The sequence below is a fragment of the Dipteris shenzhenensis genome, chromosome 20, assembly GCF_047967505.1.
Source record: "Dipteris shenzhenensis isolate YYH24624 ecotype China chromosome 20, Dip_SZ_1.0, whole genome shotgun sequence".
NCBI classification, from domain to species: Eukaryota; Viridiplantae; Streptophyta; class Polypodiopsida; order Gleicheniales; family Dipteridaceae; genus Dipteris; species Dipteris shenzhenensis.
The window spans coordinates 10,515,442-10,587,530 of record NC_141615.1 but is presented as its reverse complement, the minus strand read 5'-3'; the positions used below and the strand labels follow the sequence as shown (position 1 = coordinate 10,587,530).

Here is a 72,089-nt window from a genome sequence, read left to right as displayed (position 1 = left end):
GGACTCTTTTTGGTGTTGATAGCACAACCAGAGATGAAGCAGATAGCTTTATGGCTCGTTTGGTTTGCTGTTTTAGGTTTTCTAAAGGTGCGTCTTGATTGCATACCTTTCTGCTGGTGCTAGTTTTGTCAAGCCAGAACCTTTGTGATTCTCTTTTGTTGTTCCTTTTGTAGAACTTTGGGAGCTGGCTCTGCCTCTGCCTCTGCAGGCATGTTAGTTCTTTTCAGACCAACAAACTGTCAGGATTTTAAGGCGAATAATTTTGCCTGGATCTATTGCAGATGTTTCAGGGGCTGGCAAAGGATCGTCTTGAGCGGCTGAATGCATCTCCTGCTGCAACTGTATCCTCTCATGTGCGGGTTTTTGCAGTACTACTTCTGGTGTTGCTGTCTGACTTGTTCTGGTATCGTGCTTTTACCTTTCAAGCCTCTCCATGTCACACTCCATTTTGAGTTTTGTTGGTTGGGTATGGCTGATCCAGTTGTGCTGTAAGATAAGATTGGTGTTCCTTCTGTATTGGTGCACATGCTCAGATAATGAATGAATATAAGACACTAGGGTTGTCCCTGCCAGTATGCTGAAAATATGACTGATTTATCTTGCCAGTATTGTTGCATTCAAAGATAGATCTTTCTTGCACATGCACATGTAGAGGGGGTTTAAAGGGCTTGTGTGCTTGACCATGCAGGATTCATCTCTGCCTTCTTATTTTCAAGGACAACGGTATCAGTACTTTGTTGCTGTTGCTTTTTGAACCTCTCAGCATTGCTTTTGAGACACTCCAGGTGTGTAAATTTTTAAAACAGTCTAGAGAGTACAAAGAGGTGCTCTAGAGAGGTTCCAGATGACAACTATGGAACTTTGTTTGAGTTGTTGCAGGCTGTTTTGGTTCATGGAATGCAGCTCCTTGATACTTGGCATCGACATGTCAATGACATGACACCGCAGTGTGCAGATCTGCAGCCTTCAGAGAGATCTGCAGCAGGTAAGAGTTATAACTATACATTTATGTCGATTGCTGCTCTATAGGGAAATATGCCAATAAATTGTTTGACGTGTCAATCTTAATAATTTCACAACTTCTTACTGAAATTAATGATATATGGAAATTCGTGAGTTGGACATATAAAACAAAACAGCAAAATCTGAACCCACAAACTATAAATGAAACAGAGAAATAGAGCAGCAAAGGAACTTCCAAAATATATTCAGTTTAAGTTACCACAAGAGTATTGGGCAAAATACAATCAGGGAGACTTGCAAAACTGAGGCATAGATGTAGAGGGAAGGGATCCAGAAGGCTGTTAGGTCGGTTTGGGGCTGATTTGGGACCTGACCATTGTCTGGTTAACCCGACCAGAGCAGGTTGGTTCAGCCGACACAGACCTGGTTGGCTGAGTCAGGCAAGTGAACAGACCTGCTCGGCCAGATGAGCAGGCAGTTGGCCCCCTATATATAGGGTCATTTGGCTCTGGCTCAGTGCAGTTGTGTGAGAGTTGTTCAGGCAATGCTTTGTGCAGTTTCCAGCCAATTGTTTGGTAGTCTCATGGTTCAGTGTCTGGCCTACAGTGAGTTGTAAGGTGCAGGTCTACCTCATCATCCAGTGGCACAGTTTTTGCCTGGAGTTGTACCAGTTCCGTGGAGGTTTTCTCAGCAGTTATATGCAGAGGTTCTCCTGTATTCTCTTGTGCAGTCTATTCTTCTCTATTCGCAGTTTGCTGTCTCTCTCTATTCATAGATCTGCTCTTGATTTGGTCATATATTCCAATGCACTTTGACACTCGGTGCACCCAGCTTTTTGCTTGCTACAGAGAATAATATCATTGAAGAATGTATATTGTATTTTGGGAAGTTTGGTTCATCGTCCGATAAAAGCTGGTAGGAGTGTTCCTATGTCCAGAAGGAGCCACAAGATACTCAGATAAATTGTTCGGCTTTCGAAGTATGGTCTTGTGAAGCATTCTCCAGATCTTGTACAATTTAGACATTTTTTCTTCAAAAGCGATGATGAATGTTTTCCGGAGCTACTTAAGATATCAAGGCAAGTCTCCCCGGGTTTAACCAGTGCCAACCTTTGTAAATATTGATAATAAAGTATTGGTACATAAGCATAAAAGGACTCAAAACTGTACTTGAATGCTTCGCGCTGTTATAAGCAAATTCAATCATGGCATAAAACTTTTGTTACCTCTTTTTTCTTCTCTTTCGCTTTCTCTTTTATTTTCTGTGTAGATTTTTGGACTTTAGAACAACTAAAATCTAAATTTGTATGATTAGACATATTCTAGTCTTACAAAGGTATATATATGTGTGTGTGTGTGCGTGTTGGTATTGCCATGATTATGTCTTTTGCCATGATTATGTCTTTTGTGAGCTTTGACTCGGCTTGCATCCAGTGGAATGTGTGATGGGTTAGATACCAGATGTAGCAGGCAGAGGAGTGTGGGACCAGGGTGGATCTAGCTAGTATTAGCTCACCGTGCACGGTCCCTAGGTTGGTACCTAGAACTGGCTGGCATGACACACAAACAGGCATAATTTTGGGCCTCTGAACTCTGATTGGGATGAAACGAGAACATCTAGGAAGGCCTCAACAGACTCTGTAAGATGGGGATGGCCTTATCCTTGGGGCAACTGTAGGCTTGCCTAGAATCCTCCATGGAAGGCTAGGGACTCAGTAATCTGAATATTTTCATACATGAAGCCAGTTAGGCTCATCGGCACTTCCTCCTAAGAACTGGTTTCTTGAGCCTTCGCTAACGGTTCGTGGACACTTGGACCTTGATTCCAAGGAGTACGTTTTGTGAACTTTGAGGATCGAGGGAGGCAGACTCATAAAGCAGAGCCTTCCACAAGAGGGTGAAATGGAGAAGGCTGCCTATTTGAATGGAATTTAATTGCAGCCTGGAAATTTGGTTTTTGAGGCTAGTGAGGGATAACGGCATCTTGTAGTTAGCACAATGGCCTCAAAGTATTGATTACCGTCATTGCATTTGCAAGAGAATTTACATCCGGGTGCCTTGCCTCTGTGAAACGTGTCCCTTGTGGTCACTCTGGAGCGAGTCTGACAATTGCTCATGGTGCCAATTATCTATACCAACACAGGAACAATTAGGTCCCCATGCTTCCTTTAGAAAACCTCAGCTGGAACAAGTTTGAGTTTTCCCGCTAGCCAAGCCTTTGGTTAATGATGGTAGGTCCTCTGATAAGTGAAGACTACTTGATTGCAAATTCATATCTAATATGTCATAATCTGGTTTTGAATTAGTTGTTGGCTTGTGGGTATGCTTGTTTGCAGGTATCCCCATTTCTTATGTTTACAATTCGTCTATGTGATTTTGCCATGCTTTTAAATTAAGAAAAGCATGTACACTGGCTTACCTTTTCCAATTTATCAGGTGCTGCTTGGGAGTGGAGGGGAACAGTGGTGCATAACTGTAGCTTTGTAATGGATATTGTAAGCTTATTGCTGGCGCTTGGCCATTGCCTACATATATGGTGGTTGCGGGGACTTGCATTCCAAGTGGTGGATGGTGTCCTTTTCTTAAACTTGCGTGTAAGTTTTAGTTGTCCTTTGTAAGGAAAATCTTCATCTACCATATCGGACTTAATGGATGAAGATGGGTTGTAGCAGTCCACAGTGTAGCCTCAGTGATCCCTAGCTTTTAATCTGCGTTAAGATTTGGTAAACCTGAAACATCAAGAAATATTGTTTCTTGTCTTTGGATATTTTATGAAGAAAATCATAGTCTGCTTCCAACGTGAAGGTCAAGAATGTCTGTTCCTTTCCTGTACCTGCTGTTGTAATATTGTGAAGCAGACAATGAAGAATTGTCAGGGACTGTCTAATTTTTTATAATTTGAATTGCCAGGCACTATTGAGTGCAATTTTAAAGAGGATTAAAGGGTTTATGAGGGTTAGGACAGCAATGAATACTCTCCAAGGAGCACTTCCTGATGCCACGGAAGAAGAGCTGCTTGCATACGAAGATGATTGTGCCATCTGCAAGGCAGGTTGCCTTACCACATGAGTTATTTGGCCAAGAACTTGAAATCTGCATTTTTGCTACATTGGAGGTGAGATGTGACGATGTTAATGAATGTTGCAGGAGCCAATGGCAAGGGCTAAGCGGCTGCCCTGTGCACACTTGTTCCATCTTCCATGCTTGCGATCATGGTGAGCTTTTATGGTAATGACATTGTCTGTTTCTTGTACTTCAATAGATGCAGAGCTAAAAATAAAATTTTAGCCTGTACTTGGTGGAAACCTTCCGTGTAGTAGGCCTTGTTAAAAACAAGCATTCAGCCCCTACTTGAACAGCAGCTTGATGTAAAATATTCAAATCATACAGTGATTCCTCCCTATGTCATTGGTCATTGTCTGTTACTCTCTAGTTTCTCTGTCTTTTCAAAGCACGTCATGTATTAGAACTCTACTGATCTTAAAAGATTGGATAATGAAGGCTGGATCAGGGGCTTGCAGAGACCTATTCTTGTCCAACGTGCAGGAGACCTTTGTTTATGCGGAGTGCAAGGACAGCCTCGTCGAGCTTACAGAATGGGCAGCACTTTGCTGATGGTGATCAGATAGCAACAACTGCTCAGGGCATAGGACATCAGGGCCCCGATGAAACCCAGCGAGGCAATGCTGGTCCAATCATGGGTCCTTTCTTGAGTCAGGGATGGAATACTGCTCTCAACAATACTTGGAGGTAGGTCATAATGTCATCTTTTAGATGTGCACCATGGTAATGCCTTCACCGTTTCCATGATCAAAGTGTTCTACAGCAAAGAATGTGCTGTATAAGCATTCACAGCTTCTGTATGTACCAAGTAAATCAACTAATATATCTGGACAATGAAATGCTGTCTATGCTCTACTCATTTGTAAATTTAATATGACAAGATCAAGGAAGTTTAACATCTTGACGAAACTTTTCGGGGGGGTTTGTAGTGTAATGTACTCTCTATGGATGCCACGTGGCATCCGAAAATGGGCCGCATGTGCGGTCCCCTGATCCCGCCTCATAGCCATCGACAAAGCTCCAGGGTCTCCCAAAAAGCCCGGGGAGGGGATAACTCTGGACGGCTCAAGGTTCTCCTTAGGGTAGAAGTGCTTATGGGATTATGCAACCAGTGAAGGTCACCACCTCCAACACCCCTGTAGACGAAACCCGAAGCACCAAATCTAAAGCACAAGGTACGAGAAATCAAAGACCTCCCAAGGTAGATGCATCGTCCACATCACACCAAACCAGCCGACAGACAGCTGCCGGTGCATGCAGGTGCTGCTGAAATCAAGTCGCACTTAATGCCCACCATCGATCGATGCACCTCCACAGCACACACAGGGCTTGAAATAGACACCACTGCCACTTGTTACACATGCGGCTGCTCTGATAGCATGTAGGATGCCATGTGGCATGGACCATTCTGTATTTACGAGGGGTGAAGGCCACCACCTACAACACTCTCATACACTGACTATATATGTATATGTATGTGTGTGTGTGTGTGTGTGTGTGTGTGTGTGTGTGTATATATATATATATATATATATATATGTATGTATGTATGTATGTATGTATGTATGTATGTATGTATGTATGTATGTATGTATGTATGTATGTATGTATGTATGTATGTATGTATGTATCGTGAAAACGACCTGTAGACAGTCCGCAGAATGATTGCTCCATTTTGTGAAGCTAGGGTCTAAATTGTCTCAACTTCTGAAAGGTAGGATCATTCGGACGTCGGTGCAGCACGCACAGTGGTCTAGATTCAATGCACCATTGGCTTGCTCATTGCGATTCACGACCGCCTTGCACTCCAGGCTCCGGACTCCCAAGCAAGTTTGTAAGATCTCTCTGAGGAGACCTAGCACGAGCCAGGATCAAACTTGGTTTTTTGGTTAAAAATGCGGAAACGAGATATTTTCTGAGTTTCCGGATAGTTTTTGCCTTACGCTCTAGCTAGCACTACACCAACTTCGGTCTTCACGGAACACCGCACTGCCATGACACCACAGCAATTCCAGCTGCTTTCACCCATTATGTTTACAAAACAACGTCCAGCGACAGATGTAGTGCTGCTTTCTACACCCCAGAAAAGTCCAAAATAACCATTTTTAGCTCCTTCTCCACCTAAAAAATCAAATCTTTGTAAAGAAATCTATCTGAATGAGTTAGTGGTGGTATCGCAGATTCATCCAGATCAGATGGAGTAGATTTTTTCTCTCTCTCTCTCTCTCTCCCCCTCTCATGCGCGTGCACTCCATGCATATGCCCACCAATCACACAGGCACACAGTTGTATGTGTGCATTTGCACATTAAAGCCCTCTGTTGGTTGCTTATGATGTTAGTTGGGATGTCTTAGTGGCTAGTCTTTGCTGTGTGTGACGTATTTGGTGGATTTTACTCGTGGGTGAGTATCATGAGGTTAACGATGCACTGCTCATCTTTCTTTGAAGGGTGACTTTTACCATATTCTTGGGTTCATTTGAGAATATTGTTTTATCCAAATCGTATTTTTTCTGACTTTAAATGGTCATTGGGACTCTATTCAATATGCATTTTCGGATAGATCTTTTATTTATCTACTGAGAGCCTTTATCAACATGTCTGAAGCTGTGGTTGATAATACATGATTGGATGATGGGCTTGCACTTGTTCAGGTTTGTCTGCTGTCATTCTAGTACATCTGAAACCATTTGTAGACATGTGACGCAACGTGTCGTGTAGATAATCTGATTTAGATATCTACATCGAGAGCTATGTAAATTTGTGGAAGAGTGCTGCCTTTTAATGGTCTCAGGATTGATGAAGCATGCTGAGTCTGCCCTTCACCTCCGGAGTGCCGAAAGAAACTCAGTACGAAGACTTTGTATAAATGGATGCTCAAGTATGTGTGGGTGTGTGGATTTGTATGTGTGAGAGCATATTTTTATACTATGGTCTACACCCACTGTTGGGCGCTGATGACATCAGTGGGGATGTCATAGTAGCTAGTTCCTGCTATGCATGATGGAGTTTATGGTTTTCAACCTTGTGAGTGACTATCATGAGATTGAAACTGCACTATGTTGTGTTTTTAGAGGATGAGTTTGGGAATGTTACTGGATTCATCTAGGTATATGCTTCTGCCGTATTAGCGGACATGCAAATTTCACCTTGTGAAGTTTTCGTCCAAGTTGCGGCCTACTGGTATTGTGATAATTCTTTCTATCTTAAATGGTGCGTTGCCCTATCAGCTAGATTGAGATTTAGATGCTTGTTGGGGAGAGACTAAAATGAAAATGTTTAGACTTCACAAGCAATTGTAGCTTGAATGAAGAGATTTTGGACTACCTTTTGATTAGCCTTTTGATTAGCCTTCTCCTTTAGTGCTAGCCTTCATCATGGCTGAGTCTACCCTTCACCTCCGGAGTGCCGACAGAATCTCAGTACGAAGACTTTGTATAAATGGATGCTCAAGTATGTGTGGGATGTCATAGTAGCTAGTCCCTGCTATGCATGATGGAGTATATGGTTTTCAACCTTGTGAGTGACTATCATGAGATTGAAACTGCACTATGTTGTGTTTTTAGAGGATGAGTTTGGGAATGTTTCTGGATTCATCTAGGTATATGCTTTTGCCGTATTAGCAGACATGCAAATTTCACCTTGTGAAGTTTTCGTCCAAGTTGCGGCCTGCTGGTATTGTGATAATTCTTTCTATCTTAAATGGTGCGTTGCCCTATTAGCTAGATTTAGATTTAGATGCTCGTTGGGGAGAGGCTAAAATGAAAATGTTTAGACTTCACAAGAAGTTGTAGCTTGAATGAAGAGATTTTGGACTACCTTTTGATTAGCCTTCTCCTTTAGTGCTAGCCTTCATCATGGCTGAGTCTGTCCTTCACCTCCGGAGTGCCGACAGAAGCTCAGTATGAAGACTTTGTATAAATGGATGCTCAAGTATGTGTGGGTGTGTGGATTTATGGTCTACACCCACTGTTGGGCGCTGATGACGTCAGTGGGGATGTCATAGTAGCTAGTCCTTGCTATGCATGATGGAGTTTATGGTTTTCAACCTTGTGAGTGACTATCATGAGATTGAAATTGCACTATGTTGTGTTTTTAGAGGATGAGTTTGGGAACGTTCCTGGGTTCATCTAGGTATATGCTGTCACGATCTGTGACGTATTCCTTTCTCTATATCTAGACTTATGAATGGTTTGATGAATGGACACTTGTTGAAGGGTATGCCCTTTCGACGGGACACTTCCTATGAGGCACAACCCTTCACAAGAGACAGTCTATTGAAGAGACACTCCTATTGTAATGTACCCTCTCATCAAGGGTCACACCCTTCACAAGGGGTACACACCTCTTCATGCACATACACTTTAGAGTACACACCCTTTCATGTGTGACTCTTCACTCTCTATAAAATTGAGGCCCAATTGTATGGATGACACTATAGATACTACAGACACTCAAGCAATACAAATATTCCTTGTTCTTTGCTATTTCAGTCTCCTTTCTGTTCCTTAGCACATTTCTAAATATAGTAAATCTAGGATTTCTTACAGTGGTATCAGAGCAAATTTCGCTCCTGCCTGTAGGAAATGCCCCCCACCTTCTAGCGCCGATCTGATACATTTCTTTCCGCTAGAAGGATATCCGTGCACTTGTGCATGGAAGAGATGGAGAGAATGAGCGTAAAAATTTTTAGCGCCAACCCTGTTTAAAGTCATCAATGGCCTCTCCATCTCCCACACATCACGAGTTGATGTGAATGGACATGACAAAAATCGTGTCTTTCATGTGCTTGGGCTGTCCCAAAACCAAGGGACGCACCTTTTCCACCATCGGACACACCTTTTGATGAAGAGTTTTGACTCCTCACCCAAGGGACACACCCCATTGTGGGACACTCCTTTTGAAAACAGGGTCACACCCCTTCATGAAAAGGTACACCTATTCTAAGGGTCACACCCCTTAGAATAGGCACACCTTTTGGCACCAAGCACATGATAAAAGGTTACCTAGAGGGGCTAAAAAGGAAAACCCAGCCCCATACCTTAGGCCTAACCCTAGACTACCCAAGGGTTAATTAAACCCACACTTAATTTTTGGCAACCACCCAACCCAGGCAGCCACACAAAAAAATGACGATCCACGATTGACGCCCGTACGGATTTTCGTCACGCAGGATTCACCATCTTTCCACGCCATACGCAGCCCCCCCCATCAGCCGGTTTGCTGCCCTGGGTTGCTGCCAGTCTCTCAGCGCCAGATCACTGCCCTTGCTGCCGCGATTCAGCCTTGGAAGCCCGCAGCCTATTTCGCCACAAGCAAGCAGGCTGCCCCTTTTTCACCACCATACCTGCCTTTGCCCAGCAGCTGTTCTGCCCTCTATCGCGATTCAGACCCGCTGAATCCTGATGGCTTATCTCGCCACCTTGGCCTGTGAAAAGCACCCTGTTGCTGCCTTCCAATCCTGACCAGCCAGGCCCAGATCTGCTCCTCGCACCCCACCGGTACTTGCCTCTGAATTCAACGCAGGAAAAGAGTGCTTGGTTCCACGAAATCTGCCTTTTCTGCACCCAGCCTCTGCCAACACCCCTATCTGCCTCGAAAGTCTACCAGGCACCTATTTCTGGTTCACTCATCCACATGGATTTGCAAGGACAGCAACATGGACCTCCGGAGAGTGATTTGCAAGCCTTTTCTACGCAACTGATTGGCAGATTAAATCTATGCCAGGTGGATTCTTTCCATTCTATTTCTAAGGATTCTCTTTCATATTGTCATTTGACGCTTATTATCAAATTACAGCAAATGAAAGCCGCTCCCTTAAAGCATGGAAACCCCTGGTAATTCACCCGTCCCTTCAAGGACACATCCGGCATCATCTACCACACAATATCGTGTTGAGATTGCACAACCAGCCCATTTCGGAGCTTTTGCATCGTGGGTCTTTTGTGTCACGTGCCCTTCCAGTGATTTGGACCACATCCTATACCTTCTGCGTGAGGCACCTCAGTTACATTATTTCCTCAGCATAGTCCAAGTTGTGTTCCACGAGACACGTAGATACCCAGAACCCGATATTCCTCACGAGTTTGCTGCCCATCTTTGGAGAGATTTTTACCCCTCAGCTTCATTATCTCCAGGGTACTCTCCATCTCCTTCAACTCCCAAATATCCTCCTGTACAGGTTGTACCTTCCCCAAGACAGTATTTACACTCTGAAGGCACTCCTTCTCTTGGATATCCTCCACTTCCGACAGCAGCTCCTTATGCCTTCTCAGATCCGTGGACTCTGCAATCTATCCCTGTACTCTCACAAGCAGTAACACCCACTTCGGCATCACTAGTGTTACCTCAGAGAGGACCTCCTTTACTAGATTTCCACGGCTGGGTCCACCCTGCTTCTCCTGTCCCTCCCAACATGAGCAACCTTAGGGAGCAGCCCGAATCTTCTTCCAAGAATGGTACAAACTAGAGCGCAGGTTCGTGTTTTTCTCACGGGGATCTCAGATATGTCACAACGCTCACGTGCAGCCTCTCCGGAGATAAGTGACTGAAGTCCAAAAAAGACCCCTGAAGTCAACTAACAAGGCGAAGCACTACTTCAACTTCAAATTTCCGAGCTTCAGGACAGCATCTCCGACTTGGTCGAGAAAGTCCAACAACTCCAAGATTCTCGCAGTACCACACATACAGAGAATGACGTGACGCAACCAGACGACCATGTGGACTCATTCCCACCAGAGGTAGAAAACACTGAACTCCGTGCCCTCTACCGTTTACTCCAAGCTTCCAAAACTAAAAGACTTGACATTAAACTTCCGGAAGCCTACACTGGTCAACGAAATCGCCGAACAGTTGACCAATGGCTCGTAAAATTGCGCATGTACTTTGATAGTGTTGCCCTCACGGAAGGCAAAAAGATTGCCTTGGCAGCCTCCCTCCTTAAGGATACAGCTTTCCTATGGTGGCAAAGATGCTTAAAGGACGGCAAAAGTGTGTTAACATGGAAACGTTTTGAACACATGCTCCGTAAGCAGTTCATACCTGTCAATGTGGACTTCCAAGCACGTTCAAAACTTGGACAGTTGGAGCAAACATGCTCCTTGTCTTCCTACATCTCTCAGTTCACCACATTGGTGCTGGAGATAGATGGGTTAACTGATGATGATCGCCTTCATGCTTTCATCTCAAGCCTACATCCCTCGCTACGCATTGATGTCCTTAAAGCAAACATCACTACTACAGCTGGCGCTATTGCTTACGCAGAGCGCATAACAAATTTCCAAAACACAGGGAAGCAGAGTGCTAATCGAACACAGAACTCTACTATGGCCAAAGGTGCTCGTCCTCAAGATAACCCTAGGTTTAGAAAAAACTCGGGTAATCAAGGTCAGCGACAGTCTCAAGATTCCCAAAAGTCTCAGAAATCGTATGCTGGATTCTAACATAAGTACTCCTCCAAGGATCGCGCCTCTTCTTCTTCACAAAGTCATCACCGTCATCCCCAACATAAAGGTGCGGCCACTGACAAGAAGAACAACTCCAGCACAAAAGGAATTTGTACCATCTGTACAGGCGACCATAGATGGTTCGATTGTCGCAAGCGACCAAAGCAAAATTCCAATATGGAACCTAGCACTTCCCAAATAGAAGATGCTACCCCAGCACAAGACAAGAAAGACAAAGCTGTTCGAATGGCAAATACCATCCACATGAGCCTTACTAGCAACCCCGAAGCTTCCCTGATCACTCAAGTACTTTGTGTTCAAGGATCGATTCGTGGAACAACGGTCACTATCCTCATCGACAATGGCTGCTCTCATAACTTCCTAGCTAGTTCTATGGTCGACAAACTTCGGTTAACCACGAGTCCTAGTCTCATGGACTATCAGATTGAACTCGCAAATGGAACTACCTTCTTGTGCAACACCAGGATCAAAAACTTGTCTTTTCGCATCCAACATTATACGGACAAGTTGAACTTCGACATCATGCCTCTTTCTCGGTACGATGTCATACTCGGACAATAGTGGCTCTACGACTATGATCCATCAATCAGTTTTCGCAGCCATACTATCCAATTTGTCCACCAGGGAAAACTTATTGAGCTAACTGGTTCTAGGGACTCACCTTTAACCCCAGTTGCCTCTGTCCTACAAGTAAAGAAGTGGGTTCGTAGTAAAGCCTTCACTTCTGTTGGTTACGGCAGTAGAGGAGACACCAACAAATGATCCTCCTGAATACCTCAACCAACCTTTTTTCCAGCCCTACATGGATATTTTTCCACAGGAATTGCCAAAGTAGTTACCACCTCGACGACGAGTGGATCACCCAATCGAACTTATTTCCGGCAGTAATCCATCGTCGAAACCTCCTTATCGGGTTTCTTACACTCAAAATGAAGAAATCCAAAGACAGGTGACCGAACTACTCGACAAAGGTCACATTCGGCCCAGTCGTAGCCCTTTTGGATCTCCTGTACTACTTGTGGAAAAAAAGAATAAGTCAATGCGCCTCTACATTGACTACCGAGTCCTTAACAAGCTCACTATCAAAAACAAGTATCCATTGCCTCGCATCGATGACCTCTTCGATCAACTTCTACACGCAACACAATTCTCAAAGATTGATCTTCGTTCAGGTTATCATCAAATTCGCATACGAGTAGGCGATGAGTGCAAGACAGCTTTTCGAACAAAGTATGGACACTATGAATGTTTGGTCATGCCTTTTGGGTTAAACAATGCCCCGGTCACATTCATGACACTAATGAACGACATCTTCAGGCCTTTCCTGGATAAGTTCGTCATCGTTTACCTCGATGACATCCTTATTTTCAGCAGATCCCTACATGAGCACAAACAACATCTTCACCAAGTTTTTGAAGTTCTCTGCGTAAATTCTCTCTACATCAACATTGAGAAGAGTGAGTTCTTCAAGACCCAACTCGAATATTTGGGACATGTTATTTCAGCTCAAGGCATCTCTGTGGATCCCAAGAAGGTCGAGGTAATCCGAAACTGGCCTACTCCTAAGACTGTTCATGATGTCCGCTCTTTTCTCGGATTTGCAAACTTCTACCATACAAAGGTCTATCAGTTTTTCGAAATCGCAGCTCGTATGTCCGAATTATTGAAAAGCACATCAGTTTTTCAATGGCTTCTCAAAACAGAGTATAGTTTCCAACAACTCAAGCAAGCACTCACTACCACACCAGTTATGGCTTTTGCTGACCCGAACCTTCCATTTGAGGTCATGACCGATGCTTGCGACATCGCCACAGGAGCAGTCTTGATGCAAGAAGGCAGAGTTATTGCTTTTGACAGCCATAAACATTTCGATATCCAAACCCGATACCTAGTTTATGATAAGGAGTTTCTTGCCGTTGTACATGCTTATCGCTCTTGGAAACATTATCTCATGGGAGCCGACTCGATGGTCAAGACAGACCATCACTCTCTAAAGTATATCTTTACTCAGCCAGTCATGAACGCTCGACAAGCACGCTGGGTTGAGTTTCGGGCCAACTTTCACATGATCATTGAGTACATTCCAAGACTACGCAATGTAGTTGCAGATGCTCTTAACAGGTTAACTCTAGCATCAGCTATGGTAATCTCTACATTATCTATGGATGTTCCGAATTCATTCAAAGGGAAGTATTTCAATGATGAAGACTTTGGCACAGCAGTACAAGTTCTTTCAAAAGATCAACCTTCGACTTCCGAACAGAAGATTTTCTCATCCTATTCTTATACGAACGACCTTCTGTATTATCAAGATCGCGTCTGTGTACCACATGACAAGGATGTTCAACGTCTTTTGTTAAAAGAGCATCATGTAGTTTCTTATGCTGCCCATCCAAGCATTAACAAGACTTATAGGTTACTCAGTGCAACATACTACTGGCCTCAGATGAAAAGCGACGTCATCAAAATGGTTATATCTTGCCTATCTTGTCAATAAATGAAAGCAAGCCGACGACTTCTAGCAGGACTTCTTCAGCCTCTTCCAGTTCCAACTGAAAGGTGGGAAAGTATTTCCATGGATTTCATTACAACACTACCACGATCCTCCAGAGGTAACACTCAGAGTATGGTAATTGTTGATCGATTGTCCAAAATGGCACATTTTGTTGCTTGCAAAAGCAGTGCACAGGCTCCAGACATCGCCAAACTCTTTATACAACACATCTTCCAACACCATGGATTGCCCAAGAATATTATATCCGACAGAGATCCTAAGTTTACCAGTCACTTTTGGATTTCACTGTTCGAATCTTTGGGTACAACTCTACTGTTCAGTTCAGTCTATCACTCAGAATCAGATGGCCAGACTGAAAGAGTCAACCAAGTTCTGAAAGAAATGCTTCGACATTATATTCAGTCACGCCTAGCAGCTTGGGAAGAGTATCTACCACTCCTTGAGTTTGCTTATAATAACTCTTTCCATAGTGCCATCAGCATGACTCCATTTCAAGCAGCTTATGGACACACTCCGACTGTACCAACGAATTTTGTACTTCAACATCAAGTGGCCCTAGCTGATCAATTGGTTCAAGAAATGCAAGACATTCTACTCCAAGTCAGGGATCATATGCGAAAAGCGCAAGAGCGGTATCAACGGTGTGCCAACAAACATAGACGTCACCTGGAATTTGACATTGGTGACATGGTGCTATTATTTGTAGCCCCACATCGCTATAAGACGGTTAAGTCTGTGTTTATTAAGTTGCGACCAAGATACTATGGACCTTTCCGGATTGTCAAGAAAAATTCACCTTTAAGTTATAAATTGGAATTACCACCATCATGGGGTAAAATCCATCCGACATTTCATATTTCTTGACTAAAGACGTACATTCCAGGTGATGAAGCAGTTCCTCCTGCAGGTGATTATGTCTCAGAAATCGAAGACGATTATGTTCTCCTTATTCCTGAGCGTATTTTGGACCATCGACAGCGAGAGACTCGACATCGACTTATCACGGAATTTCTTGTTCTTTGGCGAGGTCTCGACAACTCCGATGCTACTTGGCAATCTGATGAAGACTTATAGCAGAATTTACCGTGATATTTTCTACATCAGTTCATTATCTCCACCAGGGTCTTATTTTGAGTGGGAGGGGATTTCTTTCTCTATATCTAGACTTATGGATGGTTTGATGAATGGATACTTGTGGAAGGGTATGCCCTTTCGACGAGACACTTCCTATGAGGCACAATCCTTCACAAGAGAGTCTATTAAAGAGACACTCCTATTGTAATGTACCCTCTCATCAAGGGTCACACCCTTCACAAGGGATACACACCTCTTCATGCACATACACTTTGGAGTACACACGTTTTCATGTGTGACTCTTCACTCTCTATATAAGAGAGGCCCAATTGTATGGATGACACTACAGATACTACAGACACTCAAGCAATACAAATATTTCTTGTTCTCTGCTATTTCAGTCTCCTTTTTGTTCCTTGGCACATTTCTAAATATAGTAAATCTAGGATTTCTTACATATGCTTCTGCCATATTAGCGGACATGCAAATTTCACCTTGTGAAGTTTTCGTCCAAGTTGCGGCCTGCTGGTATTGTGATAGTTCTTTCTATCTTAAATGGTGCGTTGCCCTATCAGCTAGATTTAGATTTAGATGCTCGTTGGGGAGAGACCAAAATGAAAATGTTTAGACTTCACAAGCAGTTGTAGCTTGAATGAAGAGATTTTGGACTACCTTTTGATTAGCCTTCTCCTTTAGTGCTAGCCTTCATCATGGCTGAGTCTGCCCTTCACCTCCGGAGTGCCGACAGAAACTTAGTACGAAGACTTTGTATAAATGGATGCTCAAGTATGTGTGGGTGTGTGGATTTGTATGTGTGAGAGCATATTTTTATACTATGGTCTACACCCACTGTTGGGCGCTGATGACGTCAGTGGGGATGTCATAGTAGCTAGTCCCTGCTATGCATGATGGAGTTTATGGTTTTCAACCTTGTGAGTGACTATCATGAGATTGAAACTGCACTATGTTGTGTTTTTAGAGGATGAGTTTGGGAATGTTCCTGGATTCATCTAGGTATATGCTTCTGTTGTATTAGCGGACATGCAAATTTCACCTTGTGAAGTTTTCGTCCAAGTTGCGGCCTGCTAGTATTGTGATAACTCTTTCTATCTTAAATGGTGCGTTGCCCTATCAGCTAGATTTAGATTTAGATGCTTGTTGGGGAGAGACTAAAATGAAAATGTTTTCACAAGCAGTTGTAGCTTGAATGAAGAGATTTTGGACTATCTTTTGATTAGCCTTCTCCTTTAGTGCTAGCCTTCATCATGGCTGAGTCTGCCCTTCACCTCCAGAGTGCCGACAAAAACTCAGTACGAAGACTTTGTATAAATGGATGCTCAAGTATGTGTGGGTGTGTGGATTTGTATGTGTGAGAGCATATTTTTATACTATGGTCTACACCCACTGTTGGGCGCTGATGACGTCAGTGGGGATGTCATAGTAGCTAGTCCCTGCTATGCATGATGGAGTTTATGGTTTTCAACCTTGTGAGTGACTATCATGAGATTGAAACTGCACTATGTTGTGTTTTTAGAGGATGAGTTTGGGAATGTTCCTGGATTCATTCAGGTATATGCTTTTTTTCCATGCTTTCTAATCAAGTCTAGTACTGTTGAAACCTCCTTTCCATGTAGCTCAGTGCTTTGCTGCTTACCTTTTTGGAAATCATTTTTGCCTTCTCAATTTGATGAGCAAGCATTAATCCATGGACAAATTACTTCTATTAAGGTTGTCAAAGATTGGAAAAGTATTACATAGAGTGAAAAAATATGGATTACTGAATTGTGTTTGTAAGATTTGACCAGATGGACTGAAGGCATTTTGATGTGCAATGCATGACAGGCCTTCTGAGAATGATCCTGCTTGGACAAATTCACTGCAAATGGGAGCTTTGGAAGGGGATCGCTCGTCAGCAGCATCAGGAATAAGACGGCGTGGGCGAATGCAGATTGTTATGGGACATTTCAGTGGAGGTGGAAGATCACATCCACAGAATGAGTCTAGTAGTTGGAGCTGGTGGCCATTGTCAAATAGAACTGGAGAAACTAATGCTGCTCATTTAGCAGCTACAGGCATGCACAGAGTGGATGCTACGAGCTTTCATAATCAAAGTGGAGTTACAGGTTTTAGGAATTATGGTCTTGTCCCTGATGTAATGAACACAAGAGATTTACACATGACTGCCATGGTCAGCATGGTAAGGGAAGTTTTGCCAGATGTGCCTGAGGATATTATTGTGCAGGTATGTACTCATGTCATACAAAGCACATAAAGGGGGAGAGAGGGAGGGAGGGAGGGGGGGTTAGGGAGGATCACAGAAGACCCTTAGGTGGTGATATTCTTAGGCTGACTGAGTCTTCATTTCCGATGTTTCTGAGAGCTGTCATTATTTTGTGCAACAGGACCTACGTCGGACAAATTCCGTTACCACTACTGTCAACAATCTTTTGTGAAAAGCGGCCTTCACTCTCAGTCAAATCAGGCCAATTGGTTTTCAAGGAATCTGTCTTGGTTTGTGTGGGGTGCACTCAGATCTTTGGAGGTGGACTTATCTCTACAGATTTTCCTTCAGGTCAGCTAAGGTTTACCTTTACAGTGGGGCCGTCAAAGTCAAGCACTGGTCAAACGTTATGGTGCCAATGGTCATAGTGGATCAGCTTTAGGCTTTGGGTTCCCTATGCTGGACCTATGTTGATACATGTGTCTGAAGCATCTTTTGGTGCATATCTAAAGTGTTGCACCCAGAAGGTATGATTTGTATTGGATTCTGTACAGCGGGTCAAAATTATGGTGTAAATGCAAATGGCAATTCTGCATAGTTTGAGTTGGCCACTTTTTCATTTAGAGGCAGAAGTGTACAGTTGGTTGTTGCTCAAGGAATCTTTTACATTGTTTCTCATTTGCAAAAGCGGGACTGAGTCTTCACTTTGTAACGGGAGCACGCTCCTTTGCGAGTAAAATGTTCCAGGCATTTTATCAAGTGAAATTGCCATGTAGCATTGGTGCTAGGTGAAGTATGTGTACATTTTAACAGCAAGTCTGTAATGAATAAGCCTCTTGTTGGCAAGAGATCCAGAGTTGGTATTTTTTAAATGCGCAATTATCAAGCAGAATGATGCACCTCATAGTTATTCTGTTTGTAACCAAATAATGTTTTATGGAAATTACAATTATGGACCCTAAGGCTTGGCCTAGAAATAAGAGCAATGTTCACCAATGCTTGCCTTAGTTTGAAGTTCTAGATTCATTGCGCATCATCATCTAGTAGCTGTAGTATGATAGGATAGATATGTTTTGAGGGGAGTATCATGAAAATGGGAACTTTAAAAAGGGTTATGCCATTATTGGGATCATGATCATGGTTGATCAAGATCATGATGATGATAATCATTATCGTGAGTTTTGTTTTCTTTTCCTTTTTTGGGCCTCTTGAGGGTGGTGGGAAAATACAATCGTGTACACGTGTTTTTTAAAAGAGGCTCGCTTGTCTTCTCGTGTAGGTCCACACCACAAAGGAATTGTGTCTGAGGGTGGTGAAATATTAGGACTTGTATTTTTTAATTTATTGTGCAACCGATTATGGACCAAGAGAGTGCACAATGAATCTAGGTTCTTATTTTCATGAATGAATACAACCTTGGATTTTTGAAAATTTTGATATCAGATAATAATATTGGCGCTTTAATTGCAGTTGAACTCGAGCTTGTTTAATTGAATCTTTGAAATCTTATTTGCAATGTAAACAACAAAAGGCATGCATGATGTTTGGAGTGTCTAAGGTAATGCATTCTACATGCTTATTGCATTACTTGTAATGTAGAAGATTATTGGGATAGGTTTTTGTTCGTTGGTAATAATACCATAGTCATGCCAAAACTTGGAGTGGAGTGTGATTGTGATTTGCTACTATAGCTAGTGTTTCACATGAGGGATGCCAAGGAGAAAGGCTCTTTCTTTTTATTGAAATCATGATACAATGGGTGGTTGAGATGGAAGTTCATAACATAAGATGTGTAGTATGCCAACTCTTAAAATCAAAAGCCCATAAAAAGTATGGTTTTAATGATTGATATTGTATGGTTTTAATGATTGATATTGTTCTTAGAGGGATGAACTTGTTGTTCATGTGTGGGCTCATACTTTGAGAACCTATGGCACGTGTTTATTCCACAATAAGCCATGAGAAATTCAAATTATTGTCCATTAAAAACCCAACAACCCATATAGTTGACATCAGTACCCATACACATGCACTCAATTTCATAGGTGCTTGTTTCAAATCTCATACATCGCTATTATAAATTGTTGCAATGTGAATTGGCATGCATCATAAGAGGTTTTCCCTCAAGACATAATAACTTAAATCGTCTACTTTGAACTATCTCTTTATTCTTTCTCTTATCATTCAAATACATGTTTGAGTACCATAATTTTTTTGATCAGAAACTAGGGCCAGGCGTTAAATAGGGAGTTTGGGTTCCTAACTATGTTTTAGGTATTGTATCTCTTACCTTATCTCTCATTCTAAGGACTTACCATTTCCTCCTCCTCAAGTGGACAAGTTTACCTTGGTGATTGTGTCCATGTGTACCTTTCACATCTCCTGCGTTCCTACTATCTTAGTAATGGTGCACCACACCCCAACTAAATAAAGGCTACATCTACTAGAAATGGGGATACAATTATGTATTCAAGTGGGGTAAGAGTGAAGAGTGTGCACCTACATGCAAATGCACGTGCATGTGCATGCACGCACGCACACACATCCCCACTTCTTGTTTGGGGTGAAATGATACTTTTTTTGTGGAATGAGACACACGCGCACACACAATAAATTTGATTTGTAAATGTATCTTACACACACAGATACTTATTTCTTTACACACACACACATACACACATGAATACTTCCCTAACTATGAATTATTCTTTTATGCACCACCGTGAAATCTTCCTTGTGGCTAAATTGTTTTTTTAATTATTCAAGAATCCATATGGTTGTCTACATTCTTAGGTAAAATAATAAGAAGCCGGGGAAAACAGGCATTATCTGTCTACCCAAACGTAACACACACACACACACACACATTGGTGTCTTTATCCAAGGAGTTTCCCTTATTCTTTTTTTTTTGGGACCTTGTCTATGCTTCCTAGACTACCCTCTTGCTATGGGAGGATCAAGGAAACTTTAATAGGACTTACTATTAACCTTTTATCTAAGATCCACTTCATGTGGTATTAGATATAGTAGCCATGTCTCTTTAATCATGTAATATGGGCCTTATGCTTGTATATAGATCCCTAAAATAGCTATGTATAGCTTTTTGAGTTTCACTTGACCTTCTCCTCTAACATCTAACTCGTGGATTTTCCACTCTCCCCACTAGTTGCATGAGCTTTAAGTAGGAAGAGTTTGGCTTGATAATGACTACGATGAGTAGTGGGAATATCGTAGGTTACCCCTCACTCTATTATGCCTTGAGTTGTAGCTTTAGAGAGGTTGGTGGCAATACTTCTACCTAGTGATGATGGTTGCATAGCCACATGCACATTGCATGCTTAGTATGGTTTTGCACCTCATATGATTGTGCTTTTGGCATACGGCCTTTTCAAACAGCAAAAGAATGTTGTATCTTGAGGAGATTCTTTCCCTCCCTACTGCCTTCGCTTTTCAAAGACAATCAATATGTCACACGTGCAATTTTGACTTAGAAACCCAAGGAATCGTACAATAGGGTTCACGAATTTCAAAAAACCCCTTCTTAAGTGCTCCCTTGCCTTTTGTATGAGGAAGGAATGTGGGTCCCTAGGTCACCATCAAACGGGTCCTTGCTCATGCAGGTCACACTTTGAGGGAGACCTTGGTCCCCAAGCCCCGTGCTTATATCTTTTTCACTTTCAAAGGCCTCTCCCCTCCTCCTCCTCTTCTCATGCTAACTCTATCCGCTTCCACTTTTTCACCTTTCACTCTTCCCACTATTTAGTACTTCTCCCTTTCCTTCTTGATGGTGTAGTATCCTATAAGGTTTCCCTCTGCCATTGCATCTTCATCCACCATGATATCATCGACTCTATGGACTCTTCTAATCAAGTTGGTCAATTTTATTTTCCTCATCGCTCTATTTACTAGACATGTTACACTAAATATCTTCTTTCTTTGAATCTCAATAAAACTAAGTGCACTAGGTTATAGCTATGGATGGGTGCTCTTCATGCATACAATTCATGTTGTGGTTGTGTTTTATCTCCCATCATATGCTTTTAGCTCATAAGGGAAGTACAACACACAAGAAAGAGGCTCTTTGTAGCATTACTATGTACATTGCTTTCAAACTTTCTGAATTCAGGATTCTAATACTTTTACATTCCTTGATGCTATTGGTAGTGAGCATTGCCAAGAAGACTTTGTAGGCTCACATATACAAATTGTGCAATGCATCCATGCATTATTGTCACTTAGATTAGCAAAATTTAGCTACAATCTTTTCTCCTAGTATAAGTTTTCCAAATGTGAGAGGGTTCACTTCGATACTTTGGAATGTAGTTTCTGTTGTGTCTAAACGTCCGGGGTGGGTGCATGGAGTGCTATGACTTTTAGATGAATAGAATCAAAAGAAAACTCATGATTAATGAAGCATCCTTTTGTGATTTGTATCCCCATTTTTGAGTAAGTTATAAAAATGTCATAAAAAATCAATAGCCCCTTTTTTGTGGTTTGTATCCCCATTTTTGACTAAGGTAAAGAAATTTATCAGTAGCCCCACCACTGCCATGGCTATGGTCAATATGGTCCTATTCTCTCCACTTACCTACAATTTTAAAATGCCTATTTGATCAAAAACCTATAGCCTCAAACTTCTAAAGGGCAAGGAAGAGCAGGGATAGACCCATAACTCTAATTCATTTCCATCAGGCTAAGGCTTTCTATTCATAAGAGAGACCTTGAACATTCAATGATAAAATTGATATTTTCTTATCTACCATTATGGGTTTTGGTAACCTTCTACAAATACATGAGTAAGTTAATCCCACATTGGGTCTAGTTGCATGCACAATGAGGTGAATTTCTAAAAAGTGAAAAAATTCTAAGGCCAATATGCCTAGATGCTAGGGCCAATATGCCTAGATGCATTGCTCAAAAGATTGAAATCATTACACTTTAGGAGGAGACCTACTCATTTAGTTTATGAAAATGTACATCCGGAAATAATCTTGTAAGCGATTAAGTTTTGCAAACTCCTTGAATACTTGCATGATCACCGTTGGCCAATGAAATGATATGGATATATATGGCTAAATAGTTTCTTTGCCAATGATCAAGAAGAATGGATGCACTATTGGGTCATACATTTGAGACTTTCTCCTTCGCAATCCTTTAATGGGATGTGCACCAATACATTCATCACCAAATTAGACAAGTAGCTCACAAATGTGATATAAGCACTCGACAACAAATGAACCAAGTATGAATTGGGAAGACAAACGAGACCCATGTATGACTAGAAACCTAGAACCAAGTATGATTACAACACTTTTTGGATTGGGAAGATGAAGTTCATTCCTTGACTCCATATGGACATCTTAGCCAACCAAGTTATGAAAAATTGGTGGGCATTGGTAGCGAACTGAGACAAGGTATGTATCTTACTTTGTGGTAGAGTACAATGGATCATCATTGTGTAATAAAAAGGATTCCATGTTTAAAATGCAAAGTGGTGTATTATTCAAATACATTCTAACAAGAATTTATCAAGATCCAATAGAATTTGCTCTGGAGAACGTGATTCAGTATTTATTTCTTGCATTGTTCAAATACATTATAACAAAAATCTATCAAAGATCAATAGAGACATTTGTTCTAGAGTATCTGAGAAAGTAATTAGCATGATGAATTCAATATTTATTTCTTGCATTCTTTACCATGTTGCATGTTTCCTATGAAATATAACTTTATTAATGCCATTTCGAAAAAAACAATTAACATCCACTTCTCTTCATTTGACTTTATCTATATAGCTTTCTTTTCTTTCATCATAGTTTGATCCAATTTGGTGGCATGTCATACACATGAGCCTACATGCAAGGCCTATCTTTGAAATGTGTGAAATTGAAATTATAGAATGACATGAGTGACAACAATGACATGCAACAATGAAGTGGTGCTTAATTAACAAATTAGTTCAAATGTAGCAATAGGGTCTTATTTCAACTCAGAGGAGTTGAAGCTAGATAGGGTAAATGTAATGTTGAAGAAGTAATCTTGTACTGAATCTAAATTAGACAATCCAAAACCAATTACAATCCAAAATTGATTGCAATAGTAATCACCATATATACGTATATAGCGACACCAAGCTCATTGTTTCTTTTAACTAAGTTGGCTATTGTAACATGATTATTTAGTTTTAAAAAAGCTAGTTTTATTTACTTCTTTGCCTACTTTCTTTTCTCTCATAGGTCTAGTAACATACCATTTTTTATCTTATAAAAAATACATAAAGAAAAGAACATCATTTGAAATAACAATTACCACTTTACATAACTATAGAAGGAAATTATTGCTAGATGCTACTCACTATTGTTGCTTGGGACTGTGCTACTTCACGTCATTGCTAAAACATCATCACCCAAGAGGAAAATATTGCAAGGAGAGTGAAAATGCCACTAATGTAAAAAAGATGCTGGTCATCTATAAAAAAATTCACATGTTTTTTAATTCCAATATTCCATCAACTCTAAAAGCTCGCAATGCATGGCATGAACAAACTTGCAATCTACACGCCTAAACTTTGACCCATGTGCATAGTTTACACAATCACTTAAGAAGATTTAAAGGCTTGATATCAGTGTAGGGTTTGGTCCCTTCTAGCTATAAGCTAGCTAGTATCAAATTTTGTGCTCTATTCCCACCTCTTAAAGCTAAGGAGCTGGCTTGTGAATGAGCACACAACTCTAAACGAGGACACACAATCCAACAATCTTAGCACAGAGCAAGAGAGGATGAGAGAGATCACACACATAGTTGGCTATACACAATGTACATCTGACATAACCAAAAAGAGAAGGATGATACAATATATACAAAACCCTTGCTAGGTTTCCCTAATTCCAAAAGAACTATTCACACAAGGGCTTAGGATCCCTCTAGAGAAATATATGGTCCTAACAATCTACCCATCCTATACATCATATAAGCATATATCCAACCATATATGCATGGGTGAGACCAGCCCAATGACCCATATGCTTCAAGATCCCCTGTCATTGGATGGTCTCTATGTCACAAAGAGATAGGGGGATTTTAACTTCTCATGAACTAAGGCTTTTGTCAATAAATTTGTTACCTGATCCTCAGAGAAACAGTGAACTAGTTGAGTAGCTCATTCTTCCACCTAATGTTGTATGAAATGGTAGCGAATGTCAATGTGTTTGGACCTCTCATGATATTTTCTATTCTTTGCCATTGCAATGGCAATTTGCTTCATGAATGTGTAACCTAAAGTAGACTTGAGTGAGAGGTTGCCTCCCCAATCTAGATTACAGTTCCCCTCAAGATGTGGTTCTACATATGGGCTCTCTTTCAGCATATGATTGGTTGTCCCTTTATGGTATTTGAAAATTTGCTTCACCTGATACACAACTTTGCTATGAACTAGCTCATTAGACTTCTGCATAGAAAATATCAAGCTGTGTCCATGTTATCAAGTAGATGAGCTTACCAACTGCTTGTCAATATAGTGTATGATCTAAAAATTTAGCACTCTACAACTTCAACATGTTGTGCCTTGTCTCAATAGGTGTACTCAGAGGTATGGTATCCAACATCCCAAATCAGTTCAACATAAAGTCAATACACCTTGTTTGGCTAAGAAATATGCCTTCATCTATTTATGCTATCTCAACATCTAAAATACAATAATGCAAGAATCCCAAATCATACTACCCACTATAATCTCACTATAATGAGGTCATCTACTTAGAGTGCAATGATTGTGAGACCATCTTCTTATTGCACCAAGCACATGGGGCTTGCTTGAGGCCGTAGAGTACCTTTTTCAAATTGCACACTAAGTTTTTAGATCATGTTTTCACAAATCCTTTTGGTTGCTTCATATATACCTCTTCTTGTAGCTCTCCATTAAGGAATGTAGACATGATATCCATTTGATGCAAGTGTAGCCCCATACTACAAGCAAGAGAAAGAATAAGGTGGATTGTTTTCATCCTTGTAACTGGTGCAAATGTCTCCTCATAATCAATGCCCTCCTGTTGACCATAAAATTTTGCTACCACTCTTGCCTTATACTTGGCTACTCTTGTCAATTTTCCACTTGACATTGTAGAATCATTTGCACCCAATGACATTCTTTCCTTTGGGTGGTTCCACCAACTCCCAAACTTCATTTTTCAAAATGCCATTATACTCTTCTTCCATCGCATCAACCCATTCGTTGGATTTGATTGCCTCTCGGAAGTTGGTAGGTTCTTGACCTATGCCACACAACACCTATAGGCTATTTGCACCTTTCTACGAATCATGTCCTAGACAGGGGATGAGGAAAGAGAGGTAATGATGGCTAAACAGGGGTGTGGTAAAGCAAAAGAACAAGAAGAAAGCAAGGAAGAAGTAGAGGAGGAACATCAGGAAGAGGAACGCTGTAGTAAGAAAAAGAAGGCATCTAGGAGGAGAATTAGCTAGTCAAACTTTCCTTTAGGACAAGGAATTGGAAGCTATGACTTGTTCGACCTTAAAGAAAAGGAAGCTCATATCACCTTTGGTCAATCACTTGCTTTGTCTCCAAAATTACGGAAGGAATGGGGAAAGCTAGCAAAAGCATAAGAGTGCCAAAGAAGAAAAAGAAGAAAAGTGCCATTCCTATTGTTCAAAAGGTAGCCTATAGATGTTGGTGATGATGCACCTGTGGTTGATGTGATCATTGATGGTCAAGTGATTTCTAATGTGTACATTGATGGAGGTGCATCGATTAATGCCATGAGTGAGAAGACCATGATAGATGCTGATAAATACTCTAGTACTACCTCTCCTTATCACATGGAATTGGCTGACAACACTAGGGTTAAGACCTTGGGAGTTGTGAAGAATCTAGAAGTGGATGTATGTGCAATTTCGGTGCCAAGTACTTTTCAAGTGATCCCTACCAAGCAGATGCACGTGCCTATCCATTGATTTTGGGAAGGCCTTGGCTACACAAGGTGAAGGCTATTCAAAAGTGGGATACTGGAGAATTGATTTTACAGGGAAATGATAAGGTGCGCTACAACATCAGAAGTCATAAAAAGGAAGTTGTCAAGGAGGAGTCTTCAACATCAGAGAGTTCGAGCTCTGACTTAACTGATGAAGAAGAAGAGACAAGGTGTAGCTCCGAGGAGTCCAGCTTAGAGGGTGAGGTGGAAGGAGTGGCCTTTGGTCTTTGTCTTGGTGCTGATCGGGATGATCAGGAGGGAACAAGGTGGTGGTACAAGAAGATCCTGTAGAGACACTTCATGTGGAGGATGTGGAGCACACTAAACGACGCCAATGCAATGAAGAGCTTCTTGGTGATTCTCTATCAGGTAGTGAGAAGCTCCAGTACTTGGATATGTTAGATGATTTTCCATGTCTCTTTGCAACAAGCTATTCACAGGTTTGACCAATCTCTTTTGTGGAGCACAAGATTGAGTTGAAGCCAGAAAGCAAGCCAGTTGTGCAACGCTTAAGGTGATTGGGGGTGATCCAAGTTGAGGCACTAAAGAAAGAGGTAACACAACTACTTGAGGCGGGATTAATCTTTCCTGTTGATGATTTAGAATGAATATCTCCTGTAGTTATCACACCAAAGAAAGGAAATAAGTGGTGGGCTTGTGTGGACTTTCGTCCTTTGAATGCATGCACTAAGAGGGATCATTTTCCTTTGCCATTCCAAGATGAAATACTAGACCAAGTAGCAAGGCATGTATTCTATATGTGATGGGTATTCTGGGTACTTTCAAATTCGTATTCGGGAGGAAGATCAAAAGAAAACATCATTGGGAGATTTTGCGTACAGAGTGATGCCTTTTGGGTTGACCAATGCACTAGGTACATTTCAAAGGTTCATGAGTCAAGTGCTTCAGCCTTACTTGGGAAATTTCATAAGGGTGTTTTTGGATGATTTTTGCATTTATACTTGATGCATAGATCACATGGAGAAGTTAAAGATGGCCTTAGCTAGGATTGATGAAGCAAAAGGGTGTCTAAATCCTAGCAAGTGTCATTTGGCTCAAAAAAAGTAGTCTTGTTGGGGCATATTGTGTCTGAAGAAGGCTTGCAAATGGATCCGGACAAGGTTCAAGCAATCATGGCATTGCCAAGTCCTGAGAGTGTCATTGGTGTTCACAGAATTCTAGGAAAGAGCAAGTATTATCAACGCTTTTGTGATGATTTCATAGAGATAGTGCATCCCATGAACTTGTTGATAAGAAAAGGAGTTTCTTTCCAATGGGGTGTGGAGCAACAAGAGTCTTTTCAGCAACTTAAGGAGGCCATGAGTAAGGGCCCAATATTGAAGCCCCCTGATTGGTCTCAAGACTTTTATGTAAATCCAAGTGTATCTTTGCATTCAGTTGGTGCTGTATTGCTACAAAAAGGAGAGGCAGGTAGAATGCAACCCATCTATTATGCCAGCCGATAGCTTACAGAGGTGGAAGCAAGGTATGAAGAAATGGAGCAGCAAGCCCTCTCTTTGGTGTTTTCAGCCAGAAAGTTTCGCTCCTATTTATTACCTCAGCCATTTTTCTTCCTTACCTCTCAGTCTGTATTAGCATATCTAGTTCACAAGCCTAATCCTGGGGGGAGATTTGCAAAAATGGTAGTCAGAGCTTCAAGAGTTCTCTTTCTCTTTTGTCACTGAAAATACCACTAGGTCCATTATGGCAGATTTGCTCACAGGACGGCAGTGTCTAAGAGAAGAAAAGAAATATAAGGAGGACATTAATGATGAAAGGGAGACACCACCAATAGCTTTTGTCTTGTATTTTGATGGGGCTTCTAGTCCTTCAGGCCAACAAGGAGTTGGGGGGATAGTCTTGATGAATTCTGAAGGTCAAGAGGTGTGGGCAAGAGGACAAGAGCTTCCAGGTATCACAGCTAACAATGCAGCTGAGTATAATGATTTGATTCTTGGTTTGGAGGGTTGTCATCAAAGTCAAGTTAAAGAATTGGAAGTAAGAGGAGATTCTCAGCTTATTATAAAGCAAATGCAAGGGCATTACAAGACAAGAAGTCCTCATTTGAAGGAGGTTAATTAGAAGGCTATGGCACTATGTAGTCAGTTTGATTTTTGCAAGTTTGTTCATATAAATAGAAAAGAAAATTAAAGGGTGGTTTCTCAAGCCATTGTAGTACAAGATCGGGGGGTGGTTTCTTTGGTCAACACTGGATGGCCAAAACTGCAAGATGTTCAGCAATATGTGGAAGAAGGCATGTTTCCTCGAGGGTTAACTCCACAACAGAAGCAGAGATTGGTAAGGAAGGCTTGTTCCTATACTATTGTTGATGACATTCTTTATAAATTGGGAAAAGATAAGGTGCTCCATCAGGTGGTCCATCCCATGGAGACTAGGAGAATCCTAGAAATGTGTCATGAATGCTCTGGTCATTTTGCTTCAGCAACAAGCACAGCTAGGAGAATTCTTAATGCAGGTTACTTTTGGCCATGCCTCCATAAGGATGTGTATGAATGGTATCGAAGTTGTCAAGTATGCCAAAAGTTTGGAAGGCGACAGTTGATTCCTGGGCCCTTGCAGCCTATTCCAGCATATGGACCATTTGAGAGGTGGGGGTTGGACTTTGTGGGACCACTCCCGCGCTCATCTCAGGGCAAGCATTATTTATTGGTGGCCACATATTATGTGACTTGGTGGAAGGCCATAGTCTATAGCAAGGCAAGCACAGTTGCAAAATTTCTCTTTGATCAAATTTGTTCACGCTTTGATTAACCTTTGGAAATTCTCATTGATGGAGGAACCTCTTTTAGAAATGAACTAATTGAAGATGTGGTGCATAAGCTAAAGATAAATCATAGCATGTCCATGCCATACTATCCCCAATGTAATGGATTGGCTAAGAAAACAAATGGATTGTTGTGCAATTCAATGGGAAAGCTTGTAGATACCAAGAAAAGGAATTGGGATAGGCACTTGGCAGAAGTTTTATGCGCTTACAGAACCACACACAAGCTAGCTATTGGGTTTATACCATTCCAACCAGTGTATGGAATAGAAGCCATTTTGCCCATTGAATTGGAGATCCATGGTCTTCACACTATTGTTGTAAGAAAAGAAGGATAGGAGGATGCCTATGCTCAATTCTTGGTATAGCTAGAAGCCTTGGATGAATGCAGATTACAGGCCTTGCAAAACTTGGAAGCTTCTCAAAAAAGACACAAGGCCCGTCTGGACAAGTGGCTAGACAAAACATTTATTGGCCGATGGGACAAGTGGCTAGACAAAACGTTTATTGGCCGATGGGAGGGACCATATCAAGTCAAAAAGAAGTTCACGAATGGAACCTATCAGCTTGAGGATGTTGATGGCATGGTGATACCCAGACGCAGCAATGAGTATCGCCTTAAATTCTTCTATGCTTGACCACCTTAAGGGCCAGCAGACCCTCTCTGTCAGTAGAGAGGATCTACTGGGGGGGAAAGATGTGACACCAAAAATTGATATTTTTTATTTGGAATTGGTATTGTTTTCTTCTATGTTTGATAAGAGTTTGAGTATCAAGTGATAGCCTAGCGGCTCTCACTTATTTCTATTTTCTAAGATATTGTATGGGACTGAGAGGATGAGTGGAATGGATCATTGTATAAATACCATGTGTATGAATGATAAATACCTTGGTATGGGGTGAGAGTTATTTGTGTATGGGATATTATGGGGTTTTTAGAAAATAAGAAGAGTGAGTCATATAAAGAGGTGGCTCATGTCCATGTGTTCCAATAATATAAGAGAGGCCACATGCCAAGTGTGTGGAAGGCATGTGGAGGAGTGTGGAGTCAAGAGGAATCCATCTAGAATTCCTATGTGGAATAAGGAGGATGTCGACATATGGAAAAGAGAGGGTCCCTATGGGCTCCATGTGGGGAGACTCTTGACTTTCTCAATATTTTAAGAGTCTTGAGCATCTTTTGATGGGACACATGGCAAGAGTAGCTAAAAAGGACATGGATGGTGACATACGAGCTTATGTGATTGATGGGGAAAGGAATCTACAGGCAACAATTGTAAATGGGTGGAGGGTGATAAAATCTCTATAAAAGGAGCCCTCCTCTCCCTTGTTCATCATCTCTTCCACCATTAGGACTCATGCTCTTTTAGCTCTAGTCTCCTCAAGCCTCTTTCATGAGCCTTCTCTCCCTCTTGTAGATATTCTCTTATGTAGACTCTTGAGTCCATTTCTCTCTAGTTCATTCTCTTTGTATGAGTAGTCTTGGAGCTTTCACTCCCTCTTGTACGTATGAAACCTCTTCTTCTCCCTTGTGTTTGTAGTATTTTGAGTTGCATTGGAGTGGAGTATCACTCTATTGGTAATGAAGGTCACTTCAAGTTCTCTCTCTTGAGTGTCTCTTCCCTTTTTCCATTGCTTTCTCTTCCAAAGTGCTCAAAAGTGTTGTCTATTCGGCCGCTCATTGCGCATATATGGTTTAACTATTTCCCAAGCCACAAAGGGAGCTCTTCCTTCCCTCCTAGATGACCTCTATGGGACTTGGATCATTGATGAAGTCTAAGCATGGAGGTAGTATTCTCCCAAGTCAGCACTAGTAGAAGGAGTAGGTGTTTTTCATGATAGTTTGACCCCCTGTCAATATTTTGCTCATAGCTTTTTGCTCGGTGGTCTGATTTGGACGAAACTTATATCAGTGCAAAGCTCTCTTCAAGGAGAATGATGCATCCTATTTCTTCAATTATTGTATTAAATATCAAACCAAAAATCTATGATTCTCTGTGTGTGACTGTTTCTTTTTTAGATAGTTTTTACCCCCGTCTAGTAAACTACCCATATCTTTCCGACCGCTTCTCTGTTTCTTACAAAACTTATAACAAAGTGAAGCCCATTTCAAGATGCATCTCACTATGTTTTGAATATTTGATATGATGTCTTTGCTGAAAGTTATGGGTCTCTGTGTCTTATGATATTTTGGAGAGTGTTTTGAGCTAATTGTAAAGGTATCTATGAAGGAGGTGCAATGTTTCCCCGGAACCTACCCATCCCACCTAATCAGCCCCTTCAAACTCTTAGATATATATCAATTCATGTCATGTTGAGCCATAAGATCTTCTCTCAATAACGTATCGCTCTTCTCTTTGGCGCAGACCGGCTTGCTGAGATTATGGCCTCTACTGATCCTTTCCTTCTTCCTATGCTTGAGTACAACATCACTTGGGATGTTACCATCTTCATTCTCATCTAAGGTAGGAAAGACTGGTGTAGTTTCTTGGTATAAAAGCTTCTTTTTAATGTCCCTTTCCTAGTGATAACTATCTCTATCACTCAGTTCAAAAGTAGTAGGAAGTGGAGGTGCGTGAAGTTTATTACCCCCAACTTCATGTCACAACACTCTTGGCATCAAACTTACCCCTCTTGTCCTTTGATATATGAGCATAGGCAGTTGATCTAAATACTTTGAGATGCTAGACATTCAGCTTATATCCACTCTACGATTCCTCTGGTGTCATATAATGTGAAGAAGTAGTAGTAGGGGACCAGCTTAAAAAATAAACCACTGTGCAAACTGCTCTACACAAAACCTCTCAGGCATGTCCTTTGTTTGCATCATACTCCTTGCAAAAATCAATAATGGTGGAGTTATTCCTTTTCACTTCTCCATTATATTCTTGTGTTTTAGGCAAGGAAAATTCTCTATGTATTCCACATTTCTTACAGTACTCAGTAAACTCTCTAGAGGTATATTTTCACCCATTCATGGACCTAAGGCATTTGATTCAAAAAGCAGTCTGAGTTTCTACCATGGTCTTGAGCTCTTTGAACTTCACAAGTAGGTCAAACCTTTTCTTAAATGTCTTCTTGGTGTAGTCAATCAATAAATATGACAAAATATTTGCTACCACCAAGTGATGGCATGTTGGTCATATACCCTACAATATCAGTATGGACTAACTCCGATGGTCTCTTGGCTCTTTCAGCCTAACTTTTGGGAAAACCTTCTTTATGCTATTTCCCATAAAGGCATCCTTCACGCAAATCACCCTCCTTGACTAAGGGGAATCCTTTCACCATGTTTTATTGAGCATGGATATGAAGTTAAGGTGTCCATACCTTTGGTGCCATAATTGAGAATCTGTATGTGCAAGCATGCATACACTCTAGCGAGGGTTTGCAACCGCCAACTTGTAAAAAATTCCATCTTTCAATCCATGTCCAATGATATCTTTCCAACTGAACAAGAGCATCTTCTTATCATCGAAGAAGGTCCAAATCTTCTAATCAGCACACTGTATAACCAATAGTAGATTCATGGCAAGTCCCAATACATAAAGGACATCACAAATGAGATTTACCTTCCCATTTGGAAGCTAAAATGGTGTCTCAGGATGGGGGGTGCGACCGCGGCCACACACTCCCCCCTCCCCCCTCCTAATATCCCTCCACGTAAAAATAAATAAAATCAATATTTTTTTTTTTGGTCGCATGGCTATGGCCATGCGATTTTGTGTTTTGAAGGGGAAGGGGGAGGAAAAAGAAGGAAAAGGGAAGGAGAAGAAGAGGGAGAAGGGAGGGAGAAGAGAGAGGGATAGGGCAGGGAAGGGAAGAGGGGGAGAAGAGAGAGGGAGAGGGGAGAGGAAGGGGAAAGTGAAGGGAGAAAGAGGGGAGGGAAGGAGGGAAGGAGAATAGCCCCCTTTGGGTTATGGGAGGGGTAAGAGTCAATATATAAGCCACCAAACCCTAAAATTTTCAAATTTCTCTCTCTTTTCCCTCTCCCTCTCCCTCCTTAGAATTCAAACTTCCCACTCTCCCTCCTCTCCCTCCCCTTCCCTAGAATTCAAACTTTGCTCCCCTCCCCTCCCCTCCCCTCTCCCTCCCCTTCCCTAGAATTCAAACTTTGCTCCCCTCCCCTCCCCTCCCCTCTCCCTCTCCCTCTCCCTCTCCCTCTCCCTCTCCCTCTCCCTCTCCCTGTTCCCTCCCCTCCCCTCTCCCCTCTCTCCCATCCCTTACTGTTCCCCTTCCTGCCCTTTGCCCCTTCCCACCCATAGCTTTCCTTGCTTTCTTTTCCTCTGCTCTCCTCCCCCTCCCCTTCCATTCCCCTTCCCTCCATTCCCTTTTCTCCTACCTTCCCACAACTGTGGCCATCTTTTTTTATTTATTTTTTCAAACAAAAAAATAATAATTCCATTCGTGGACTTGGATTATAGTCACTCTTTTTTTTTTATGGCCATGATACTTTGCACACACAACAATCCCACCTATCTTGAGGCATGTGCAAAGTATCATTTCCATAGGATATGGTTTACATAGTCAAAGTTGCATTAGACCATGTTTTTCACCAAGTCTCATGACAATGATAAAAAAACACCCCTAGAGTTATGTTATTCAAATGCACACATATCCTATGGCCACAAAGTATCATTGCCATCGGATATGATTTCCATGGTGGAAATCACATTAAACCATGTTTTTCACCAAGTCTAACGTAAAGTTGAAGACAAAAACATGCTCCGGGTTCTATTATTCAAATGTGCACATCCAATAGCCATGATACCTTGCACATGCATCAATACAATCTAACTTAAGGCTTGTGCAAAGTATCAAATATGGTTTGCATGGTCAAAGTCACATTAGACCATGTTTGCATCAAGGGTCATGTACAACGGCCAAAAAACATGCTATGGGGTGTCTTTTTCGAATGCCCACATATCCAAAGGGCAGAATACATTGCACATGCATCAATACCACCTATTGTGAGGCAAATATAATATAGCATTCCCATCAGATATGGTTTGCATGGTCTAAGTCACATTAGACCATGTTTTTCACCACGTGTCATGCACAACCGAAAAAAAACATCCGCCAAGTTGTGTTATTAAAACGCTCACATGTCCTATGGGCACAATACTATGCATGCATGTAAATCCCACCTATCTTAAGGCTTGTGAAAAATATCATGCCCATTGGATACTATTTGCATGGTCAAAGTCACATTATGCCATGTTTTTTATCGAGTCTCATGCACAACGGTTAAAAAACACGCTCCGAGGTGTCTTATTCGACCGCGCACATATCTGATGGACATGATACTTTGCATGTGCATCAATCCCACCTATTTTAAGCCATGTACAAAGTAGTGTTGCAATCGGTATGGTTTCATGGTCAAAATTGCATTAGATCATGTTTTTCACCAAGTCTCATGCTGCACAACTATAAAAAAACATGCACTAGGCTATGTTATGCGAACATGCATATATGCATTGGCCATTATACTATGCACATGTATCAATACCATCTATTGTGAGTCTTGTGTAAAGTATCATGGCCAAAAAACACGTTTTCTCTCTAGAGTCACTTGCCATTTGAGGAAGCTTCCCATACAATCTTCCAATCAACCTAGAGCCCATTTATGGCCCTATCACAACTTAGGCCAGCATGACAATCCAATAAGCTGTCACCATGTACAATCACTGTAGAATATCACCACTCCAATACATATGCCTTTATACACACACACACACACACACACACACACACATATATATGTATATACGTGTGTAAATACATACATACACACACACACACACACACATATATATATAAAGGCATATGTATTGGTCAAAGTCACATTATGCCATGTTTTTTATCGAGTATCATGCACAGCGGTCAAAAAACATGCTCCGAGGTGTCTTATTCGACCGCACACATATCTGATGGGACATGATACTTTGCATGTGCATCAATCCCACCTATTTTAAGCCATGTACAAAGTAATGTTGCAATCGGTATGGTTTCATGGTCGAAATTGCATTAGATCATGTTTTTCGCCAAGTCTCATGCACAACAGTAAAAAAACATGCACTGGGCTATGTTATACGAACATGCATATATGCATTGGCCATTATACTATGCACATGTATCAATACCATCTATTGTGAGTCTCGTGTAAAGTATCATGGCCAAAAAACATGCTTTCTCTCTAGAGTCACTTGCCATTTGAGGAAGCTTCCCATACAGTCTTCCAATCAACCTAGAGCCCATGCATGGCCCTATCACAACTTAGGCCAGCATGACAATCCAATAAGTTGTCGCCACGTACAGTCACTGTAGAATATCACCACTCCAATACATATGCCTTTATATATATATATGTATGTATGTATGTATGTATGTATCTACACACATACATACATATATGTATATATATATATACATACATACATATATATTTATCTCATTAAAAATAGTTTGCTATTTTTTTTATAAATTGGATTTTATAAGGACATATTACTCAAAAAGATTGGTTATGTTTGTGTTTATGTTTATTTTATGGTTGAAATGCCTTAGTCAAGGATGTGTTTACTTCTTCATGTGATCCGATAGTTCTTCTAGTTAGATAAATATTTAATCAAATAAATTTAAAAATGTAGATGTATGAATATATAATATCTATATACATTCATAAATTGGAGCATGCTTTTGACCGTTGTGCATGACACTTGTTGAAAAACATGATGTAATGCATCCTCGACCATGAAAACCATCTCCAATAGGCAAGATAATTTGCATCTTTCTTGAGATAGGTGGGATTAAAGCATGCACAAAGTACCATGCCCATCGGATATGTGTGTGTTTGAATAAGGAAACCTTGAAGCATGTTTTTTGGTCATTGTGCATGAAACTTGGTGAAAAGCATGGTCTAATGCGACTTTGACCATGCAAACATATCCAATGGGAATGATAATGTATACACATGGGTGGTATTGACTTGTATACAAAGTATCATGCTCATCAAATATGTGCACATTTGAATAAGACACCTCGGAGCATGTTTTTTTATCGTTGTACATGACATTTGGTATAATGTCCTACCATCGCTTTTGTTGCAGGGAGTTATTTCTCTAGGGCATCCTCATTGGGTAATGTGGCAAGAAGAGGCGATTGCAATTGTTCCCACACTGGTGATAGGAGTAAGTCCATATCTTTGAGAGGTTGTGAAATGACATGGGTAGGGCCATTTTCCATTTGTGCATTGCTAAACTATTGATCAGTTCCAGTAAGCGAGGGGTATGAATCTTTTGGCTAATGAACACTAGACTTTATCTATTAACAAGCAGGTCAATTGCTAGATCCATATTTTTTAAGCTTTATATTCAACATTATAAATTTTTAGACTAGAAAAGAGGGATTCTTTCCATGCTTGTAGCCAAGATTATGGATGAAATTTTAGAGGCTTCCTTGAGCAGAGGATCTGTGATTTTATGAAGTATGATCCCATCTTCATGTGTCTTAGGTCAAGAGAGAGGAAATGCTAAATTTCTTAAACTTTGGCATTAGAAGGCTTGAGGGATATTTTTCCCCTTGAAGTGGAAGTGAAAAAGCCTCTTGGATCATTGCATTATTGAGATAATATTAAGTCGTTTCTCATTTGCAGTGATGGTGCCATATTTTTTGTGTAGTTTGCGATAGGAGTGGAGGAATTCTTGGATATATGCCTTGAGGGTAGGAGTTTCATGCAGGGAGTATAGACATTCAAACAAAGTTCTGAGTTGCCCTTGTGTTAGAAAATCTTGTATAGCATTGAAAAGAGAATATGTCAAGGGAGATGGCCACACAAGTTACAAAGACTCAGCTGCATTAATGGTCGTGTAACTGGGAGGTGGTATGGATTGCACTGGTGCTTCTTCTGGCTCCATGTCATTTTGATGAGTATGAATTGAATCTTCTTCAAAATTTTCACTCTGTACACCAATGCTTGGGGTCTCTTCGATTGAGATGTGGTAGATGGCTGTAGACTTGAGGGAGGGACTCGACGTTGAGGTTGTGAACTCTTGCATCAAATCTTCTTCAGCTTTAGCATGGATTCATGACCTGTATCAATTGTTGAAAGCATTGTATCCTGATTATTCAACATGTAGATCAATGTGCATGCTGGTGTAACAATAGTGTGCATGTCGGTGTGACAATAATATGTGGTATGAAAGATGTAAACTCATTACTATCTTTGTGATGAAAGAGTGTTGGGGTTCTATTAATGTAATTTATTATGTGCATATACCAAATTGTGTGAGTGCATGTGACCTATCAACTAGTTAAGGACTATCTATATGCTCAGGGTTGGAAGTTCATAGACCCAACAATCACCTTTGGGACCCCAAGTACATTTGAGGCTACTACAGTGTCTATGCACATATACAAGTGAGTGCTAATGGAACAATCTATATGTAACTAATGAAGATTTGGTTTCTCTAATCTCCATGTTGGTTGGGGATGGCTTGGAAGTTATCATGGATGAGGTGTAAGTTGTCATAGTAGTGCGTGAGTCAACTGCCACCATTGATCACATCGAGGTGAATTGCACTCCATCCAAGATTTCTAGTAGCACGGTGCCAATTGGGGTAATCTCTTGACTTTGTAAGTTCCTTGGCCTTGATATTTTAGTTTACCCTTGTTGATTTTAGAGTGACAAAGCTGCCTTCATTTATTTCCTTATCCTTGAGATTCCTATTGAACCAAGCCTTTCGTCATCTTTTCTCTGCTTAGCATCGTAGGCCATTAATTGGGTTTTTGTGTGCTTCTCAAGTTGGAAGAGTCATGCTTCAAGGGACTATTTATCATTACAAAGACACTATTGTAATTGCGACTCGACTCTTTTTTGCCAAGGCATTGCTATATTGCGACTCGTAGACTAGGAATTATGCATTTTAACGGGACTCCTCTCTCCAAAACATACACTAATTTGAATGGGGCAAAACTAGTGCTAACCCTGAAAGTGGTTCTATAGCCCCTCAGCATGATCTCTCTCTCTCTCTCTCTCTCTCTCTCTCTCTCTCTCTCTCTCTCTCTAACCCAACCCCTGCCACAAACATACTAACAAATATTTTGAAAAACTTCGGCATGCTCTCTCTTTCTCTCTCTCCCCTTAACCCAACCCTTGACACAAACTAACCAACAAATATTTTGAAATACTTCAGCATGATCTCTCTCTCTCTCTCCCCCCCCCCCCCGAAATTCTCTCCCTCCTTCCCTCTTTCCTTCAAGCTACTCACTCACACACACAAACAAGAAATTATTTTGAATTACTTAGTTTGGAATATGAAATCTATTCTTTACTCTATTTCCCCTACCCATCACATAGACAAACAAAATGCACATATCAGCTCTCTCTCTCTCTCTCTCTCTCTCTCTCTCTCTCTCTCTCTCTCTCTCTCTCCCCCTCTCTCTCTCTCTTGAAATATAATCACTTTCTCTCGTTCTCTCTCTCTCTCTCTCTCTCTCTCTCTCTCTCTCTCTCTCTCTCTCTCCCTCTCTCTCTTTTTCCCTTGACCTTTGTCTCTTTCTCTCTATTTCTCATATACCAAAGAAGAAACAACTTCAAAAATAGTGCTATACCTTTAAAATATCATCTACCTTTATCTCTCCCTTCTCTCTACCTTTTGCAACAAATATATAGATAGAATGTCACATAAAAACTTACGTACTTAGTAAAAATACATTTTTGAAAGCAAAATCAGTTCATTACCTTGGAAATGTATCTTTTCTTTTGGTATTGATTTTTAAAGCTTCAATAAGACATAGAAAGGGTAAAAAATCTTAAAACGCCCCATAATTCTTCCTCGTTCCAAGCAAAGCCAGCTCGAATCTTTCATTTCTAAGAGAGAGAGGAGCAATATGAGAAGGAATGAAAGAGATAACGACGTAAGAGAGGAGAGGGACGAGCAAAGCTTGGATAGAAGTTTTCTATGAGAGATTTTCAAAGGTGGATGAAAAACGTGAATAGAGAAGAGGGAAAATGATTAATCAAGAGTGGAATGAAGATAGTTTGAAACAAGCTACTAGAAAGTGGTGGGAATACATTTTGGTAGTGCACTGAGGAGGTAAAACTTTTTGGAAGAGAGAGAGGAGTGAGAGAGTTGGTTTGAAAGTTAAAGGACTACGCCAAATAGTTGAACCAGAAGGAAAACGAAAGTACAGTTCTAGTTAGGGGATATATGGCTGGGAGGAAAACAAGGAGGCTTGACATGGTTAGGCCAGGCGTGCCAAAGATCATATTTTAATGTGAAGCACCAATGACTTTTTTGTAGGCATTTTGGAAAAAAAGTGGAATTTCACCTAGATTTGGGGAGCCTCTGTTACAAAGAAGTCCACATGGCATAATCTCCTTGATGGATTTCATATTCCCTTATCCAAGCCTCTAATGTTTTAATAATTCTCTAAAGGGCCCTTTTTTTAGTCCAAAATTTTTGTAATGATTGCCATAAAGTGTTTGAGAGTAGGTCCGATCAATGCTAGAGGTATTACTAGAGGCCTAAGGCCAATGGTGTGAGATGCAAGGAGTGCATGTCACAACAAATGTTGAGGCAGAACTACTAATGTCTTCATCGTGAACATGCAATCAATCAGTGGTGCAAACTCAGCGTCGAATGTGCATGGAGTGAACAACAAAGCATGAAAGTGAAATACACACTCCCAAGAGGCAGCCCTCAACGTGGAGAAGGCTGAACTTAAGCCACATAACACATGGTCCTCTGTACCATGTACTAGATAAAGGAAGATGAAGGGAGGGAAACACAAAATGAAGGGGTGTTGGAGGTGCGAATAGAGATGGGAGGCAACATAGCATATAATATGAAAATGATGAATAGCAGATACATGAAACAAGGATATCATGACTCCCACCTCTCTCTCTCTCTCTCTCTCTCTCTCTCCACTCACACTCTTTGATGGAATCCGAATACGCCTATGCTAGAATGACGCCAATCCCCTCTCCTTACTCCTCTTCACCTGCACCTTCATCGGCTCCTCCCCCCTCAAAATTTTTGCCCATGCTTCCTATTGGTTGTCTTCCTGTCTCCTTTGCTCTCCCTTTGCCATTCTGATGCTTCTCCCCTTGATGGCTTTTCCCACTCACCAACCTCCTCTAAGTCAGTGACTTAAGTACTCCATGGGCACTCTCTATCTATTCCATGTGCATCTAACACTAGTTCGTGGTGGTGAGCTAGACTGATGACATAATATCCCATGTGCACATGTGCTTCCTTGGATAGCAACCATGTGATTGTGACAGCTCCAATTCATCTTAACATGTCGTCTCGACCTGTCCCAACATGTACTGCTACATGTACACCTGCGACCAAGGTCTGTCTATCCCATGACCAAGGTGCGACCAACATTTGTTTCTGTCCTTGACATGTTGCTTCAATGACCAACATGTGAACAAAGTGTGACCCAAGTGTGACTGAGGTCTTGACCTAGGTGCTACCGAGGTCTAATGACCACCAATGTCTGTTTGTCCATCCTTGACATGTCACTCTAGTGGACCAAGATGTGCACGAAGTTTGACCAAGGTGTGACCAGGTCTGGACCAAAGTGTAACCAAGGTCTGTCCATCCTTGATATGTTGCTCTAGTGACCAAGTTGTGCACAAAGTGTGACCAAGGATTGGCCAAGGTCTTACCATTGATCAAGGTCTGACCAAAGTGTGACTAAAGTCTACCCATCCTTGTCATGTTGCTCCAGGGACCAAGATGTGCACTAAGTGTAACCAATGCGTGACCAAGGTCAGATGAGGGTCTAATGTGACCAAGGTCTATCCAATGTGGGTACAACACCCATCTTGTTCACATTCAAGGAAGACAATCCCACATCTGCATTGGACTTGCCCAATTGCTCGTGATTTTCTTCCCAGATTGGGGACTTATCTTCGTGCTTGATTTCCTAGCATCTCTTTTGGCAGGTAGTTTTGGTTATTTGGGAGATATATCCATCCTTAGGTAAAATAGATTAACCCAACCTCAACGTAGATTAACGCAACCTCATAGTAGGAGCAAGGGTGACAGTGGCGAGAGGCAAAAACATTGATAAGGGAGAAAGTGATGATGCCAACAGGAGCTAGGGGTTAGGGGCAAATGCATTGGCGAGGGAGGAAGAGGAGCCACAGAGAGAGAGAGAGAGAGAGAGAACAAACCAAAAAACTTGCAAGACAAAAGCACAATAAAAGAAATCCCATCTATAACTTGCCAGTCTCTCTTAGATGGGAGAGATCACAGGAAGACTAATAACACAAGCAGGATATGGGAGAGCGTTCAAACAAAGGCAAGAGGGCTAGAAGCAAGCAGACACCTAGAAGGCATTTATAAGAGTTTAGGGTATAAGGGCCCCATCTTTTTACATATACATCACTTTATTTATACAAATAAACTTTTACTTGTGTGAATAGGGGTTTATTCGTACGAATACATACGTCACTTTTTAATTCGTACAAATAACTTATCCTAACAAATAACAAATAAAATAGGGTAAATTTTGTTTTAAATCATTATAATCACATTTACTTTTATTTATTTATTTACTTTTTTTAAATTCGTCCCAATAAATGCAACAAGGACCCATGCACGCATGTGTGGATGAACACAAGCTTGAGTATGGACACATGTATGTGCACATGCAAGCATATGTACATGTACACGTGCAGCCGAACACAAGATCGCATGTGTGTGTGTATGCGCCCGTACATGTAAGAGAGAGAGAGAGAGAGAGAGAAAGAGAGAGAGAGAGATTTGGCACAGAACTACTAGTCCACACATAATATGGAAGCCCAAAGGAGGTCTACTGGTGTAGGGAGTCCCTCCCAAATTATGTGTAATTAACCCTCTAACAGGTGCAAGTAGGCACAGGTTTGGGCCCCATAGTGAGCCTGCTTGCATTTAGAGCGCAATGTCCACGTCTTTCAGAGTAAGGGTGATTATTCCTTTACATGGTAAAAATCAACAAATTGTGGGCCCACAAGCCAGACTTCAGAGAGTATCAGTGGGCTGGCCTGTCTGGCTTGCCAATGCAGCATGAAGTACGGCCTGCAGTCTATAACAAGCCCATACGAGTGAGAGGCAGACACATATCTCAGCAGCAGTGCAATCAAGTCAACTCCCACTGCATGCTGTAAGGGAGGCTCGCCCCACATGGCCAAATGGAAGGCAGTTATTTAAACTGCTTTAGTAGCACGAATTTGGGATTTGATTGAAACCTCTCACATCCTGAGTCTTGCAAATGTGACAAAAAAAAACAAATGCATTAGTAATAAGAATTTGGCATTTGATTGAGAACTCTTTAACATCCGGAGTCTTACCAAATGCATCCAGAAAAAAAACAGGAACAGTTGTTCCAAGATATTTTCCTTCATAAGGATGATATTACAAGAGATATGCCTTGTGGAATTTATCGTTGCTGAAAGTTTGCATCAGGAGACTGCCATACATTGCCTATATTGTACATTCAGAAATTACATGCCCTTAAAAGGGTAAGCATGAACCATGTGGCACTTTAATTGGTGCCCTAATATGGACGGAGAAAATTTCACGACATTCTCTTGTCAAAGAAAGTGATCTTATACAAAGGAAAGATTGTCTGCTCCCTTTACGGCTTTTTCTTGCTCCAAGGTATTAACTACTTGCAACCTACTTCGTAGTGCAGCCAATGAATTGCCTGCCTGACAGATGTAAGCAGCTGCTTGCCTGCCAGAAAGAGTGGCACCTTCCATGCTGTCAATATAATCCTGCACACAAGAGGAACACTTCAGTTCAATCCTAGCACTCCACTCCATTTTGATGCAAGGCATCTCTATAAGGTAAATGAAATGCAAGGTTGATGTCACACACAAATGGAAAAAGATAAGGAAGTAGCAGTCCTGCTTGTTCTAGATCTATAATTTTTAAAGCTCAACTCACATTAAAAAAATCCAGCTATGACTTTCCACCTTGGACCATGAATGAGATTGAAGGTTGTCTTTTTATCTTTTTTTTACACAAGTAGGCTTCCTCACCGGAGCTAAGAGGCTTCTTCAGAAAAGGCGCCTTCTAAAACATGTGATCTTTAGTTGCGGATTATAAGCAGGAAAGAAAGGAAGCAGAGGCGGCAGGCAGGGGAAAAGGCGCTTTTGGGACTCCAGCCCCCCCACCCCAAAAAAAAAGAAAGAAAGAAAGAAAGAAAAAGGAGAAAGAAAGTTCAGTCAGCCATCCTCAAGATTACCTGTTTCGTGTAGGATCCTGCTAAAAAGAAGTTGGAGACTGGAGTCCTTTGATCTGGACGAAATGGATCCAACCCTGGAGCTTCACGATACAAAGACTGGCCTAGCTTTACCACCGAAGACCATGTGACCTCCAACCCTTCCGCAGATGGGAACAGAGACAACACCTGTTCATACCAAATGAGCTAACTTTTAAAACCTGTAGTGCGAAAGTCTTAAAAAAACCGATTGTAGGTTCTTTCTACTCACCTGCTTATGAACTTTGCTGACTATCTCCTCATTTGGAAGAGGCATATATGGATCACCAGGGGTCAACACAACCCTGCCATGGAATAACCAAAACCCTTTGGTTTTACTTTACAAAAAGGAAGTGAGGCTTCTCTTAATACTTTTGAGTATGTGCAAAGCACCAAATAAAATCAGTCTTCATATCAAACGTACTGCAGAAGTGACCCTTCCCCAGGTCTGAAGTAATCCTCAGGAGAAGTAAGCGCAAGGTCAGCAAAGCATGAGAAGTCAGCATCTGCTGTGTACAGTAAATTATCAAGCCCCATTGCCTGCTGTAGCTGCCTGGAAATATGTTCATTTGTCAGCAGATAAAAAATGAAACAACGTAAGGATGGCTCTGCTAGATAGTGCACAAGGAATCTGGGTTTGAAAGGCAAGCTATGCTTTCTTGACGAATCAGCCAATCGTCAAGGTGGAGATCTAAGAGAGCGTCAACCGTTAAAAAGGGAGAAGGTATGACAATAAATAGCTAGGGATGTTGTAAGGTGAATGCTTATGCACAAAAAGAAACAGACTACTAACACTAGAAATGGGCACAACCTGGATTTCTCAGTGTCTTGTAACTCTGTAACCCATCCATTGAACCTAAGCTGGACAGTAATGACTGGCACACCCACAAGTTTGTAGATTTTATCAAAAAGGTCCCACTGCCTCCATTGCTCTGGCAACAGTCTCTTAATTCCAGGAACATCACACGCTGTACAGAACCACAAAATCTTATCCTTGAGAAAAATGTCAATTCTACAAAAACTTAATCCTACAAAAGCACGAAATTCACGAAGGTCAGCAGCAGTATGATCATTAATGTTATACCTGCCACATATACATCAGCTTTAACCACTTCTCTCTGAGTTGCCTGCACAGTGAGTTCAAATGTAATATGAACAAACAAATGAAACACCATCCAATAACCATCGAACTGATAACCATTTACAATGTCTAAAGTGCAGATTTGAGATGCTTGGCTTCACAATCAAGAAAGTTTCCTCTATTGCTCTTGAGTCCATTAATACTAAGATAGTAAAACCCCAAATGGCCCCCAATACTTTCAAGGTACCCGTTCACAAACTAGGCCAATACTTTGAAAGTCATGACACCAATGTATTACTTCCCATCTCCTAACAAGGTCAGAGCATGACTGCAATCTTGGATGGTGGAGTTGGCATAAGCATAGTCACTAAGTAGTGCTAGGCCAAGTGGGGATGCCCTGAGATGCATAGCAGATATACCTTTGCAATCCTAATCAGCCCACGTAAAAACATCACATCATGAAAAGAAACCATTTGCAACAATTACATTCCTTCTCCCAGGAAATTCACCTTTGACATTGCTAGACCTGATACATATGGTTCGCCCTCTGGAGTATAGCTGTAAAGAATTTCTCTGCATCCCCATTTCAAATGAAACCTACAAAAATGCCAAAATAGGTGCTCTATTCTCAACATTCATTCCTTATAAGAGCATTTGAGAGTTCTCAGTAGAAATTTGATGCATACTTCCATATACCTGCCACCTCTATCTGTGATATACTTGCTAATGGGCCCACTCAAACGGACATCTGGAGAGCCATTTAGCATACGGAGCAGGGATGCATCTGTCTTAATAGCGAATAAAGCAAAGATAGTAAGCATGCAGCGTGCACTTATGTTGTCACAGTCAATGAATCCAAGGGCATAAGCGACAGGATCCCACATCCGCTTGATGCTCATGCGAGTTCCTCCATGGGACATGAACCATTTTGAGAAGCTCATCTGCAAACTGATAGACATATAAGAACAATTGCATTGTCTAGCTTTATCTAACACCAAACGTAAGATGGTGTAGAGAACTCAAATCTCTTATTCAATTGACACTTAAAAAAGATAAAACATTCATGTTTGAAGAAAAATTACTCATCGCAAAGCAGATAAGAGCTGCCTGCCTGATTTTTAAAATCCATTAGTATTGCCAGATTTTATTACCTTATCCAAGTTCCGAATGTCACGCATAGCACCATCAGGATCAATAATTGCACGGACAACAGGACTTGTGGCCAGTGCAATGGCATTAAACGCCTTGTCAATTGTCTGCGAGCAAAAGGCAAAGCGTGTGAGACACAATCCAAAAACTGGCCATAAAAATATGACCTTACCAGAAATTTGACATTTATTACTGAAAAAATGCGTCAGAAAAACCTCTCTCACCGAAATTTGATTTGTGGTAAGAAAAGCTTTGATCCCATGGAGAGGTGCACCAGTAAAAAAACGGAAGTCAAGCTCTGCCCAAAGCATACAGCAATTAATATATCTAACAGAAATATGTTCGGTTTTGGCCAAGTTTAATAAGACTATGTACAAACCTTTGAAGAGTTAGATGGATACCATTATTAGGAAGTAAAGCACTGCAGAGATTATGAAATCCAAAACAACTAATACCGTATCAATGTCACTAGCACGTTGAGAATGTGCTGTGTTGTAAAGGATTCAAGAGGTTTCTAAAAAGACATCATAGGATAGCATTGAGAGAAATAATACATAGAAATGCTAAAATCTCCCCTCAAATATGCATAGGAAGGGTCATGCCTATTATCACAGGTGTTTCAAAAATTATGTGGAAGAGCGATTTTGTGTACAGTTGTGAAAAAAGCAATGGTAGCCTAGACAGACAATGGGTTGGGGTGGAGAATCCAAGTACATAGAACCTAAGGAGGTAAGCCCACAAAACATGGTCACAACTTAACGAGGTTTTGCCAGTTTATAACAAAGTCGTCCTCTTACATTCAAAGTTTCGCATGGTATACGGATTTTCATATAACTTATCAATAAGGGGATACAAAATCTACCACATTTATCTCACCTTCTAAGGCCAAGATAGACAAATGGTACAACCTTCTTCACGTATGTCATTAGAATCAACGTCGTTATTTGCCAATGATATAAGGATCATAGGATAGGTAACATGGAAATAAATCGTGAACATAGTCACAATGAAACGTTTCACTGAAACAGTTTCAGAGTTTCAGAAACGTTTCAATGAGAAGTGTTCCAGGGAAACATTAACGTTTCACAATCAAATACCTGTTATGTAATCACACACACACACACACGCGCGCATAAATATTATATATGAAATATATAATATACGAAACGTCTGGAAAATACGTTAGGCGGATTTTCATACATTATGAGTGAAATGCGTTACATGTAAAATGCCTCCAATATATACACATACATATTATTTATGAAACGTCTGAAATACATACATGCGTATGTATGTGTGTGTGTGTGTATAAAATTTATTTATAACATACATGTTACATTGAAATGTCTGAAGAATCTCTCTCTCTCTCTCTCTCTCTCTCTCTCTACACAGACACATATAGTGTTTCAACATAATTCATTTAAAAGCCTACGTTTCAGACTTTTTGTTGAAAATATCTCATTACTTGTGGCCTTTCAAGATCGCAAATATGTTGACAAGTAAGCAGTTCTGGGATATTGTGTCCACGTGAGGAGAAAAGACCAACCAGACCATTACATATTCCTTGCAAGCAGCAATGTCTACCACAGCTTAAGAAGTTGCCGCCCCTCCAAAAAGTTAAAGTTTGGCGCTTTGTCCTTAGTTGCATTGTAAAAGAAGAGGCACATGATCCAAAATACAAAGAATTCCAAGACATCAAATGAGGTGTGGGACATCTTGTCACACATGTATGCATTTAAAAATGTAGTACGTGTACTTGCACTCAAGAATGATGGATCATTTGTCTAACAATGACAAGTCCATTAGAAACAAGCAATTTGTCTCCTTGATGTTAAATAGTCTTGCTCCCTCTTATTAAGTTTTTGTTATACTCCTCAATATCTCACTTAGAGGTGCTTCAACCTCATACAATGAGTTAGTAAGACTCTCGCTAGAAAAGAAGCTGTAACAATTCTCATGCCAAATGTGCGAGAAGCATTTGCAGCCAATGACAAGGGAAAATTTCAGTAGTTGAAGGGTTAAGTGTGAAAGAAACTATCGTTACCAATACAAGCACTTCATGGCAGAGTGTGGAGAGAGAATTTCAGCAAGAAGTAGCAAGATGAAGACTCTTCACACACAGCAGTAGTCATCTTGCTACAAAGAAATCAGATCAGTCCAAAATGTAGGTACATGGAAACCTAGTCAATGATGATGTCAACGGCTTCATATTTGCTGTCATAGAAGAGCTTTCTTCTTTATTTGGCTCATTGAGGAATAATCTTGCAGGATTTTTACTTCCAACCTACGCTCTTATTTTCCCAAAAACCTCCACTCATCGCATCCTTTGAGACAAAGGGAAGCTCAATTTATTTAAAGATGATAGGTGTAACATCATTGTGTAGGTAGCTTGAAGAAAGCACCTTGTTAAATGTCCATGCCTTTGATAGGTGTACGATCATTTTGTAGGTAGGTTGAAGGGAGCAGGGCTTATTTAAATATGATAGGTGTAAGCTCATTTTGTAGATAGCTTGAAGGTAGCACCTTGTTAAAAAGTCCATGCCTTGATTTTAAAAGTTTACTATGCCAGCTTCCCTCAAGTTTCTCCAGAAAAGGTTTTGTTATTGAGAAAAAGTTAATGTAGGGGTTTAAGCAATTACAAGGATACATTTTTTGCAATCCTTGCTTAACTTTGATACTTAACAAATGATTTTGAAGAATCAGCTAGCATCATAAGTGGTTACAAGGCTGCATTTCTTGAGAGTGTTGCTTAACTTTGATGCTTAATAAATGAGTGTTACAAATAAGCTAACACCATAAGCAGCTACAAGGATACATTTCTTGAAAGCCTTGCTTCATAAATGATTGCAAAGGATAGGCTAACATTACTAATGAAAGATAGATGAACTTCAAGAGTACTCACCCCCAATATCTCCACCTTTATTCACAAAAGTATGGACATGATCCTTCACCAACAAGTTATTATCAGCCCCAACCTACACAAAGTTTGAAGTGCGTTCAGAATCTTAACTAAAAAATATCAACCTTTTGAAAAGCATCTCAATAGAATGGAGACAAACTAGACTTTCACTAAACAAGCTCTAGAGAAATTGGAACTCTATGAAGAAAATAAATTGTAATCTGAGAAGTAAAGATCAACGTTTCTTCCAAAACACCAACTTGTGATGCACGTTCAAAAAATGTGCAAGAATCTTCTACTATTATTCAATGTTTATCAAATTGAATCCTTGTGTGGTATACATTCAACAAGTTGATGCTTTCCTTACCAGTCTGTTGAGTTTCATGCAAGTTGAGCTCTTGAAAGGCATCAAGTGTCATCAGTGTAAAAAAGAACAGACCTAGAGGGGAGGAAAGAGAGAGAATAGCGAAAGGAAAGGTGGGGAGATTGAGGGAAGGAGATAGAGTTGAGAGAGAGAGAGAGCGAGAGAGAGAGCAAGTGAGTAGATTAGGGAGGTAAGGGGTTAAATCAATAGCTGAAAACAAGAGAATGGAGCTGGGGCTTTTATAGTCCTCCAACCCAAACCTCCTCTCTTGCTGAATGTGACCTAGTGCTAGCCCCAACAAGCTTCACCTATTTTCCCCTTTCATTACGGCCAACCTTCCCCAAAATTTTGCCTCAAATCTGAGGCATCAATTGCTGCTCATCAATTTGAGTAAGCCTGTCAACCTCCACATAAATGCCGTCCCATCCCTTGCCTACAGAAGGCACACAATAATAACATCCATGTTCATTGAGATACCAAACATCTCTTGGTAGGGATATGGTAAGCCTGTCAACCACCACATAAATGCCGTCCCATCCCTTGCCTACAGAAGGCACACAATAATAAAATCCATGGCAAAATATGTATTTACTTGCATTCTGGAATAGGCAATGCCTGTGACAAACCAACCAGCAGCTTGTTACTATGTTCTACTGACAGGACACGCACTTCTGAGACATACTTCACCACATCTCTCCAAAGACCTTCCCAACAGAAACTCTGTTTAACTCACAAGTCTCAGTGATGCCCATATGTCTTGTCATAGGAGATGTATGCATCTATATATCTCAACACCAACGTTCTATTTGCAAGAACAAATTCTGTCCCAAAATCACTATAGGCCATCATGCACTTAAAATCTAGTAAAAATCTGAAAATATGGTTACTGCCCTCAAATTTTGCATTACACGTCCATTCCATATACCCAATCCTGGTAAGTAGTGGAGACAACAGACAACATGCATGCCAAGACAAAGCATCTGCAGCCTTGCTTCCTATATTCAACATCAAAGTTGTAGACTGCACTGAAGCCAACCACCTCTTTTGCTTGATGGACAAGTTTAGCTAGGTAAGAAAGTGTCTAGGAGTCTTGTGGCCTATCTCGGCTTTTTCCTTTCTCCCATACATGCAGAGATGCCAGTTTTGCAGGAATCCAAGTTTGCCAGCAACTCTTAGTTGCACATGAAAGGGAGCTCTTTGTCTTAATGTGCCCCTAACGAATGAAAATTCCTCTATTAATTAAGTTGGGACAGGTGAGAGACGATTAAGAAGGTTGAGAGGAAAAAATTAAAGTGCGATTAAGAAGGGCGGTGGCTTATTCGCGAAGCTACGATTCGAAGGTTCTTGGCTGCCCCGAGCAAGTATATAAAGGGGAGGAGGCTCAGCGAGAAGAGCCGTGAGGGGGAGAGTAGAGCTGGGTGGCAGAGTTGAGTGGGGAGGAGAGGGAGCGCTCAGGAGGCAGAGGTGGAGCTAGGGAAAAGGGGAGGGATAGCGGCAGCAATGGAGAAGAGAAAGAGAGATGGGGGACGGAGGGAGAGGATGAGAGGGAGAGGGAGGCAAAGGCTGGGCACTGCTTCAGAATCAGGTCCTTCTCCTCTAAATGATGTTCATGCAGCTACGAAGAGGTGTTGCCTGAGAAGCTACGAAGAGGTGTTGCCCTCTCATGCCGCATGATTTCTTCCACATACAAAACTCACTGAGACAACCGTAATGCAAAGCATCTCTGTAAATGTTGCAGCATCTTCTACTAAAAAATACCGAAACAATGCAAGTCTTTTGAGTCGAATCGGCAATGTTTACAAAGAGTTACTTTAAACTTTCAACTCTCGAAAGCTAGGACACCATGCTCCTGCCTTAAAATGGTCCTCAATTCTTTCCCACTAGTGCCTACCTCCACAAGGAATGATCAAGAAAGTCCAAACACAGCACCACTAGGGCATGAGTCAAAGCATGTTGCAGATCTTCGAAGCTGACTTGTCCTCCCTTGACCACAAGCAGAATGGCGTACAAATCATCTAGAAAACAAGGCAAGGCCCAAAAACACTCTCAGCTGAGGAGTGTTGTGTACGGATGAGAATCAAGCATGAGATCACGACCTTGAGCATGGAGAGGCTTTGTAGTATTGGACATACCATGGACAGAGAAGGTAAAGCTAGAGAGACTAAGGGCATAAGCATATCAATGTACGAGTAGAGTGCATGCTTACAAAAATTGGAAGTCTTGACTATGCAAGGTATGAAATGCTTTGACCTATCTTCTAATTGCTAGTAAATACAACTTATCATTATCAATATCCTATCTCCCCTTCAAATCCCACCGATCCAATCTGTTACCCTCACACCACAAAAAACTAAAACCCCGCCCCCAAATTTTTTTATTATTAAAAAAGCTTTCTGTTTGCATGCCTCTTATGCGTAAGAGGCGTACTAATGCCCCTTAGGTAAGGGGAGCGTTCTGGATCCTAATATCGAAAGGAAATTATTTCCTTAGAAAGATGGCAATCTAGTCTATTTGTTAGAGGGTTGGTGTGACCGGACCTCAACTTAGTGATTAATTCTCTTGGATAGCGGGATTGACGAGGACGAGTTGGGCTGCTTCGTGCATGTGTTAGGACAATGCCACTTGCCGTGGCCTACCTCCTGGCAATGGTAATACAGACGCTCCTTGTCATGCCTCATATTGCTCCTAGGTTGAGTAGGCCTCCAAAGCATCACTCACCTCATGATTCTTCTTGTCCTGTTGCTTAATGTTGCCATCTTATTGGGATCTTAGGAAATCTCCAAAACCTTGCAGCCTACCTTTGCTCCTTCATCCTTGTGCATACGCTCAAATTTTTGGGCAAGGGAAAATGCATGCTCATTGACATGCAACTATCATTCTTAAATCTTCTACAAACTGGTCAAGTTTTGACTCTTGCACTTGAATGGCTACTTGCTAAAGATCATCTTCTGTAAGAGAACGGCTACTTCTATGAAGCAATTTGTAGAAAGATTGATTGACTCAGTCTCACGTTGATGCTTTGATCAAAAAGGTAGAAGCTACTTCCTCAGGTTTGTGACAACTGGCCTATGAGGGTTGCTAAGATCCAACTTCCACTTGTGTCACTAAATTATTACTTCTCCTTCTGACCTCCAGGAAGTCAAAGGGAACTCCTCACACTTCTCAAAGAAATCCTAACAATGACCATCAAACATATGACGAATCCCTCCATGTAAAAAGGAAGTCTTCATAGTATATTGAATCCTCCTCTAACCACCCAAGAATCAGCATGTGACAAGCAATAATAAACATAAAAGCCATAAAAATGAAGAATGTGCAAAGCAATGAAGATATTATTTGTTCCTACAGCTCCCACGGCTGACCAAAATATTAAAAATCATAGAAAAATGCAATCTAACAAGAGAGTAACTTCAAAGAGAAAATTGCTATCCTTCACCCTCCAAAATTACTTGGCACATTTAAAAAGTGACCAAAACATATAAACATGATAATACCTTTGTCATAAGTCGAAACAAATTATTGTAGCAACCAAAAAAAACATGCAGCCCCATCTCAATGTGATTTCCATCTTTGTCCACAAACGATCCAACTTTACCACCAATAAATGATCGTGAATCATAAATATCAACCTGCATGGTACGAGATCAAATTTTACTTGCAATGCATAGCGGAAATAGACCCATCATTTCCTTATGCTCTTTTGAAATCATCGAGTATATCTTCAAAGCTCGTTGAATCCCAGATTTTAAAGCAACGATTGGCATTACTGCCAAAGATCTTGTACTACCCACTGATCACATAGATTGAATGAACATTGATCGGTCCCAAAAGGACAAATGAAATATTTCCTTGAAAACAATATATTTCCACATACAAAATTGAAATTTGTTCAAATGGCATTTGTTGTAGCACAGTCGAATCAAGAAGAAACATAATTTTTTAAGGCAAGAAGTTGCTGCCAAAATCCAAGCTTAAGAGCTAAGGAATATCAAGCATAGGCCACTACATATTTTTTACAGAAGATACAATTTGTTTTTGTTGGATGCTCTCACCAAAATGAAGAAGTCAACACAGCAATTTACCCATGTGCACACAAGAACCCACCCCCCCCCCCCCCAAAAAAAAAAAAAAACACGCACACACATAAAAATATATCATCTTGAGTATGTGATGTAGTTTTTAACATTTCCTAAGTACATTTTATTTTCTACATGTTGATGCTACTTTATTTTCCATACGCTTTACTAACAATATATTGGCCATGCGTTGAGAAATAGATCACAACTACAAAGACAAAGCTAAGGCTTTCAATCAGCACTTTCATATCACTTGCAACCACAATAAGATGTTTAAAGAGATCTTAACAACATAACTGGATTTTTGAGATTTTGAATGAAATCTAATAATAAGACAATCGTTTCGTAGAAGCATAATCTATAAGATTCCACAACCTAGCCCTCTTAAGCATGAGTATAGTTCTTGGTACTCCAATGCACTACTAAGGCATTTAAATTTGAAAGTAAAAAGCATGTTGTCCTTTTTCCTAGACTATTGAATTTTGATTCATTGTTGCAAGGGTAAGAGGTATATACTACATACTAGAACCTAAGCATGAGTATTGAATGCCAAATCTAGGCTGGAAAAGGACATAATCCACTTCTAGACTTTCTGAGAAGTTACCTTGCTGGTTAAACACACTAGAGACCACGCCCCCCGCCACAACAAGAGACAACTCAGTAGACACAGATATGAGATATCTTCGCATCCCACTGGAAAGCCACCATGGCACTTGGTTAAGTATTTTGAGTACTAGTACTAGTACTAGTTTTGAGTTGTGAGATTTTGAGTTTATTAGCATAGCACTCAGCAAGGGCCCTAATGAGCCCTTTGCCTAAGCCAACAGTGGCTTGTATGAGTAAGTCATTGATTGTACTTTGCCTCATAGGTCCGCAATGCCTCCCAAAGACTCTCTCTCTCTCTCTCTACACACACACACACACATATCCATAGAGTGAACCTAGGACTCACCCTCTAAAAGAAGAACAAATAAAATGATGTTACCCTTATATAATTGAAAACCACGAACTCAATCATATATAACATGGACTAGCTACTATGACATCCCACCGTTGTAGCCACTACTCAATGAAGGATATCCACACATCCACAATGCAAAACACACCAAAAAGGGAAAAGAACTCATACAAGCCACAAAGGGCTGGAGCAAAGGCCGCGCTAAGGCCCTTGCTGAGAGAGAGAGAGAATGAGTAGAAAGAAAGAAAGAAAGAAAGATTATTAAAGTCTTCGGAAGACCGATGGGTCTATGAGACTATGAAAAACCTGGTACAATGGAGCTACTAAACGAGCATCCACACCAATGCAGAAATGCAAAAAATGCAAAATAGTAGTACTAAGTACTAAGTACAACATAGTCATGTCAGTGGTCGACTACATATCAACCTCAGCAACGTCATCATCATCATCATCATCATCATCATCATCATCATAAGGACATCAAGGTGGGCGAGGCAGCATGAACGCGGTGATAGGGTGCTATCGGCCGCCCATAAGTGTGGCCCTGTGACGTCTCCTGGTCATAACTTTGCGTCTAACAAGGGCTACAGTAACACCTGTCGGCCGGGCTCCGCCGACTCTGAACAAAGAGGGGATATCCCCAAGTGTAATCTATGCGTCAACCCTCTGTCTGAGCTATCGAGTCGTTGGCTCTAGGTCACAATCATGTCGACGTCTCGCCCTATGGGGGTCCCTGTGGTCTGGCAGGAAGAACTCCATGATGGAGCTCTGTGAGGGGTCTGTCAAGGGAGAGGTCTGCTCCTGTCTCCATGATCGAAGTAGCCTCTCGCGGTGCCTGACTGCCTTATGAATGAAAGCTGCCAGGCATCTCTAGTCTAGATAGGAGAGAAAACAAGACAAAACCCCAGTGCTATCCCTGAAGAGATAGTAGAAGCGCCCTCTAACCTCATAGTAAACATGGCACCTGAAGATGAAATGCTCCTCCGTCTCAACCTCCTGTGTGTCACACAATGTGCATATGCGCCTCTCCCTGGGTAGGCCCTCTGCTCTGCCGCTCTCGATATGAAGTCTATGTGAAGAGACTCGAAACTGCCCAATAGAGATCCTCAGTGAGTGGGGTAAGTGGATCTGCATGTATCCTGGTGGGTCAATGTACCCCTCCTCTGTAATATGCAAGCAATGATCCCTATAGAAGCTGAGCTTCATTGGAAGCTCGCTCGGTCCCACCCAAGTCCGAAATGTGTGTAGCTGTAAGAGATACTCGCTAATGACTTGGTTGACCTCATGTGGCCGGAGGAGAGAAAACGGAGCGTCCATACTGTACTGGAAGGGAGGGAGTCTATCCATGTAGAGCCCTAGTCGCTCAAACCGTCTCTTTGTGCGTGCATACCAGCACCTCTGGTCCCCTCCTATTGAGAGTCATAGAAGAGGACAGTGCTAACCATGGCATCATGCTGCGTCCAGAAGTGTAATCCCCATACTCCCTGACTCGGTACAGATATGTGATGACCTGAAATGCAGCATCTAGCTGTAATGGGGATGACCCAAACTCTGCCTGAATGATATGGTGCGGAATGGATGGCTTACCGCGGATAATCCATGATAGCATGAGAACCTGTAGCTGCTTCACACGAGCCCACTCTATATCCGACAAGTATGGCCCCCAGCAAGGACTACTGTACATTCCCGCTGGGCGGACTAAGGAGTCAGAAAGCAACCCCTTGGTCCGTGGATCCTAGAAGTGTGAGCGGAAGCATTGCCTCTCTAGTCTGGCTAATGAAGCATACCCTCTACTCAATCGGGCATGCATCGCGGGTCTCATAGTGAAGATGGGTCCGAAGAAGACAACCCCAAGATACAAGTATGATGAAACTATCTCAACAGGTGACCCGTCAAACGTGAACTGCTCTGACTCATGACGGCTCGAGATGTGTTGAAGATCATAACCTTGGTTTTACCCAGGTTGACCTTCAAGTCATGGGACTCACAGAAGGACTATAGTGCATCAAGGTGTCTCTGGAGCCCCTCTATGGAGGAAGATAAAAGAGCCACATCATCTACGTACAACAAAATCCGAATCAATGTGCCAGCAAGAGAACATCCATCCCCCTCCCCCTGTGTCTGCATCACTGTCTCGAGCTCATCTATGTAGAGGCCAAACAGGGTAGGTGATAAAGGACACCCTTGTTTGATCCCAATAGTGCTCATGTCTCGTCTATCCACTCAGATCTTGAATGGACTCTGCCTGTGACTCTCTCGTAAAGCGCCATGAAAAGCCAAATGATCTCCTAGACATAACCCAAATCCTGTAGGCGTCGGATGAGGCGGGCTCTTGGAACCGTATAAAATGCCTTGCGGAAATCCACAAAGCAACAGTAAATCCTCTACTTCCGTGCCCTCATCTCCTCGATGATGCATCTGAGCATGAGAATGTGGTCCATGGTTCCATGATCACGCCTGAACCCAACCTGTCCCGTTGCTCCAAGTCCTCTGCACTCTGCAAATCAGCTGACCTCGGAATCAAGCACAGATGCATAAAATCTTGGACATGACATGTCCAATCATAACGGTCTTGTAATTCTCTGGGCTCATGGGATCCCCTGCCTTGTGTATGGGTGAAATAGTGTTAATGGTCCAGGTGCGTGGAAACCCCAAACAAACAGCCTCATTGAAAAGCTTTGCTAAGATCGAGGCTAGGAGGTTAATCCCATATGCAATGAACTCAGTCCCTCATGATCCTTCGCTCGGCTATTATGAAGTTTCATCACAGCATCCTTCACCTCCCCCTTAGTGAAGAGGGTACAGGAAGTGGGGCGTGGCAAATGTGAGAGGTCACGGACTGGCTGATCAAGGATGTCATATAGTGTGTGTGTGTAATTATACCAAACCTGAGTGTTGGTGAGTGGTGAGGGGGACCATCCCTCAAGATAGCAGGCCCCTGTCCTCACGTTGAAGTCCCCAACTGGAAGGACTTCTCCGCGGCTCGAGAAGTAAACAATGGACTAATAAAAGGCTGCAAATGGCAATGTCTTAGCCTCATCTCGAATATCTCTAGCAAAGTGGGATGTCTCGAGAGGGAAGTAGCATACTGCAACAAACAGATCCCGGCTGTTCCCGTGTCGGATCCGGATCCAAAGGAATCTGGAGTGTGTATCCCTCTGCTCTACTAAAATGGTCCCCAGAAGGGTGGATCTATAAAGAACTGCATCATCATCATCCTAGCAGATACAGCCTAACTCTGAACAAAAAACACACACGACATGAGACATCAAAGTAGACTCGATGGCGAGTGAGGCTATATAGGCATGAAGCCCGTGATAGATCGCTGTCTGCTATCTATGGATGTAGTCTGTCATGACCTCCAGGTAGCGGCTCTACATCGGACAAGTGCCATAGTGACCCCTGTCGATCGTATCCCCGGGTTTGAACATGGATGAGATGTCATCTAATGTGATCTATGTGTCCGTCCTCTGCCGAATGTGCCACATCTCGATCTCGAGATCTATCCATGGTTAGGGGTGCAGTATGCTCTGGCTGGAAGAACCCCGTGATCATACTCTGAGATGAGTCTGATAAAGCGCCACGTCCCTGTCTTTGCGATCTGATGAGACGCTCTCTATGTTGAACCGCCTCATGACTGAAAGTGGCGAGGCACCTCTGGTCTGGGTATAGTCTGGAAAGGGGCCCAAAGCGGTCTCTAAAAAGGCAGTGGTATCGTCCATGGATCTCTTGAGTGAGTGTGTCCCTCAGTTGTGTGGGTGTGAAGTGTCCCTTAGGAATGGGAATCTACTTAGTGCTACTTGTGTGGTAGGTGGCTACACCTAGATTTGATTACATTGTGTGTGACATCATCTATGGGCTAGCGTACTCGTTGAAATGTTCAGACAAAAAACCAGACTTCTTTTCATGTGACAAGGGATCTCGAACATTGTAAATTGCAAGGAAGAAAAGCCAGAAGGAAATGCCTAAAAGATAATGACTTGGAAAAATGAGAAAGACAAGGCTCTGGCTATCATAGGCCTTGGGCTAGCTGACAATCTAATCCACCACGTGGATTTTAATAAGACAGCTGATGAAATATGGGAAAAGCTTGAGAACCTGTTTGAAAATAAAATTAATAATTCCAAAGTTTTTCTCAAGCAGAAGCTTTTCAATTTTGAAATGAAAGAAGGATAAACGCTCAGTGAGCACCTAAACACACTAGGATCTCAACAGTTGGCTGCAGTCAAAACCAAGGTTGATGAAGGTGACCAAGTTGCATTCTTGTTCTCTAACATTGAGAGCATCTCAAAATACAATGAAGTACTTGCAGTGCTCAGGTTGGCCGAGAGATGGGCTATGATGATATGGTGGCAGTTCTCATTAATGATGACTGCCATATTACAGACCAAGTTATAAGTACCTGGAGATTAAGAAAGGCATTCTTCACAAAGAACAAATTAAAGAAACATGGGAAACCATTCAAGCGCACCTTCTCCCAGAAGCTCCAACACATGGAGGATAAGTGCTTCAAAAAGAAGGCAGAGGAACAATCAAAAGAGCATGCAAACTAGGTTGCAGAAGACCGCAATGATGAAGATGAAGATAAGGCTGGACCCTCCACTGTACCTGACGAGAAGGCTTTTACTGCAGTAGTCTCAGGTTTATCTCTTGCTGAAGAGATAGACACCAATTGGACTTTCTAGTATCATGTATGCTTGTATGTGTGTCACGTACTCTGCCTTGGGTCGTCCCCCAGAAATGACTGTAACATGTTGAGTGTGTTTGTATGCCTTGTTTCATAAAAGGCTCTATTATTTCTTGTACCTAGGTAGGATTATTATGGAGAATCCAGTTTTTACTATTGATGGTTCTCCCATATCAGGCCTTGCTGAGTTTCAGGATGTTGGTGCATTTGTTCCCTAGACCTATGAGTTGGTCATGCATCTATGCTTAGACTTGAACCTCTAGCCATGTTTGAACATAAAGCCATGAGAGTGCTTAGCTCCACCTCTGAACCATCCTCAGAGGAGATGCCATCATAGAACTTGTTATGGTTCTCTCTCAAAGTCACTCACCCTAGCTCCAACAAGGGGTGTTGGATATCGGAGTGTCAGTGTCAGTGTGAGAGTTCTAGAGAGTTCTAGAGTGAGAGTGTCCCTCACTTGTGTGTGTGTGTGTGTGTGTGTGAAGTGTCCCTAGAGAATCTACCTAGTGCCACTTGTGTGGTAGGTAGATACACCTAGATTTGATTCTATTGTGTGTGACATCATCTGTAAGGTCAGGAGAAGTTCTCCTCAACATCACATGTGATGCCAATTGTCCCTTGCCTACAAAAGGAGGCCATTGTCCTTACTCCAAATCGGATCAGTCACCTCAGCATTTGCCTCCACAATGTGCCTCCTGCCTCAATCACTGCATGCTTTCTCTCACCCTCTCCAACCACGCTTTATAACATTTATCACCCTAAGGACTAACAAAATGAAAAAAGGCACAATAATTGATTTGAATTTCGCTCAAAAGGCATTTTCTTGAAGATAGTCTGTGTAAAAATCCAGAGGATAGACAAGGAATATTGACTTCAGGCAAAATGTGCTCCAAACTTTAGGTGATATGAACATATACATGAAAAGACTTTGTGATTCTATATATCCATGGAAATCGTGGGCATGCCTGGAAAGTCCAATTGATATGCTACTTGCCAACCTTCTGAACAGTCATGTAGGGGCCATGGTCTGTTCAAGAAGGCATATTTGTGCTCGTGTAGCCATAAATACATAAAATGACTAATCCCCTTCATGAAATTCCAAACCTTTGCTGCTCATTGGCATACTTATTTTGCTTGTCTTGAGCATCCGCCAGGCGCCATGTTCTTCTTGCCACTTGACAAAAAGCCTCCATCTTCTCTAAGCCATCTCTTGCTCATTTATTTTCAACAACCATGTCTGCCATTGCGGAAGACAATGAGCTTTGTTCTATACACAGCGTCAAACAATTTCACATCAATAGACAAACGCTAGGTGCTATTACAACAAAATCTGTAGGTCTGAATCATTTATCCCAAAGCTTCACTCTTTCAAATTGTCGTCTTTCTGACAATGTTGAGCTATACTAGGACCAACTTTGGTGTCCAATGCTGTAAGCCACTCCTCCCAAAAGTGACCCTTTGCTATCATCGACAATTTCCCTTTTAAAGCCCATGACCCAATTGCACCCACACATTTGCAAACAAGTAACACGCATACATGGCACACTTATATTCAAAACACTGTGCATGTGTATGCATATACACACATGCCCACACACATGAAGAAGAGGGAGAACAATAGGAGAAAAAGAATATCAAGCGTTCAACCACAGTTATTTCTAACAGTCTAAAAAGACATGAACGTTAAAATTGTGATATAGATAAAACTTTGCCAAGGCAACAAACAAACAAAATCCATTACCATTTGCATAACAGAGAGGTACGACATTAGACCACTGCTAAATTTCCCTAAATAGAATCAGACTTGAAGGTGACTGTGAACAAACCTCATGCCCTTGATCCAAAAGCTCCACAGCTGTGGACATACCCGCAAGGCCAGCTCCAATGATTGCAACCTTTAACTTGGGTCCTGAGTATTTTTCAGGCTCTGGGGGAAAGAGACCTTTTGGTGCTGTCAAAGAAAAAGAATCATGTATGATAAGGTTACTACAGAAATTGTGAAATATAAAAGTACAATTGTAAATCCATTGGGTGCGAGAAGAAGTACAAACCAAACAACATGCACTATAAGAACAGCAGCAACATGAAAAAATGACTCGGCTAGCATGAACACCACACAAACAAAGGCCATGCAATGTGAATGAACCCTAGCACCAAGGCCACCGAATTCAGAAACGATGCCAAAACACTAGGCAAGCACCCAACAAACTTTCATAAGGGCAAAAACAGACCCAGGTTTCTTGAGCTCCTTAACACTTTACTTAAAAGGTATTCTAACTATATTCAATCCCTTGAATATATCCAGTCCTGCAAATTGAGAATTCTTAGAAAACCAAAGTTAAAGACTGGTGCACACTAAGGACAGGGAAAAAGGAGACAAGGCAGGGACAAAGAGGGGGGGGGAGAAGAGAGAGAGAAGAAGAAGAAGAAGAATGTATTACCGTCCTCTGGGGGCCGAAATACCGACCCATGGGACCCATAAAAGTCACGATACAAGTGTCTCCTTCCTTTTATGGAAGGGGGGGAGAACAATTATTTTGAAATACATTGAGTAATACAACATTCACGATATTTAAGAACCTTGGCAATATAGTTACCCAGAGTGGCTATATGGGTATGTGAGAGCAAGCTTGCTAGGGTGTCGTGTTCCTCTGTAATATTGTTAAAGTCCCTCCTTATGCAGGCATACCGTGTGCGTGTAAGGAGGACATGTGCTTCTGTCTCTACTTGTTCTTGGTCACACAGCTTGCAAGAGAGAGAGAGAGAGAGAGAGAGAGAGAAGCCACATTGCAAGCAGGGCAAACCTTATGATTTCCTTATCACCAAGCTGCTCTTCTAAACAAACTTTTCATGAAGCTAGACTACTTTGATCCTGATTAGAAGTTTGCTTCATTTCAGCTTTGCCTTCATTCTTGCAAGAACTAAAAAAACACTTTTAGTAGAATAGGCAAATCTTCTCTAATGAAAGTTAACAAGTGCAATATGGTAGCTACATTAGCCTCGGATTAATTGGCAAAGGCTTCTGAAAATAATGCGGGCATCGGGTGTCTCCTATCATGTGTATGCATCGACTTTGCATATGATCAGCCTTCCCTAAACGCAGTATAAAAGCTGCATGATGTGCACGAGGAGATGCTATTAATTGTTACGGAGAAGGCTGCCCCACAAGTACGAAATAAGTAGCCCTCTAATTATATGAAAAGTAAAATTTAATCACATATCCTAAAATATACCACTCAGCTTATAAAAAAGGTTGCAAACACATCATTCAACATATTTTTCCCAACCACCTGTCACCAAATTAAAAAACCCAGTTTTGACAAAATATTCAAGGCATCCAATTGCTCCTCAATGTGGGTCCCCTCTTTGGGCTTCCTATTAAGCATATAATTTTCATCATTGTGGATTTGTGCTAGCGCTTTACATTGTTCACAACTGCCTTATTGCTCCATCCAATTTTGGTCCTTTGCAAACGTTAATAACCTTTCTTTCTTTCTACCTCCCCAGAAGTGCATAGCTTTGAGCTCCTGTTTTCTCTCCGGGTTATATATCTGATTTTGCTCGAGCTATTGAGCTCTGTAGAGTTATCAGGTTATCAGCCTATCAGCTTATCAGTTTTTCAGTTTTTCAGTTTAGTAGTCTTAGTACCCAGAAAGGGCCTTAGTGCGCCCTTTGCTCCAGCTCACTGAGGCTTGTATCAAATCATCCTTTTGGTGTATTTTGTACCTTGTCCCATAGGCCCGTGAGGTCTTCCGCCAACGTTAATACATCTTTCTTTCTCTCTCCATCTACGAGCTTCTAGTTTAACCTGATGGGATCCAAACCTCGTTTTATGTACCTTTTGGCTTGCCCCAGGGGGGAAGGGTATAATGACCAGTGTGTGTTCAACGAAAGCCAAATTTCAATTTTTCCTTTTTTGAAAGTCCTAAATTTTGTGATTGGTCCAACTTCCCACTTTCTATTTCTTTCCCTTGAAATCCTCCACCTTTTTCTCTACTGTCTCTCTCCTCCCCCCCCCCCTCTCTCTCTCTCTCCTTCCGTTATCTCCTGCCTCTTCCTACACACACCATCTCTAGTGTATTCTTTTTTGCCTGCCCCTAGCTTGGCCTTATTGATGGTGTCTGGTCTAAGAAGCGAAATTCGAAGTGTCCGCGTGTCTTTTGTCGATTGCTTGTCACAAGCCCCAGCACTAATTTATGTGTTATTTTTGGCAACGCAGCATCCTCCCATCCACGTGTCCACTCCTTACCCGTCCGATTCATTGCCACATGCATGGCCCTGCATCCAAATGGCGCTTTGAATGTGCGTGCATAGTAGAGTCTTTTGTGGGTGCCTTGGATGCTTTGTTTGGGCAAGCATTCTGCATGTGTTCGTTTGTCCCACCCCCAATATTTGCACGCCACATGGTTCATCCTTATGCATGGTTGTCTGTCCGTGGAGGAGCTGCTCCTCATTCTGCATGGGCTCAGGCCTTATGAATGATTAGATATCATTCACCTTGTTTACTTTGAATTCTGCACAATCTTGCGCAAGTGGTGGTGGTTGGTGTGTGTGTGTGTCTGTGTGTGTGTGTGTGTGTTAGGGGGGGGGCAGGGAGGGGTTCTTAGCAAAGAAATGCATCTGTTCTCATCAGCACCAAGCACAAGTGTCCTCTGGTTAAATTCCATAGTTTTTGTAGTACTACAATTAAGGATAGATGTAAATAAGATGGGTGGTGAAGCAATCGATGCACGAAATCAGATTATGAAGTCCCAATAGACTTTGACCCAATGTCTTCAGCTAAGGGGACTTTACACTACTTCCAATTTTGAAGCAAAGGCTTGGCTGCTCTGGCTACCTTAAATTCTACCCCCCCCCCCAATTTCCTACATCCTCAATGATACAATTATCACGTTCTACTCAAACATGCGTAAACCATTTAGAACTCTCTTGCCTCACTACATCCGTCAGAAATAGCACAAAATAAAGAACAGATGTACTTGTGAAGGGCGTGATCTAGCTCAAGCTCTCCACCAATGAATTCGACGATCGATCCAAAGACAATATCTGAACAAGTTTGCACCGGCAAGAACAAACATTTGCACAAATCGCAGATCATGACATTCTCAAAAAAGCATAAATTGGCACTGAAATTGAAAGTGGCAATAATAGAGTTTATAACCTTAAAGCTTCCTGCCTAAAAGATGAAGCAGATCACCTCTTACGAGAAGCAGATCGCCGTAGCACATGTACTACCACACACACTCCCTACATCGCATCCGTAAACAGCAAAATAGCCACCTAGAAGCGGGATAATGGGGAAGTTACGGAGTCTGATGTTTTCGTCCACCCAATTAGTTAACCGGCTACCTTAAGTAATGAGGCCAGACAAGCATTACTGTTCACCCAAGAGCACCCAATGTGTGGCTCACCTACATTTGCCTATTGGGCTAATCAGTAAATTAAGACGGCAGGAGTTGAGAATGATTGAGCAAGCAGGACAAGTTGAGCATGTGGTGTGTTTTCCGCATTAGTGGATTTAAAGCGCAGAAAATGCTCGTATATTATGTCGGATAGTTTGAGCAACTACAATGCATGCTCACCTTTTGGCTGTTGCACAGCATTCCCTTTAATCGGCCTCTTGGGTAAGGCCGTCTATAATGCAGTTCTTAGATGCATGCTAGCTAAATTATATTATGTTGGAAAGGATGGGCAGTAACTTGCAAGCGCAATGCCTGCTTGGTTACAGCTGCAGCTGCTGGAGTCGAATTCCTTTGCCCTTATCGGATCCATCTCGCATGGATATCTATGACGCAATGACAACGACACTTCACGCAAAGCGTTACGACACGATACACACGAATTGGAGGGTGACTACCTTTCTTGCTCATGTCAGACACTCTCGATTGCAAGGAACTGCGCAACGGAGGCAATTGACTCTTGCGTCCGCCGTCAAGGCACGATCGGTGAGCTAAAGGTGGGTTGGAAGGCAAGCAATCGCCCCAAAAGGTGCTTGATGCGTGGTGGGAGGGAGAGAGCAAAGAAGGGGAAGAAGAGGCCATGGTGGGCGAAATCAAGCAAGAAAGGCCTCCCATACTGTGTGAAGCAAGCAAGGAAGGAATTGGGTTTGCTCGAATGCTCAAGGATAGCCAGTGGGAGAGAAGAAACACCCACAAACACTAAGAAAAGCCCAGTTAGAGGAGAAGACAGAGAATGAGTGGTTCCAAATTGGATCTTTTGAATTGATAATGTTTATGGTTTGGCATTTTGCTCACCCAAGATGCCCTCCCATTGGCTTCCTTTGCTTTGTCTCACTCCTCCTCTTAATTCTCCTCCCTTGATTCCCCCCTACATGTCTACTCCCTCTTCCCAACATCCACATCTCAACGTCTTACCATGCTCTCACATTTGTTGTTTTGCTTCTCCACACTCATCAAACGCTTCTCGAAATTGTTTGGTATTCAGATTACACCACTCAATGCTATAGGCCACCCAACCTATCATCATCCCTATGTGAAGGCAAGGTGAGGAGGGCCAACTCTAGATCTACCAACCTTGCATGAAGACAATGAGATTTCACAAGCCCACTCAAGCATCAAGACATAAGGTGCCACCATCATTGTTATTCTAAAATTGCCTATGGCAACCTTTGTTGTGCATCTACACCTTTAGTTTTAAGAAAGAGGCCATGCTTTGATACATTTGGATATTTGGATATGGTTTGAAACAACTAGACAATGTAAACTCGATGAAGAAGACCATCAAGCCAACATGGGCTCCTATATTGAACTAAGTAGGAGAAAAGTAACTCATAAGTTGGGGGAGAAGATGATAGGGGTGAAAAGGAGTTCTTCATTAACATAAGGGGAAAGGGGTGAACAAGAGATTAAAACACCAATAAGGGCATGGTTGGAGGGGGGCCACTCCATCTCCCCCTATGTATGAAGTAAAATACATTATCTACTCCCTTGTTGCTTGGTAAGCTCATGTGGTGAAGCTTTCCAAGGTTTAGTTATAAGGTTCAATGTCCCTTGTGAAGTAGACATTCTCTTTGAGTGAGCTAACATGACCCCAAGGCTTAATTGGGCTAATCTACCGAGGGAAGTCAATAAATTCTCAAATGAATAATAAGTAGGATAAGTAAGCAAATAGATTAATTTTCGTGAAATTGTGAGCCTTTAAAATGGGTGAATAGGCTTTGTAGTTGAGCAAACTAATGTTGGAATTAGGTGAGAAATGCTACCAAAGTAAAATACCATTGTTGCAAATGCTATTGTGCTCCTAATCTTTTATTGTGCTATGTGACTTCCTAGGCTACTACTCTCTGTTTTTTTTATCTGCACCTGTAGTTATTATGTTACATTCTTCTACTCTACTGCTATTGTTCTGCACTTAGCTTCTCCTTGCTTGTCAAGAATCTCTTTATGGACTCGATCTTCTTGCAATATTAAGAAACTTTATCTTGCCCATTTATTCTACTATCCATTGATAGCTATTGAAGATTGCAAGTACGTATGTGAAACAATGTTGTCTGTGAGACTTTTCTACTACTCTAATACCTACATGGTTTCCATTGATGAAGAAAGGCATGAAATTGATAAACCATTAAATAATAACTAGTATTAATCCATTACATTTAATTAGGGGAAACCACATCACATAGAACCAAAATTGCTAAATAATAACCAGGATTAATCCATTACATTTAATTAGGGGAAACCACATCACATAGAACCAAAATTTGCTAGTCCAACAAATAAGAAGAGTGCACAAGTGCATGTGGGCACTTCCTCCTAGTATTGTGGTAAAGCAATCGCTTTTGGATGCAAAAAAGAAAGCAAAGAATGTTTTAACTGTCATTGGGCTATTAAAAGCCAATTTTTATAGGGTGATCTCCCTTAATGGCAATTTGAAACACACAACTTACTTAATCTTTTTTTAAAATTACACATGGAAATTCATAAAAGACGTTTCAAGCCTCAATGTAGTGAGAGCAAGACATAAAATCCCAAAAAGGTAGGCAGTGCAATTTATGTTGTGAATTAACACATTGTCTCACCTTTAATGTGTATTTGAAACATTATTAAAAAACATTCATGAGAAAAGAATCGAGTATAATTTATAATACTTGCAAAATTTATTAGAATAACAACGAGCTGCATGACCCATCTACGAGGGGATTGAAGGTTGCCTCCATTAGGTCTGAAGGTTGGGATCTAAGATTGCCTTGAAATAGATCTTAAGGTTGGGATCTAAGGTTATGTTTAATTTCAAGGAACAAAATGAGCTCGGCGGTCTACCTACATAGGATCACCAAATGGGTCCAAGCTTTAGAATGGATGTCCCCAAGCTTTGGCTTGTTTAATAGATCTCTCACATCATAAATATCCTCTTACATGTAGACATTAAAACTTGCAAACTTAAGTCGAAGAGCCTTGGTTAGAAAAAGAATCAACTTATAGCTTCATTGAAACTTTGCAGATAACCTAATATATGCACATAATTTTAAGGGCAAACAATGATGAACTATATTTATGAATCCTCCAATTTATGAAAGATCTTAACAGCCATGTTAAGGTATGAATCATTGGGAATTAATGGTGACTTGCCATCTAGCTCTAGTGCACATGCTTTAAGATGCTTTTGGAAGCTGCTTAGGTGATCACACTTTACCTACGTTCTACTTCCTTCTCCACTCATCCAAGGCCAAACAAAAGTCACTGCAATCTTGCAACACAAAGCCCTCCCATTAAGTCAATTAAACTATAAGCTTGAGTGGGCTTGCCTCTCATCCTCTCTTGGATGGACTCTTCCCTAATTGTTGCATCTACTTCCCCCTCACTTTTTGTCACTTGCTTGTTTGCCTCCTATCTTCTTGTTCAGTAATAATTTCTAAGTCATTATTGAGATTCTGCTAAGGTCCAAACTTCCTTTTGATTTGCCCACCACATTTGTAGGATCTCCTTCCTTCTTTCTTTTGTTCTTTGTTAGTGGCAAAATCATCCCCTTCACGTGCACAATTCCTTCAATCCATGAAAGATCCAGCACAAGCATTCATGGCTGTCAAAAAGCCTTCTGTAAAGCTCAGGCATCACTTAGTAATCATCGGAGATCCTTTTGGGTAGTTTTATGAATATCTCATGGCACCTACTTTCGATTAGTTCAAAGGGTTCCTTGACCTTGGTGCCCAATGTTCTGTGCCTGCCCCGTCGCATACAAAAGCATACCCACCCACCCCCCATATCTCTCTCTCTCTCTCTCTCTCTCTCTCTCTATCTATCTATCTATCTATCTATCTTTTCTCTAGCTCCCTTCTCTCTCTCTCTGTGTGTGTGTGTGTGTGTGTGTGTGTGTGTGTGTCTCTGTCTCTGTCTCTCTCTTCTCTCTCTCTCTTCTCTAGGTCCCTTCTCTCTCTCTCTCTCTCTCTCTCTCTCTCTCTCTCTCTCTCTCTCTCTATCTTTTCTCTAGCTCCCTTCTCTCTCTCTCTCTCTCTCTCTCTCTCTCTCTCTCGCTCTTTGTGGTCTCTCTCTCCTCTCTCTCTCTCTCTCTCTCTCTCTCTCTCTCTCTCTCTTGCTCTCTCTCTCTCTCTCTCCCCCCTCCCTCCCTCTCTCTCTCTCTCTCTCTCTCTCTCTCTCTCTCTCTCTCTCCCCTCCATTTCTAACTCTCACTCTCTTTCCCCCTCTGCCTCCCCTTCTCTCTCTCTCTCTCTCTCTCTCTCTCTCTCTCTCTCTCTCTCTCTCTCTCGCTCGCTCGCTCGCTCTCATTGCTCTCTCTCTCTCTCTCTCTCTCTCTCTCTCTCTCTCTCTCTCTCTCTCGCTCTTGCTCTCACTCTCATTGCCCTCTCTCTCTCTCTCTCTCTCTCTCTCTCTCTCTCTCTCTCTCTCTTTTCCCCCTCCCTCTCCCTCTCTCTTCCCCCTCCCTCTCTCTATCTTTTCTCTAGCTCTCTTTGCTCTCTCTCTCTTTGCTCTCTCTCTCTCTCTCTCTCTCTCTCTCTCTCTCTCTCTCTCTCTCTCCCTCCCCCCCCTCTCTCACTCTCTCCCCTCTCTCACTCTCTCTACTCCCCCCCCCTCTCTCTCTATCTCTCTCTCTGTCCGTGTGTCAGACACGTTATCTATATTTATTTATATAAACAAATATATGTATGTGTGTGTGTGTAAATTCGTTTGAATATATATATATATCTATTTATTTATTTGTATTTATACAAATATGTGTGTGTGTGTGTGTTTTTTTAAATTTGTTTGAATATATATATATAAACGTATTTATACAAATATATTTGTTTAAATAAATATAAATGTTTTTTTATAGATATATATATTCTACCTATCCTCTCACTCTAGGTTCAGCCACCCGTGCGATCGTAGCGCTGCCATATGTGTCGAGTTTTGCATCGCTCCTACATCACCACGTGTACTATGCTTTGCACATTTTATCACGATGCCATGTGGCAGTATCGCACTACCCATCCGCATGTTAGATTGCGTAGTGGCCTCTAGCCGCAAGTCTAGAGGCTGACTATAGCCTCTGGGAGAGCCACCTCTATGGCTCTACCATCCAGCACGTGTCATGGCCGTGTGCACACTCACAATCCCTTTAGTCTGTCACTGTCTGTGCATTGCCGCGTGGCGCCGCCTATGACTCGCAATGCAAACTCACAGTCAAGTCAGTGCAGACCTAGTCTGAGGCCGCCTCTGACTCAAAATGTAGTAACTCCCACTATGTGGCGCCTTGGATTCTGCGCCTCTACTAAGCTTCGCAGCTGATCCAATGGCTATCCTCTACCCCCTCCATCCGAGCCTCCTGAATCCCTCCCTCAGCTCCGAAGCACCCCAAAACTCTGCAAGCCTCCTCCTGAAGCTCCAGAAACCATCCCGAGCCACCCTCTCCTTAAGATATATAGAGATAGAGAAGAGATAGAGATAGAGATAGAGAAGAGAAGAGAAGAGATAGAGATAGAGATAGAGATACATATACAGATAGATATGCACTTTATCAATTGCATATCCTTTCACATGCATTTTTTCCTCACTATAGGTAAATAAGTCATTGTAAACCAATCATTTCTTTTCACCATGCACTAGGTTAATAACTATTTATTATTATTATTATTATAATTATGTTCCTTTAATTTTTTTTAAAAAAAAGAAAAAGCCAAAAAGATATATGAAGTTTGTACTCTTGTATATTGGTATAGCATGAATGCTACATTACATAGTTTGCCAATTCACCCACCTAGTTGTCTTCATCTCCATCCCTGATTGCAACTCACGCTTGCAATGCTTGCCTACATCTTCCATCTTGATTGCAACTTTTTAATCCCAATACATGGTGCATCATAATTTAAGAGTTACTACTTGATACACATCAATGATAAGCTAATTGAGTTTGCTCTTCAAATCTCTTAACAAGGACAACAATATGTTTTTTTGAAAATTAGTGGAATACAAAGGATGTGGTCTAACATTGCAGAAGTTGGATTTGTGATCACTTAATAGAGTGCTCGTCCCAAGCTTTCCATAAGAAATATAGGACATAATCAAGGAACAGCACTAAACAATTGACAAAACTAGGGATGGCAAGTGTAGATGGCATATCTCAAGATGTATAGGTCTCCTACACTTAGTAGGTTGAGACCAAAATGCAAGGAGTATAGGTCTCCTACACTTAGTAGGTTGAGACCAAAATGCAAGGAGTATAGGTCTCCTACACTTAGTAGGTTGAGACCAAGATATTTAGGAAACTGCAAGAAGTATTTGACAACTATAAGAACCCATGTGCTTTAGGGCTTTCTTATTTGCTTAGTACCTTTCAACTCAATACCTTTCAACTCAATAAGAACCCATGAACTTTATGACTATTATTCGATTAATATATTTCCACTCAATAAAAGTCTACAAGAGTCAAACAACAGCACTATCAAGGATCTCACCATTTACCTTGAATTCTTGGAGAAGCAATCCAAACACTCCAAAAGAATGAGGACAACCTAATAATGAAGGACTTCTACAATAAGGTCTGTGGAGAGACAGAAAAGCTAGTAGCAAATCTAGAATAGTTGGATATTGTTTTGTTATTAGGAGCCACCATGGAGAGGATGAGGGGGAATGTGTACACCAATTATGGATGAGAAACAAAGGCTCAGTAAAATTTTCCATTGTAGTGCAATGACATAATTATTATCATGGTAGCATCACCTACATGCAAGATGCCCTCAAGGTCCATGTTGCAAGGTCCTTCCCCACATTTAGATAGCATGCCGTAGTGTGGCTACACCTACACAATTTTTTTGCTTTGGATCATGTATCAATGGATCATCAATATGAAAAATATGAAGGTTGCCATTGCTTGTCTTCTAGCTTGATGATTTGTGCTTGCTAGCTACAACTAATCAAGAGTTCCTTCAACCCAAGGAAAGATAGGTCTGGTTCTTATTTTGTCCTAGATTTAGAGCCTTAGTAAGGACCAACTAGTTGGCTACATGGCCTTGTTTTTTGTGGTTTTTGTTAACAAGATGTACAATGGTAATCACATTCTTTACAATTTATGTATTGAAGCTTACTATATCGTACCCAAGAAGTGACTTTTGAAGTCCTCATTGTTTTGTGAAAGAAAATGAATTTGATAGAAATGCATATAAATCCAACTTGTTTGAGCCAAGTTTAGGAACCAAGTGAACCAAAATGTCCATTTTAAACAGAAATTGCAAATGGAAGTACATATTCTGGGTCCATTTTAAACACACTCAGTCCAAATTATTTGAATGAGGATCTCAAGGATATAGCTTCCTAGAAAATCTCCAAGCACTTATACCATTCATGCTCCAATATGCTCCTTTGATGTGCACCTCTTTGTAATTGAATAGGTGCCCTATGAGATGAAAAATCTAAGAGTCCTATTAATTAGTTATGGAGAAAGAAGAGGGGTGAAAAGTAAGAGTACAAGGCATATGGTCTTTGTGAAAAATATCTCTCTTGCGGTTAACGTATGGCTGCCTCAAGAATGTTCTTCACCGACTTCAGGTAACTATAAATACGTCCAAGGACCAGTATGCGAGGCGTGCTCTTGATCTGTGAGAGCTCTTTGCAGGCTCCTCTAGGAATGGGAGGCTGGGAGAAGGGCAAGTAGGAGCAGGCTGCGGCAAGTAGGAGCAGGCTGCGGGAAAATAGAGTGAAAATGGCCTCAAAAGCATCTCCTCACAGTAATTCTTCCTCTACTTCTCCTCCTCCTCCTCGTAAGGGCTACACCAACACTAAAATGGTCAGAGAATGGAATGGAATCATGTTTGATGGGTGGCAAGGTGTGGTAATCCAAATTGCGATGTGGCTGTCAGACACAGTCAGAGCAGGTTATAGCTTAATTAGGTAAGCAGGTGAAGATAGGGAGATATAAGAGCGATAGAAGTGCACAGTAAGAAGAAGCAAGAACAAGATGAATAGATATTCTTACCATGAATAGATAGTGAATCAAATGTTGTCTGATTTTTATGTGGAAAAATAGGGATCAAATGGGAGTTGTATCAGGCAAATTGGAGATTCTATGAGCGAGATATAGATTTTAGAAATAGAGTGA

The 72,089-nt window shown here is 41.4% G+C and overlaps 2 protein-coding genes across 3 annotated transcripts in view; one reads left to right on the top strand and one right to left on the bottom strand.

Annotated features, from left to right (window-relative positions):
* The window catches only part of LOC147889260 (E3 ubiquitin protein ligase RIN2-like), a 38,250-nt gene extending 20,103 nt beyond the window's left edge, over positions 1-18,147 (top strand). For both annotated transcript variants that reach the window (XM_087391428.1, XM_087391429.1), the window contains exons 3-12: positions 1-87; positions 282-403; positions 689-785; positions 880-985; positions 3,399-3,556; positions 3,873-4,010; positions 4,110-4,177; positions 4,464-4,712; positions 16,921-17,320; positions 17,481-18,147. The exon at positions 1-87 ends at the window's left edge or, in 1 of these variants, runs on beyond it. In XM_087391428.1, coding sequence (XP_087247554.1) covers positions 1-87; positions 282-403; positions 689-785; positions 880-985; positions 3,399-3,556; positions 3,873-4,010; positions 4,110-4,177; positions 4,464-4,712; positions 16,921-17,320; positions 17,481-17,531 — 1,476 coding nt within the window. In that variant the 3' untranslated portion in view covers positions 17,532-18,147. The remainder of the gene's footprint in view (positions 88-281; positions 404-688; positions 786-879; positions 986-3,398; positions 3,557-3,872; positions 4,011-4,109; positions 4,178-4,463; positions 4,713-16,920; positions 17,321-17,480) is intronic.
* A 24,284-nt stretch (positions 18,148-42,431) lies between these two features.
* ZDS (zeta-carotene desaturase) lies at positions 42,432-64,819 on the bottom strand. The gene is made up of 14 exons (XM_087391377.1): positions 64,396-64,819; positions 60,365-60,489; positions 52,312-52,446; positions 48,457-48,529; positions 45,779-45,852; positions 45,557-45,661; positions 45,102-45,346; positions 44,915-45,002; positions 44,409-44,451; positions 44,136-44,292; positions 43,749-43,877; positions 43,557-43,629; positions 43,310-43,474; positions 42,432-42,836 (listed from the first exon to the last, which is right to left on the bottom strand). Exons 1-14 carry the CDS (start codon positions 64,610-64,612, stop codon positions 42,669-42,671), a joined length of 1,797 nt encoding a protein of 598 aa, XP_087247503.1. The 5' UTR covers positions 64,613-64,819; the 3' UTR covers positions 42,432-42,668.
* Positions 64,820-72,089: the final 7,270 nt, after the last annotated feature.

Bases quoted from the DNA above. Each gene is read 5' to 3' on its own strand.
- ZDS (XM_087391377.1), bottom strand. From the start codon at position 64,612: ATGGGAGGCCTTTCTTGCTTGATTTCGCCCACCATGGCCTCTTCTTCC. The intron at 43,878-44,135 runs GTTGTGCCCATT...ACATATTTCCAG, and splicing joins CAAGACACTGAGAAATCCAG to GCAGCTACAGCAGGCAATGG. The intron at 43,475-43,556 runs GTGAGTAGAAAG...TGGTATGAACAG, and splicing joins TCAGCAAAGTTCATAAGCAG to GTGTTGTCTCTGTTCCCATC.